The following is a 72,089-nucleotide window of genomic DNA, read 5'->3' on the forward strand; positions in this document are numbered from 1 at the left end:
TCCATGGGCATTCTGACCGCGGCGGTACCGCCGCGTCAGAAACGGAAAACCGGCGGTGTCCCGCCGGTTTCCCGCTGCCCTGGCCATGGGGATTCCGACCCCCTTACCGCCAGCCTGTCTCTGGCGGTTTTGACCGCCAGAACCTGGCTGGCGGTAACGGGTGTCGCGGGCCCCCTAACAGGGCCCCACCAAGATTTTCAGTGTCTGCCAAGCAGACACTGAAAATCGCGACGGGTGCAACTGCACCCGTCGCACCCCTTCCACTCCGCCGGCTCCTTTCAGAGCCGGCATCCTCATGGAAGGGGGTTTCCCGCTGGGCTGGCGGGCGGCCTTCTGGCGGTCGCCCGCCAGCCCAGCGGGAAACTCAGAATTACTGCAGCGGTCTTTTGACCGCGCAGCGGTATTCTGACGGCGGTACTTTGGCGGGCGGCCTCCGCCGCCCGCCAAGGTCAGAATGAGGCCCTATGTGCTCGGATTAATAACATATTTCCTGGTTTCCCTGTACACCAAATGCTGAAAATTGGAGGATTGTACTGATGAAGGAGCTAGCCTCCGAAATGTTTAGAAGACATTAATTGCTTTCCGAACCACACTTTTTAAATGTATTATTAGAATATATGGAAATCTATATGAAGATGTAAAATTATGGATTTGTGTATAAACCCCTCAATATTTGGAAGCCATCTATGGGGTCAAAGTAAAAATATGTGTTATTCTTCAGCCCATCAATTTCTATATGTCGTAATGCAACACATTCACTCCTGTTACTCATTGTGTACTTGCCAATGATCCATCTTTCCATCACCAAAACGGATCTCATATAGTCCTGCTTCTGTGCATTCCTGCAGTCCAACCTTTCTGTGGCCTTGGGACAAAACCGCTAATCCCTATCCATCTCTGATATCAATGGCAAAGCCAGCTTGTAGACAGACTCATATGTGATTCTACTCAGACTTTCTTTCCTTCCTTTCACCAGAACCATAGCAACATAGGACTAAGGCCCACGATTTAGTACCCTCCACAGTCAGTGTGGCCATTAACATACTTCCATTTCCTTAATGGTCATTCTTGAGATGAATAATTCGAATGAATCCCCCACAACCATGGCTAGCTTTTACTGCCACACTTTGCATGCACCATCAAGGTAACCTGGATTGAATGTTTTGATTTGGTGTTAAGTTGTTTAATGTCTGTCAACCTTCTGTACAATCTGTACCAAGGTATGGTATTCCACCATGAAGAGGCAATTATAGTGCTATAGTGGATTCTTCTCAGATGCTCTCCGAATAGCACCATTTTGTAATCTCATTGAGCTCCAGGCCAACCACTTATTGGTAGCCATATTGGTTGATTCAGCCAATTGTATTTATTTCAGTCTAATTTGGATGTTCTCTGCCAACATGTTAGTTATATTGATGTGTAGGGATTTTTCCCCCATACACAAAGCATTTTGCTGGGAGACAGCAGTAATCCATGACCCCCTTTCAGTTACACACTCATAAGAGCAGCTGGCTAAATTGACAGTTTTAGGTCAGGGTATTAGTGGTTGTAGGTCATTAAAGCGGAGTCTGCCATCATATATATTTAGCAGGTATTTCCAGAAGGGTTTGAGTTGCATCGTAGGTTGGGAAAAAGAGCATGCAATAGCCATCAAGGTCTAACATGCAGGGAACAAATTGTAGATGTGAAGACTACCCTGTACCAGGAGTGATCAAAGCAAAGGAACAAGTACTGGAAACATTTGCACCTAGACATATAGACACAACTTCCCTGTATGCACATAGATGGAGCCACTGTCCTTATGATGGAACTGTGTTCAGGGCTTCAGGGCTAGCATCCTTTGAGGTTTGAGGAGTTGATTTAGGTTTGTCTCCAAAATTCCATTGGACCTTAAAAAAATTCCTGAATCAAGTCAATTTTTTACATTTCTCTGATATCTGTGTGGCATTAACTCTGGCAGGGACTGCTTTCTGTATGTGTTTGCAGGTGTCATTGGTTCCTAAGCACAAGGAACCAGACTAACAACAAATGACCTATTAGTCGGTGTGACTTAGTGCCTGATTTAGATGTTGGTGGTAACGGTCCCTTTTCGATGGGAAACCCGCCCGCCACTGAGATGGTCTACTATCCATATTTAGATATCAGCAGGAGCAAAGGCAAAAGACCACTGATGGTCTGCTGTCACCACCAAGAATCTTCATCCGCATCGAGGGCACAATAGGCAAAAGCAGTGGAACGACAGGTCCTTTTACTGCTGAACCAATTATGATGTGCAGTACCGCCGATGCAACTGTAGCGGCTAAACCGTCACAGCAGAGTTGGCAGTTTGGGAGCATTATGAACATGAAACTCACCTTTTTAAAGCTTTCCACATACCCTGCCACCATGAACTCGCTGCTACCAGTCCTCCTGTTGCTCCTGGACCAGATCCAAGATGGAAATCAACCCCATTATCACCAGAACAGAAGGAAAATCATGGGCATTCCTGTTACCCTCAGAGTTGCAGCTTCACATTACTACTGGACTAGTGCATGGCTCATTCATTTGTGTAAACACCTCCATAATATTGTGCAAAGTGTGTAATGCTGAAGTCAAAAAAATTATCAGAACAGATCTTGAGATATGAGGAGTATCCACCAATCTGGGACGGACTGCCTTGATGGCAATGGACACATACACAAAAAGTCTCAACAATCACAAAAAGAAATGTGTCTGGAGAGATGTGAGCATTAATGTCTCTAAAATATCTTAAGGATCAATGTTGCAAAATGGATTATTGGTAAGGGGTTTTAAGTACCTACACTTAACAGTAGGCCACTAACCTCCACTTAGGTCCAGTTGGGTCTCAATAAATTAAACCCAGCTCAACCCTTAGTTGCTTGGCAACGAGTGACAAGGCTTAACTTGGGAGACAAGTGTGCAAAGCATTTAAAAATCACAAAACAGTAAATAAGTAAAACAAAAAGAAAGAACAATCCAAAACCATTTTATAAAAATGGATTATATTCTTATCTTTAAAGTGACGCCAACATTATTCAAATCGGATAAGGGAAACCGGAGATATGAATTTTTAAAGAATTAATAGCGCTCAAAGGGTTAAACACTGGAAAGGGTCAAAGTGCAGAGTTCAGGCCATGAGGTAACACTGTCACACTTACTTTCAGAAATGTTTCTTGATTCAGGAAAGTGGTCCACAGGACCAGCCAAGGGTTCAGAGGCTCTGGTTTGCCGTTTGGGTCTGGGACTACAACTCCCACAATGGACCTCTTCAAATTATGGAGTTTCTCCAAATTTCTCCAAACGTCAGGATCTTCTTCCAGAGGTCCTTATTGGGTCCCTGAAGTGTCCACAACTTGATCCAAGGTTCCAGAAGCTCTGAGTTGCTCCTTGGGAGTTGAGTGCACCTGGTCAGAATCCTCAAATGGCCACTGGATGCTGGTCAGCTGGGATCTGCTTACAGTACTAGATGCAGGGGACTCTGGGCAGCTCCTTTGTACCTGTAGCAAACAGGGAGTACCTTCTTGAAGCAGTAGAAGACAGGCAAAGTCCTTTTAGTGGTTAAGCCCATGTCTGCAGATGGTGCAGTCCTTCAGAGTGCAGTGTCCAGGTGCAGGTCAGGGGTCCAGCAGGGCAGTCCTTCTTCTTCTTTGTCTTGTTCCTTGTAGTGATCTGGTAGGGAAATTAGGTGTTGGTGCAGCTCTGCCAGTTTTATCCCTGCTCCTGGGTGAAAAACAAGGGGGTCCTAGTTCTCCAATCAGATGCAGGGTCCTTCCTCCTGTGATGACCACTTCCTGGGAAGTATGGCAAAAATCAATCCTAGGGAGCAACATTCTTCAAAAATCCATCATGGGTGAAACTGATTTTTGGAGGGCACATCTGGCTGAGCCCACCCACTGGTGTGGCAAAAAATCTTAAATACACCCTTCTCCTGCCCTCTCCTAATCTCAACAAGAGAGCACCTAATTGACTGGGGTTGCTGGATGTGAGGGAGGTGCTGGGCTACTCCAAATGTTCTTCCCTGCCTTTGAAGACCAGTTTGGCAGCCCTGCCCCTTCCTGCCTCTTCGTCTGCTGAGGGAAGTTCTCCTCCCCAGGCACATTCCTTTGTGTTTAGCCCAAGCTACTTCACACCTCATCAAAACAGCCTGGCCAGGCTGCCAGAGGCTGGCCAATCAGAGCAGAGCACTACAGGGCTGAAGTTGGCAACTTTTTAGGTAAAGTTTAAAACTCTTTACCTGAACAAGTTATATTAAATCCAACAATTGTAAGTTGTGGGATTCATTATAACAATTAATTTGATACCATACTTGAGGCATCTGACACTTAAGGGGACTTTATGAACTAAAATAAAGTCTCCCCATTCTAGCCTATAGAGGCCGTTCACTAGAATGAGGGAAAAACTAATTTGGCTGTTTTACCACACCAAGGGCTTATAAAACTATTTTTATGAGGTCCCTGCTTATTGTTACATGGCACCCAGCCCTAGGGGCACATAAGACACACCTTAGGGATGACTTATATGTACAAATAAGGTAGTCTAAGACTTTGGAAGTACTTTTAATTCCAAAGTCGAATTTGCATATAACTTTAATTTAAAAGCGGCCACCAAGGCAGGCCTACCTTTAAAATGACCCTGGGCACCTCAGCAGTGCACCTATGGGTGCACTAGCCATGATGGGGTCCCTAAACCTACATGTCCTACCATATACTAGGGACTTATAGGTAGGTTGACATAGATAATTATAACTAGCCTAAATTGCATAATATCTGATGCAGAGCACAGGCCCTGGGACTGGTTAGCAGTACCCAAGGCACCATCAGAGTCAAGAAAACACCAGCAAAAGTGAAAAATGGGGACAAAAAGTTAGGGTGGGCTCTGCAATCGGCCTTGTTTTCTCACAAACAACTTAAACAGTATCCCCAATTTTAACCTCACAACCCCCTGATAATGTAGCCATTACACTACAACATGCTACAGGTGGGTGTACGCAGAGTGTAATACAATTGGTAATGGTGAACTGCAGGAGTGCCAGGTCATCTGTGTAATGCATATGTGCATATTATTGACACATCATGTAGAAAACTAAACACACATGCATTCTCCATTCACAGAAACACATATAGGCCCTCATTACAACCCTGGTGGTCGGTGGTAAAGCGGTGGTAACACTGCCAACAGGCCGGCAGTAAAAAAAATGGAATTATGACCACGGCAGAAACCGCCAACATAGACAGACACTTTAACACTCCGACCGCCACGGCGGTAGCAAATAACACTGCAGCGGTAACCGCCAACAGTCAGGCGGAAGACAAGGTTCCGCCTACTGTAATACAAGAGGCCTATCTGACACCTTTTCCGGGGCGGCACCAATGCTATCAAAAGCATGGCAGAAACAGTACACAGAAGGGAAACGACTCACCTCTCGACACTCAAAAAAGAACCAGGAAGCCATGGAGCCAGAGCTGCACGTCTTTCCCATGCTGGTGTATCTGCTCATATACCAACACTGGTGATGATGACCACGGTGAGTACTGCACCTAGCATACAGGGGAGGAGGGGAGGAAAAAGAGAGTGACACACACACACAACACCCCAACCCCTACCCCCAACACCATACACACAAACACATGCAACAACATTACATATACACCCCGTAACTCTCAGGAATAACGCAAGGACAAAAGGATTTGAGTCAAATAAGTGTTATATTAGAAATAGTTATAAATACGTTTAGAACTCAAAAACAGTATTTACAATATTTACAATATTTACAAAAGGTGGGACAATGTCCACTCAAAATGCCAGTGGCCCACTGGGCCAAAACACATAGGCTAAGGCCACACTTGACTCCTGCCTCAAAACGGAGAGAACACTGCAGGGGCATCAGGTCGAAAACACACAGGCACCTCAGGGGGACGGGGAAGGGGGGGCACCTCAGCCGGAAGATGGGACAACGCCACTGCTCCTGGAGGGGGCTCCATGTCCACTGCTTGGTCCTGGGGAGTCCGAAGCCACAGTCTCTCAAGTGGGTGGTTTGCCCACTGCTTGGTCCTGGGGAGTACAAAGCCACAGTCTCTCAAGTGGGTGGTTTGCCCACTGCTTGGTCCTGGGGACTGGAAAGCCACAGTCTCTCAAGTGGGTGGTTTGCCCACTGCTTGGTCCTGGGGAGTGCAAAGCCACAGTCTCTCAAGTGGGTGGCTTGCCCACTGCTTTGTCCTGGGGAGTTCAAAGCCACAGTCTCTCAAGTGGGTGGCTCCTACACTGGTTCTGGAGGGGGCTTTGTGCCCAGTGTGCTTCATCCTGCCAAGGATAGGGTGAGTGGATGCCTTCTTCCACTGGTTCTGGAGGGGGCTTTGTGCCCAGTGTCCTTCATCCTACCAAGGATAGGGTGAGTGGTTGCCTTCTTCCACTGGTTCTGGAGGGGGCCTTGTGCCCAGTGTGCTTCATCCTGCCAAGGATAGGGTGAGTGGATGCCTTCTTCCACTGGTTCTGGAGGGGGCATGGTGCCCAGTGATGCAGCACTTGGGGGGTGCCAGGTCACAGTCCCTCACCTTGGTCTAAGAGCCACTAGATTTGCAGTGGCCAGGATGCATGATACTCCATGGAGGCACGACTACAGTCCATCCGCCTGTGGCTACGGCTGCACAGTGGTGGTAGTGCCTGTGCTGGTGGGGGTGCTGCCAGTGGTGGGGGGAGGCTTCAGCCCTTCCCCTGCAGCCTCAGACAGCTGCCCACTGGGGCTGCAGCTGGTGGCAGTGGTGCTACTTTCAGCGGTGCAGGTGGCGGTGCATGCGGCGGTGCGTGCGGCGGTGCTTGCGGCAGTGCTGGTGGCTGTGCTGTCTGCGGTGCAGGTGCCGGTGCTGCCAGTGGTGAGGGGAGGCTCCAGCCCTTCCCCTGCAGCCTAGGACGGCTGCCCACTGGGGTTGCTGCTGATGGCAGTGGTGCTACTTTCAGTGTTGCAGGTGGCGATGCGTGCGGCGGTGCTTGCAGCAGTGCTGGTGACAGTGCAAGCCGCGGTGCAGGTGCCAGTGCTGCCAGTGGTGAGGGGATGCTCCAGGACTTCCCTGCAGCCTCGGACGGCTGCCCACTGGGGCTGCTGCTGCTGACAATAGTAGTGCTTGTGGCGGTGCTTCTGGCAGTGCAGGTGGCAGTGCTTGCGGCACTGCTTGCAGCGGTGCAGGTGGCGGTGCTGGCTGCAGTGCAGGTGGCGGTTCTAGGGGTTGTGCTGGTAGCCACCAGGCCTTCACCTGCAGGCTCGGACGGCTGAAGTGCCTTGGCTGGTGTTCTGAGCCCCTTCCTGCCCTTGGCAGATGGTGGTGTCACCTTGAGTCTGCCAGCTGGAGTCTTTGATATGTCCTTGCTCAGTGGTTGTGGCTCCTTCTCCTTGCTGGATGCTGTCCCCCCCTTTACCTTGCCAGGTGGAGGAATCTTCTTGGCCTTGGCAGGGGTTAGTGGCACACTGGCTGGCATGACAGTGTCCCCTTAGGGCCTCTGACAGCTGCAGAAACCACAGCGGACGTGGACTTGGTGGCTGAGGTGCTAGGCCGGGTTCTGGGAACCCTGGCCCGAGGTGAAGGATGGGGGGGAGGGGTAGGGAACAGGTCAATGATGGCTAGGATAAGCTTCTTAGGGACATTGGGGCTAGAAGAGGGTGAAGGTTTGGGGGTGGAGGAAGAGGGAGTGCTTGTAGGAGGTGTCAGTCTGCTGTTTTTGGGTGCAGGTGCATGAGCTGGATGCTGTTGTGAGGTGGATGGCTGTTGGGTGGTTGTGTGCTTGTATTTGTGTACTTTGGGAGGAGGGGTCACAGATACAGTGGGAGAGGACACAGGGGACGTGTGCATGGATGTGGGGGTGGTGACTGCCAGTGAGGGGTGTGTAGTGATAGGCGTACTGGTGATGGAGGATGAGGATGTAGTGCATGCAGGTGTGAGTGGAGACACTACTGGGAGGGAGGTGGACGAGGAGGAGGAGGGGGACACAGTGGAGGCAGTGGATGTTGGTGTGTCTGCATGGGGATGGTGCTTGTGTGAGTGCTGTGAGATGAAGTGTGGTGCTTGTGTTTGCCTGAGCCACTTTTGTGTGGTGATTTGGGTGATTGCTGGTCTGAAGGTGTGCTTGGGATAGGCTGGGGTTGAGGGGATTGGGACTGGGTAGAGAAAGTTGAAGGGGGGAGGCTGGAGACAGGGACAATGGCTGCCATCAGTGCGGAGGCCATAGCCTGAAATGCTCTCTATTGGGCCGCCACGCCAGAGTGAATGCCCTCCAGGTATGCATTTGTTTGTTGCAAATGCCTCTCGACACCCTGGATGGCATTCAGTATGGTTGACTGCCCAACAGTGAGGGATCTCAGGAGGTCAACAGCCTCCTCACTGAGGGTAGCAGGGCTGACTGGGGCAGGGCCTGAGGTGCCTGGGGCGAAGGAGATGCCCACCCTCCTGGGTGAGCGAGCACGGGAAACCCGCTGAGGGGCTGCTGGGAGGGCGGTGCTGGTACGGGGGTGGCGGCTGTACCTGTTGTTGGGGTGGTCACAGAGGTGTCCGCCACCACCAGGGAGCTTCCATCGGAGGAGGAGTTGCTGTCTGTAGTGTCCCCTCCTGTCTCCGTTGTCGTGCTCCCCTCGTCCTCCGTCCCACTGGTGCCCTCACCGTCGATGGATTCAGCCTCCAGGCCCATGTGGGATGCAGCTCCCTCCGTCGCCGGTGCCTCTGCTCCTCCGCCAGATGATACTAATGAACACAAGGACAGGGTAACAAAACGAAAAGAGGGGGGAGAGACAGAAGATACACTTGGTCAATGCCAGCAACACCACTACCGTTGGCGTACACAACACACAGGGAGCTGCCCTATGCACTAGGCCATGCACTACCAGTTACACAGCTAGTCACCAGCCCATGTGGTACAATGCCTAATGCCATTAGCTGCTCACCTGAAACCCACAGGACCCTGCTTTGTTGTAGATGGCCACTAACACTATTGGGGTTGGAGTGCTTCAGAGCCTGCCCAACAAGGGACCTACCCTGCCATGTTTGCACCTGGCCTAGGGGTACCCACAGCCCACATCTCCCACCCAGGTAAAACCTTAAAGCACGCAAAGTCAGGAATCTGAATCTGTACTCACCCCCTTGTGGCTGCTGTGATGCCTTCAAGTGCCCATCCAACTCCGGATAGGCCACCGCCAGGATGCGGAACATCAGGGGGGGTCAGGGTACGACAGGCACCCCTTCCTCGTTAGGAGGCCAGCCCCAGCTGGGCCTCTGCCTTCTTCCTTGCCCAGTGGCGCAGGTCCTCCCACCGTTTGCGGCGGTGCTCCACCTGTCAAAGACCCCCAGGGTCCGCACCTCCTTGGCGATGGCACGCCAAATACCCTGTTTTCTGATGGACGCTGACCTGCAGGGAAAAGACAGAAGAAATAGGATTAGTCATACCGTACGGACTGTCATAATCATGGCCCACCATATCCCTCCCATCCCGTTACGCAGATACATTGACCACCATACATGCAGCACTCTGCCCAGGACGCCTCAGCACCCCCCAACATGTGGCTTACATACACAGCACTCCATACATTCATGGCCCACGCATCATGCTCACAGTGTACTCACCTGGTTGTCAAGAGTACCGAAGATTTACGTGTACTGGGGTAGGACCCCATCCACCAGTTTCTCCAACTCATCCGCAGTGAAGGCAGGGGCCCTTTCCCCAGACACATGATTCGTGGTCCGTTCCAGACACAGGTCACAGCAGCACTTGCAGTGTAGGTCCTCTCCTGTTGAAGGTCAGGTTGCAAGTGAGTGAATAGATAGAAAATGGCGGTCAAGTCCGCGGCGGTGCGTACCGTCACCGTCGGCGTACATCGCCATTGGCTACTGGAACCCATAGGGTCCAATGTTAACCAATGCAAAGTTGTGTGTCGGTCGTCGACCGCTACGGCACAAAACGCCAGAGGAATTACCTCATTTCCACCTGTCTCTCCACAGAGGTCAGGCAGCCGCCATTTCAGGGGTGCACAGGGCCTGGCACCTAACTGCGTCACAGCAGACATTGGCACATCAACTGACTCTCGAATTCACATACTGTTTCTGTAAAGGAAGTGATGCATCATTATTTCAATAGATGTGTGAATATGTCCCTCTGCTCACTTTTTTTCTCCCTAGACTTCAACCGCTGAGGATGAATATGAGATGGAGACATCCTCCCGTGTACAAACCCCTGGTGGACCTGGCGACAATGGAGGACAGACATATTATCCTAACCTACAGACTTGATCGGGCCACAATCCAAGAACTGTGTGCCCAATTGGAGCCAGACATGATTTCAGCTATCCTTCAGCCCACAGGTATCCCCCCTCTAGTGCAGGTCCTGTCAGTGCTCCATTTCCTGGTGAGTGGTTCCTTCCAAGAGACAGTGGCCATGGCATGAGGGATGTAACAGCCTATGTTCTCAAACGTGTTGACCAGAGTGTTGTCTGCCCTGCTGAAACACATGTGCAGCTACATCGTATTCCCCCAGGTAGAGGATTTGGCCACAGTGAAAGCTGACTTCTATGCCCTGGGACATATGCCCAACATCATTGGTGCCATTGATGGTACACATGTAGCATTTGTCCCCCCCCCACCAAAGGAATGAACAAGTATTCAGGAATAGAAAAAGCTATCACTTTCTGAATGTGCAGATGGTGTGTTTGGCGGTCCAGTACATCTACCATGTGAATGCCAAGTATCCTGGCTCTGTGCATGATGCCTTTATCTTGAGGAATAGCAGCACTCCATATGTGATTTCTCAACTCCAGAGGCACCGGGTGTGGCTAATAGGTGAGCCCATGGTCCCCATCCAGTTGATGTAGGTGTATGGATGTGGGGTTGTCCCTAACGGTGAGTGTATGTCTAACAAGTATCCCTCGACTATTTGCAGGTGACACTGGTTACCCTAACCTCTCATGGCTACTGACCCCAGTGAGGAATGCCAGGACAATGGCAGAGGAACGTTACAATGAGGCACATGGGCGAACAAGGAGGATCATTGAAAGAACCTTTGGTTTCCTGAAGGCCAGGTTCCGGTGCCTCCATCTGACAGGTGGATCCCTGTACTACTCACCCAAGAAGATGTGCCAGATCATTGTTGCATGTTGCACAACCTGGCCTTGAGACACCAGGTGCCTTTTCTGCAGGAAGATGAGCCTGGAGATGGTGTCGTGGCAGCGGTGGAGCCTGTAGACAGTGAGGGAAGAGGAGGCAGATGAAGAAGATGTGGACCACAGAAGCTCACTCATACAACAGTACTTCCAGTGACTCACAGATAAGACACTGTAACTTCACTTTCCATTGCAGTTTTGTGTTAGACATTGGACATGGCAGCCTGATTTCCCTATGTCTATGGCCACTTACTGTACCCTTTGGCATCTCTATTTTCAGATCTCTGTGGCCCACTCTGGCTCCTGATGTGTTTAGTAATGCCCACTACAGGTCATACCAATGTATATAACTGTACATATGATTTGAAATGTTTACTGCTTGTTGAACTAATACATATTTCAATCAAATGACGGACTCCATAGCTTCAATGGGTGTTTATTTAAGTGCTAAGAGGTGGAGGGGGATGTGCAATGGGCTGGGGTGATGGTGGAGGAATGTCCAGATAGAGTCCAGTCTCTTTGTATCACAGATGTATTGTCCAAGGGGGCATAGGAAGTGGAGCAATGGCAGTTCAAGGTGAACAGGGTGACAGAGTGGGACAGAAAGGTGACAATCAGGAGAGTCTTATTTGCTGGTGGGGGTCTTGGCAATGTTCTCTGGCTTCTGCTTGGACCGCAGGGACCGTTTGGGGGTAGTTCTCCTTCTGCAGGGGGTGGGGTGCTGGTGGCCTGTTGGTTGTGTGGCGGGGCCTCCTGTCCACTAGCGCCGGCGGAGGTGGAAGGCTGTTCTTCGGTAGCTAGTGTCAAGGGCCTGTTGGTGTGCCACTGCCTCCCTCATGGTGTTGACCATGTCAGCCAGCACCTCTGCAATGGTGACCAGGATGATGTGGATGTGTTTGAGGTCCTCCTTGATCCCCAGGTACTGTCCCTCCTGCAGCCGCTGGGTCTCCTGCAACTTGGCAAGTATCTGGCCCAAGGTCTCCTGGGAATGGTGGTATGCTTCCAGGATCTCTGCAAGTGCCTCATGGAGAGTGGGTTCCCTGGGCCTGTCCTCCCCCTGTCGCACAGCAGTCCTCCCAGCTTCCCTGTTCTCCTGTGCCTCTGTCTCCTGAACCGTGTGCCCACTGCCACTGACCCCAAGTCCCTGATTGTCTTGAGTTTGTAGGGTTGCCTGGGGTCCCAGTAGTGGTGGACACACTGCTGATTGACGTGTCCTGGGGACAGAGGTATGGGCCCACTGGGTGGGTGCTGCAGTGGTGTTTCCTGAGGGGGAGGCTCTGTGGTGGTTTGGGACTGTGGCAGGGTAACAGACTGTCCAGAGGTCCCTGATGTGCCAGGTTGGTCATCGTGATCCAGGCTTCAAGAGCTGCTGTCATCACTGTGGGCCTCTTCTGAGGGGGGACTGGATATTGGTGGCACTTCCTCCCCGGTGACGTTGAGTGGCCATCCTATGGGGATGTAAATGCAGTGTTATTGTATCTGCATGTGCCATCTTGTGCATGGATGCGTTTCCCTGTATGGTAATGATTGCCCTGTCAGCTTTGCCTTGTGTGAGTGGTGATTTTGTGGGCTAGGTGATTCTCTCTAATGTGCATGCTTTAGTGATGGGTGTCCATGCAGGTCTGTGATGGGTGTCCATGCATTGGTGTGGCATGCAGGGCTTGGTTTTGTGATGGGTGGGTTGTGATAGTGGGGTATATGTGAGGTGGTGGAGAGACGGGGTGAGGGCTGGAGTAGGAGTTTGTGATGGCATGCAGGTAGGGTGGGGGATATAATAGTAAAGATTTGACTTACCAAAGTCCAGTCCTCCTGCTACTCCTACCAGGCCCTCAGGATGCATGATCATCAAGACTTGCTCCTCCCATGTTGTTAGTTGTGGGGGAGGTGGTGGGGGTCCGCCACCAGTCCTCTGCACAGTTACCTGGTGTCTTGCTACCATAGAACGCACCTTCCCCCATAGCTCGTTCCACCACTTCCTGATGTCATCCCTTGTTCTGGGGTGCTGTCCCACGGCGTTGACCCTGTCCAGGACTCTCCGCTATAGCTCCATCTTCCTTGCAATGGATATCTCCTGCACCTGTGATCCGAATAGCTGTGGCTCTACCCGGATGATTTCCTCCACCATGACCCTTAGCTCCTCCTCTGAAAACCCGGGGTGTCTTTGGGGTACCATGGATGTTGTGTGAGTGGTATGTGTGAGGGTGTGTGGGGTGCTGTGTTGGGGTGTGTGCTGTGAGGTGTGTGGATGGTGTATGGGTGATGGTGTTCTGCGGCTCAGACTGGGTGGGTGCTCCTGCCTTGTCTCTTTCTCAGTTGGCAATCTTTTTTTTCATTGAAAGGGTTGTGCGTAATGTGGGTGTGTGTTTTATAGTGTTGTGGGTATGTGGGTGTGGTGTGTGTATGCGTGTCAGGTGTGTGTAGTTTGAATTGTCCAATGTGGTGTAGTTTTGTTAGTGTGTGTGTATTTTGAGCGCAGCAGTGTATACCGCCAATGGTTTACCGTGGTTGAAAGACCGCTGCGGTGATTCGTGGGTCCTGATACTGTGGGCGTTGTTCTGTTGGCATAATGGTATGGGTTTTAGTACCGCCAATTTATCACTGACCTTTGGGCTGGTGGACTTGTGTGTGTGTCTGTATAGAGACGGATGTCTATGTGTGGGTCATGTTACCCGTAGCGGTATACCACCACGGTCACGGTATGTTGGCAGCCGCCAGGACGTCGGTAGGTGGCATTTACCACCAATGTTGTAATTAGGGCCATAGTTTTGGTGTAAGTGCCCAGTAACTACATGAATGCTTGCACTAAAATAAATATGTCCATCACTAATGTACAACACTAAAGTATGCATTTAAAAAAACAACTAAAATATGCAACCTGTGTTTGTCAATGTCACAAATGAAAGTAAGTGCATGGCACACACATTAGCAGAAGGAACATCATCTTCAAACAATTAGCAACAATCCAAAAATAAGGCCAGGACAAAGGTATTCTCAAATCAAAATGTTTCTCAGAATCATAACTCTCTCATATTTACTGTAAGATTCACTCCAATTAAATAAAATCAAAGGCACTAGGCCAGAATGTTCAAAGTCTGGGTTGCATGCTCATAACTTGTCTCCTATTTAAAATAAACTTCCTCTGGAAGGGGCATCTATGGGGAAGAGTGAGGCACCTCCATGATCTTATTGGAGGTGGGCCCTTGGGTTTTTGAGGGGAGGGTTTGGGTTTCAAAGGTGAGGGTTTGAGTTTGGGAGTGGTGGGTTTGGGAGGGGTGGGTTTGGTACAGGTGGTGTGGGATTTGGAAGGGGTGGATTCACATTTTGTAGGGGTGGGGAGGGATGTAGAAGGGTTCAGGGCCAGGGAATAAATGTAGGCCCTGCTTTAGAAAATGGGTAGGGTGTTCTTGAGGGGTTTGGGAGATGGAGGTGTCTGTATCTGTTGTGCACGTGTGTTTTGAAGGTGTGGGTGCTTGATGGTCTGATGTATATGATATAATTTAAGATTTTTGTCTTTTACTGATTGTCTGTTGGGTGGGTGAGTCTGGGCATTTGTGTTGAGCATGTATGTATGTGGATGTGTGTGTAGTATACGTGGTATGTGCTGGTGTGTCTATGGCTGTACTGGTGCATTCATGTGTGTTGTTGGCTGTGCTGACTGGGTGTGTCCTGTGGTGTCTGTGGGTGTTGCTGCAGTGGCGGGTGTCATGTCTGTAGGTGTGGTGATGGTGGGGGTGTGTGGTTGTGTTGTGGTAGGTGCACTGACTGAGGGTGTGCTGGTGGTGTGTGTGGGTGTTTCTGTAGTGGTGGGTGTTGTGTCCGTGGATGTGGTGTTGGGTGGGTGTGGTTATGTAGTGGTGGGTGCACTGACTGCGGGTGTGACTGTGGTGGTGGTGAGTGTGGTATCTGCATGTGTGTGTCTGTGCTTGTGTGTGTTTTTTGCTGTATTAGTTGGGATGTGCTGCTTGTGGTTGTTGTGGCTGTGTATATATGTTTGTGTGTGCTTTGAACAGGGCTGGGTTGATGGACTTGAGATGGGGAAGGAGTGGGAGTCTGGGCATGAGGTTGGGGTGGGTGGGAGTCTGCGGCCAATGAGGAGGCCCGACCCTGGAATGACTGCTGTAGAGAGGGTACTGTGAATGCATCCATGTAAGCCAGGATCTGGTTGTTCTGGCTAGCTAGCTCCTGAATGGCATTCAATAGTGCGATCTTGCCTACAGCAATCATTCTTAAAAGGTCAACAGCCTCTTCAGTGAGCGCAGCCTGGGACACTGAGGCAGGAGCAGAGGTACCTGCAGCAAAGCTTATGCTTCCCCTTTTAGGGAGGCAGGAAGTAGCCTAAATCACAATGGCGGAACAGCGCTTTTCTGAACAATGACCCTGTTTTCCTCTGCCTTAACCATGCATGCCCAGAACAACAAACATGCATGGTTAAGGCAGAGGAAAACAGACTCCGGATTGGAGAGGCCGTGGTCAGGTAGGTGGGGCTGAGGTAGGGTTGGGGGGGTAGTTTTAGGTTTAAGGGTTGGGGTGGGGGTCACGGTAGTTTTAGAGGCAGGGGTTGGGGTGGTTTTAGGTTTTAGGGATGGGGTGAGGTGGGGGTTACAGTAATTTTAGAGGCAGGTTGGTTTTAGGTTTTAGAGGTGGGGGTCTCGGTAATTATAGGGGCTGGGTGGGGGGTTGAGTTTTTTTTAGGGGCGGAGGGGGTCACTGGTAGTTTTGGTGGTGGGGATTGGGGTAGTTTAGGTTTTAGGGGCGGTGTGGGGGGGTCACAGTAATTTTAGGGGTGGGATGGGGTTGGGGTGTTTTTAGGTTTTAGGGGCGGGAGTGGAGGGTCACTGTAATTTTAGAGGTGGCATGGGGTGTTGGGGTAATTTTAGGTTTTAGGGGTGGGGTGGGGGTTGCGTTAGTTCTTGTGGCGGGTGGGGGTTGGGGTAGTTTAGGTTTTGGGGGCAGGGATGGGGGTTGGGGTGGTTTTAGGGGCAGGGGTGGGGGTTGCGATAATTTTAGGGGCGGGGGTTCGGGTGGTTTTAGGTTTTAAGGACAGGGGTGCGGGTGTTGCAGTAATTTTAGGGGCGGAGTGGGGGTTGGGTGGTTTTAGGTTTTAGGGGTGGGGTGGGGGTCACAGTAGTTTTAGAGGTGGGGTGGTTTTGAGTTTTAGGGACGGGAGTGGGAGGTCACAGTACTTTTAGGGGCAGGGTGGGGGTTTGGGTGGTTTTAGGTTTTATTGGCGGGGTGGGGGTTGAAGTAGTTTTAGGGGCGGGCTGAGGGTAGTTTAGGTCTTAGGGGCGGGGCTGGGGGTTGGGGTGGTTTTAGGGGCAGGGATGGGGTGGTTTTAGGGGCGGGTGGGTGGTTGCGGTAATTTTAGGGGTGGGGCGGGGTGTTGGAGTGTCTTTAGGTTTTAGGGGCAGGTGTGCGGGGCTTGACATAATTTTTGGGGGTGTGGTCGTTTTAGGTTTGGGGGTTGTGGTAATTTTAGGGGTGAGGTGCGGGGTTGGGGCGGTTTTAGGGGTGGGAGTGGGGGTGTTGCAGTAGTTTGTGGGGTGGGGTAGTTTAGGTTTTAGGGGCGAGGTGAGGGGCTAGGGTGGTTTTAGGGGTGGGGTTGTGGTAATTTTAGGGGCGGGTTGTGGTCATTTTAGGTTTTAGGGGTGGGGGTTACAGTAGTTTTAGGGGCCTGGTGGGGGTTAGGGTAGTTTAGGTTTTAGGTTTGAGGTGGGGGGGTCGGGGTAGTTTTAGGTTTTAGGGACGGGGTGGGGGGTCACATTAGTTTTAGGAGCAGGGTGGGGGGTTGGGGTAGTTTTAGGTTTTAGGGACCGGGTGGGGGTCACAGTAGTTTTAGGGGTGGGGTGGGGGGGTTCGGGTAGTTTTGGTTTTAGGGGTAGGGTGGGGGGTCGGGTAGTTTAGGTTTTAGGGGTGGGGGGTTGGGTAGTTGTATGTTTTAGGGGCAGCGAGGGTCAGTGTAGTTTAGGTTTTAGGGGCAGGGTGGGAGGTCGGGGTAGCTTTAGTTTTAGGGGCAGAGGTGGAGGGCCCGGTGGGTCGCATGCTGGAACAATGTATGCCATTCCACACAAGCCTTTACCAGGAATGCCTTTACAACAAAAAAACGTTGTTAAGTCATTCATGGTAAAGGCATTAGTGGTAACAACACGGTCGTTGTTCCGAACACGTTGTTCAGGCATGCGTGGTTTCAGCATGCGCTGTTCTGACATACATTCTAGGAGGCAGCTATGGAGATGAGGAAGAGGGAGGGCAGAGATTGAAATGGGGGTAGATGAAGGCGCAGTTGTCACAGTCTCTCCAGGGTCTGCCCCCACTAGGGAATAGTATTCATTAGAGGCCTCCGAGGAAGACGAAAATTCACTGGTGGGCTCTGTGCCAGTCCCCACACCCTACATACCACTGTGTCCCTCAGTGTCTGAGGTGTCCACACCTGATTCCCAGTGGCCAGCTTCATCCCCGCCAATGTGGCCACTTTTACCTTTGCCTTGCCCAGTTGATGCTGAAAACACAGATACAACAGTTAAAGGGTATCTGTGAGAATACAGTTGGATATCAATGTACATCACACAACATTTGCAACAAGTTCAGTAATCCCCCAACTTAGCTCCCATATCATGCATGCCTTTGTCACTAATACACTTGTAGTTTACTCCATAACAAAGGGTTTCAACAGCATGAATGAACACATATACCTGGCTACATCTCTGAACCACTGCAGTACGTAGCTAAAATGGATTCACTTCTCCCAAAGGGTAAGATATTTGGGTGGAAAATGTCTGCTCAAAATGGATCACCACAACATCTATGTGATATTACCTTCCATAGGCAAATGTCCCTTTCAGTATTACATTGCTCTCCATCATCAATTTCTCCTCTGGGTAGGACTAAGGACACCAAACTGTTGTCTGTGGATACATTCCTGTCTGTTGCTAACAATCGTTTGTCATAGAAATTCATGTTGGCAATCACAGACTGGCTTACTTGCACATTTGTGAAGGACTAAGGACTCAGGTCCACCTGCTACTGTCCACATTAACCTACGAGAATTTTGCTGGATGAACTGCTTTCAAACTTGTCAGATAAGGAATGATGCCACTGTACGCAGAGTACCAATACTTTTGGTGCAGATGCACATTCTCACCTTGTCATAGCACCAACTTAGCAATGTCAAGTCTCATATATCAGCTGATTCATAATTGTGCAGTTTGCCACAGGTCCCAGGAATGAAGCCTACATTCACTATACACATTTGTGACGTACCATCTCACCTGACCTAATCATGACATGGGCATGTTTTGTGAAACTGTCCATCATGTCATTGTGAAAATGCTGGAAATCCCTTTGTTTGCATGCAACCATGTGTCTGCTCACAACTGTACTTGCTTTGTCAGCAGGAATCTAGTGGCATCCATCAGCACAAAGCAATACACCACACACATTAGCAGACACTGTCTGATCAACTTACATCTCCAGAAATCCTCATGGGCTTGATTGCATACAACATAGCTGGAAAGTAAATAGGTTAAACCACAACAATATCTACAGACAACGATTTACCCCCCTGTTGCTGCTGTTGGGCCTTCAACTGCCCATCAAGCTCCGGGAAAGCCACTGCAAGGATGCAGGCCATTAGGAAGGCAGGGTAAGGCACACCCACCTGGATCGCTGGGAGGAATGCCAAATTTGGTTTTCAGCTGACTTTCTAGTAGCTCAACGCAGGTCTTTCTACCTCTTCTGGAAGTACAGGCTATACTGCTTGTAGACCTCCCGGGTCCGCACCTTCTTCCAGATTTCCCACTTATGATGGCGTTGACCTGTTTAGATGACATAACATAACAAGAAAAGAAAATTCAGTGTTACTGTTGGGCAATACTGCTGTGACATTATATTTTGGAAATTCACATGCACATTCACAAAACAGTTACTAGATAATTTTTCCAGCAAATTGTTGGTAGAGTGGAAATACTGATTTGCAGTGATCTCATGTGCACCATCAATACTTGCTAGCTTCTCATGTTATCTAATTAGGCCGACAACATCATCTAGGCCAGTGCTATGCAACCAATCCTGTTGTGAGGGCCACCCCTGATTACTCACAATCATTGTGAGATAAAAGGCCAAACCATCTGTACAATCCTTGCACATAATCATACTCACAGCTACATTGACTTCCTGCTAAACTCCCAAAAGTAAGAACCCATGGTCTGCATTACATACAGTGACTGAGGGCAAGATAGAAAGGCTGCTATGTGTCAACAAGAGCAGGGATTTGTAGGTTGGAATGGGACAGATTTGGATCGATGATGAATAGTCAGTGTCATCTGAACTTGTTGTACCTAAAAAGGGTTTTCTTATATGTGGCTCCATGACAAGTTTAAGCCATACACAGCAACCTAATACCCAATATGTGCTGGAATGCCACGTAACTGTACAGCATCAGACAACTCTAGACCTTCTACATTTTTCCCTCAACATCACATTGATTTCAGCATTGGCTGTATGTTGTCCGTCCTACTACAGGTACACTGCCTACTGGTCGCTGGTAGTCAGTGGCCTGGAGTTTGTGTGATGAAATAGGACTTGTTTATTACATGGACATTCATTATAGCTTCTACTTTCAGGTGACTTAACATTGCCGTGCAGAGACATTTCAGACATTGGTCACAAAAATCTGTCCCAGCTACATCATTCTGTCAAATCCAATCACAGCACTACCCACATTACCAAAAAGGAACCAAATATCCTGTGAATCAGAAAGGAAGAGGTTACTCAGTCAGACATTCCCCAATCAGACATGTACCTGTTCTTCTGGGGTCCCATAGAGTTGACTGTACAGGGACAGAACCTCCCTGGCAAGGAGTCCCAGCTCCTCAAGAGAGAAGGAAGGGGCCCTGTCACCTGCATTGCCTGGCATCCTGGCTCTCAGAGGTAGGTAACAGCAGCAAAAAATGAGGTATTGATGGCTGCAGTGTTAGGAGGCAATTTTCAAAAAGTGGCATGCAAGTACACGGTGGACGCGATTATTGACAGAGGCGGACACAGTCATTGGCTTTTGTATGTAGCCATCACACATATTAGCCTATGGCAGGGCCTTTTGATTGGGGCTACCACCAACTACACGGTCAACTTCAGCTGACGGCTGTCGGGTAGCCATTGTCCTGATGACAAGGTCAGGCAGCCGCCATTTTAGGGTGTAATCTATGCATTTTTCAGTTGTTAGTGCATCACCAGCACTCTAAATGGAGGCTAGTGCATTTCTAAATGTCAGATACAAATGACACTTGTCTTGGAAAGATATGAACAATAACATATGGACCTTGACAGCGAAAGTGCCACTGGAAAAGTACTACCTACAATGACGGTATTTAAAAAAACAACAACACCAATTATGTGCAAATAATACAGTTCAAATGTATCATTTGCACATAATGACAAAACAATAAAAAAGCTTTTATTAAAATGTTTGAAGTCCAAATATTTGATGTCAATGTCTGTACATGTATTACCCTATGACATTTCTACTGTACCAAGAAGTCAGATGTGTTTTGAAATTAAAAGTATGGTGTGACTATTTCATCTCATCTTCTCCTTTCCATACATACAGACGTCTGAACCCAGTCATGGGTAGGAGGCAACAGCCACAGGTGTTCCGGCCCTTTCCAGACCTTCATTGCACCTCCTTGATTTCCTGGAGCTCAGTTATAACCTGGCCCATCATGTCTTGGGACTTGGGACTGTTGGACTGATCCCAATACTTGATCAATCGTGGTCTGGCTAATAAAAACCCCAGTGGCCTCCCTTGGCTAGCCCACAGATTCCCTCCCACAAGCCCTACCCACACTAGCCTTGGCCCTAGAGGAAGTGTGCCCCAAACCATTGGGTCCTGGCAGAACTGGAGGCTGAGTTGTGGTGTCTCAACAGGAGCCAGGGCTGAGGGGCATGGGATTGCTGTGTAGATCCTGAGTGCACAGTAAGTGGAGGTGTCCTCATGCCGAGATGTTGTTGCAGCTGTTGGGAGGGGTAGGTGTGGGCCAAATTTGACTTACTGGAGCTGTCTGGCCAGACAGACCAGATGGACCAGCTGGCTCGTGGTCATCCTGACTTGCAGCATTGGAGTCTTTTTAAAGGCTTGCTCCTGGGCTGGAGTGGAGGTGTCGGCTGGCAGATGATGGTGCACTGGGCTGTATGTTTGGACATGTGAATGTTACAGAGGATATGCAACTAAAATATAGTTTGTGCATTTCAAGTGCCTTTGTCTACAAAAGGACCAACCTAAAAACTAGAAAGAGAGTGATAAACTGATTAGGCCTTTGTGTTATTTTCATTATTTTACCTGTGCAGCGTGATGTACACAGATGGCAAATCCAGTGCTGACCTTGTAGAGATGTCTTGAAATGCCAAAGTGTTATTTCAGATTGGTAGGTTACATTGAACCCAATGCAGTGGTGAGAGGATTAGAGTACTGGACCATTCCGAGGCCTAGCAGGCTGCAATACATTGGATGCAAAGTTTTTCATAATGCAAATGAAACTATAATTGGTCATCATATGGACAGTGAAATTGAACTTGTGTGTGGCTACTAATTCTATTCAGCATGCCACAACACATTTTTGGATATCTTGGATTCAAAAGACAATGAATAATGTAAGGATTTTCATCAATTCAATGTAGCTATGAACAGGTGTCAACATGATTCAGATACACAAGAAGAGATATTTTCAACCATCGCATAAGATGGTGACTGTCTAATGTACTAATTTCTTAAGTGTGCTCATATGAAAGTAAAGTATGGTGGAAAACATTACATTCCACTATTGTTTTTCAGATTCAAAAACAGAGCATCATGGTAGTTGTAGTCATCTGTTGACACCACAGACAACATTTGTTTGAAAAGTAAGTTAGACATATCACTTTCAATGACTATATTGGAGAGAAGCACACATTTACAACTTGTAAAAACTTATGGATATGATGTAACTAGGTGAAACTACCACTTAGAAACACCACCACTTCCTGTGAAAATTGATGTAGTTTTGGACCTGTTTTTGGAAGCACAACAACATACATTGATAGACAGTAAATGGGCAGAGCCCATTCAGGGAATGATCCATGTTGAACTACACGTAATCTGACTATACATATTGCATTATGTTAGAAGGAGAGCTACAAACATGCTGCTAGTAATTTGTATGACACACCATATTTTGTTTAGTCAAAATTAGCTATATAGGTATTGCCAAGGTTCTTGCAGCATTCTAAATGTCTAACATAAGGGCAGGACTCCAATAGTTATTAGGGAGACATACATAGGTCTGAATTGCCAGTCTGCACTCCACCAGGGATTCCAGTCAAGCCTTCAGGATGGAGGGTTTGCAAGACCTTCTCCTCTCAGGGAAAGAGTTGTAATGGGGGAGAGGAGAACCACCACCAGTCCCAGTGAACTAACTTTACTCCACAAGTCGTTCCACCTATTCCTAATCTCTGCCTGTGTGCTAAGATTGTTAGCTACAACATTCACCCTGTCCACATTTGTTATTTCTGGGAAATGGTAGTATTAGACTTGTGCTCCAAACAATTGTGGCTCTACTCAAATGATTTCATCCCGCATTACAGACAACTCTCCTGCTGAAAAACTGGGATTTCTCCTCCCTACCATAGTCAAATATTGAGAAAAACTAAACTGGTGCCCAAAAATGTGGGCAAATCATTCTACTATACTTTTAAAAAACAAAAACAAAGAGAGAGTAAGACAAAAAAAAACTGTCTCTTGTGTGGCAATTCCTGCATTCGAAGGGTCTGCTGCAGTGTGATGGCAAAGGATCATTGTCTGAAATGGAGTGTTTTTTCATAATGTGTTTTGCAGGTGTTCCCAATTGTCCAATTTACAACAGGTGTGGGCTACTAGTATCCAACCAATGGACGCAGCCATAATACTATTCTGACTGGGTTCTGCAACAGACTCCTGCCATCATGAGCCCACAGCTGACAAACTGAGAGCACAACTATCTGATCTAAATTGGCTGGTGGAATGCCGCCATCAAGACAGTGACAGAGTGCTAACCGTTGGCACTGGAGTCTGCCACGTTGGCTGCGGGATGCAGCTGGCACAACAGAGCACATTCCATTGTGGTGGTCTTTGGCTTAGCTGCAATACATCGAAATATGGCGAATGGGAGACTGCCTACTTGATGGTCTTTTTGAGCCCGCATCCAATGCAGCTTGGTGGTTATCCTGCCAAGATCTAAATCCGGCCCTTACTCATGCAACACTCCTGGTTTATTGCTGATGCACTTTACCAAATCTGGCGAGTGTCTCCCCTCACACTCAGCGTGGTCCAAATAGGTGTTTCTCTTGGGTTTAGAAGTCCTTTGTTCCAAAAAAGAGATGAATTTGAAGAAATAAAAGTTCATAAAAAGATCATGTTTATATTAACTATACATAGCATCTTACTAGTTCCATTCTCCATTTGATAATGTGTAACCTAAAAATTCTCAATGCATTTCGGACCCCTAGTCCTTCCTCGGGAGATAATAAGGTGCTGTGGAATAAAATAAAATAGTATGATCAAATACTAAAATGTTCATATGCTACAATATTGTCATTTAAAGTGTAACATACTATGACTCTTAAAGTAAAAATCTCCCAAAACATGTCCCTGACCAATCAGGTTCTTGTAATCATTATTCAAGCAAAATTCATTGTGTAAAAGAGATGACCATTTAATGACCTTGAAGGACATCCCAGCCATTGGACCTTCAAAAATTTCTTTTAAGAAAATAATTCAATGTAATTGTATTTCCCCCAGTCAACTTTGCAAGGAATCATGTTGCTTTTAATGTATGATAATTTCAAACTGCCCATTTAAGTAAATACCCATTTGAATGAGTCTTAGGGCCAGATGTATCAATTTTCCCAAAATCGATTACCTAATTGTGATTTTTTGCAAATTGCAATTAGGTAATCGCTATTAGAATGTATGAAACTCCAGGAGTTTCATTTAGTGATTCCAAACGGCTCGCAAATCCTACCTCATTAATATTCATGAGGCAGCTCGCAATTTGTGACCCATTCTGAATGGCTACAATCACATGGATGGTGGCCTGATTGGCTCAGCAGGCCACCATGTCTGTGACTGCTTTTACATGAAGCAATCTTTTTTTTTTTTAAATGCAGCCTGTTATCTTTAAAGGAAAACAGGATGTGTTTAAAAAAGAAAAATTAAAAGTTTTATTTTTATTTTTTAAGAGCAGGCAGACCACTGCCTGTTCTTAAAAAATGTTTCTGCATGCATTCACAAAGGGGAAGGGGTCCATTGAGACATTACAAATGGGTTACCACCTACTTGAAGTAGGTGGTAAAATGCAAATGTTTTGCGACCGCATTTGGATCACAAAACATTTCTACACACCATTGCATTTCGGTATTAGGAAGGGACGCCCTTGACACGCCCCTGCCTGACACCGAATTGGTATGTAGTTTCAATTCCAATTTGCGATTCGGTACCAAATCACTGTATCGCAAATTGGGATTCATACATACCAAAATGCATTTTTTCGATCGCAAATGGCACGTTGGGCTGTTTGTGATCGTAAAAATGCATGATACATCTGGCCCTAATGAGAACCGCTTGTCAAGCTGATATTTATCCAGTTGTATTTCGTTACAATAGACATGTTCATGTTTAAATTGGTATTATGACCCACACTGAGAATTCCACCACTATACAGACACCCACACAAAGTCCGCCACACCAAAGGTCAGTGATAAACTGGCGATAGTAAAACCCACAATGTTACGCCAACAGGAATACGCTCACATTATCACGACCCACGAATCCCCGTGGCGGTCTTTCAATCGCTGTAAACCATTGGCAGTACACACCGCCACACTCAAAATACACACACTTACAAAACCACACCACATTGGACAATTCAAACTACACACAACTGACACACATACACACACCACACAGTCACACTGTTATAAAACACACACCCACATTGCCCACAACCCCTTACAGCAAACAAATTGACATCAGGCATAGACAGACAAGCCTGGAGCACCCACTCAATCAGAGCCACAGAACACCATCACCCATACACCATTCACGAACATCACAGCATACACCCCAACACATCACCCCACACATCACACCACACATCCTCACACATATCACACACACTTCATCCATGGCACCCCAGAGACACCCCAGGTTTTCTGAGGAGGAGCTAAGGGTCATGATGGAGGAAATCATCCTGGTAGAGCCACAGCTATTCGGATCACAGGTGCAGCAGACGTCCATTGCAAATAAGATGGTGCTATGGCGGAGAATCGTGGACACGGTCAACGCCGTGGGACAGCACCTTAGATCCAGGGATAACATCAGGAAGAGGTGAAACTACCTAAGGGGGAAGGTGCATTCCGTGGTTGCAAGACACCATGTAGCAGAACAGAGGACTGGCGGGTGACCCCCACCTCCTTCCCCACAACTAACAACATGGGAGGAGCAAGTCTTGGCAATCATGCATCCTGAGGGTCTTGCATGAGTAGCAGGAGGACTGGATTCTGGTAAGTCAAATCTTAACTACTTTATCCCCCCACCCTACCTGCATGCCATCACAAACTCCTACCCCTACCCTCACCCCAATCATTCCACCACCTCACATATACCCCACTATCACAACCCACCAATTCTAATACCAATCTCTGCATGCAACAACAATGCATGGACACCCATCACAGACCTGCATGGACACCCATCACCCCAGCATGCCCAGTAGAGAGACTCACCCAGCCCACGAAATCACCACTCACACTAGGCCAAGCTGACAGGGAAATCACAATCATACAGGGAAACACACATATGCACAAGATGGCACACACAGACACATTAACAATGCATTTGCATTCTCACAGGACCCATACTTCACGTCACCAGAGTGGAGGTGCCAGCCACATCGAGTCCCCACCTGAAGAGGCCCACATTGACGACAGCAGCTCTGCACGCCTGGAACAGGATGACCAACCTGGCCCATCCGGAACCTCCGGACAGTCGGTTCCCCTGCCACAGTCCCAACCCACTACAGAGCCTCCCCCCTCAGGAAACACCAGCACAGCACACACCCAGCGGGCCCATGCCACTGTCCCCAGGACACGTCAATCAGCAGTGTGTCCACCACTACAGGGACACCAAGCAACCCCACAAACCCAAGACAATCAGGGACCTGGGGTCAGTGGCAGTGGGCACACGGTTCAGGGGACAGAGGCACAGGACAACAGGGAAGCTGGGAGGACTGCTGTGCGACAGGGGGAGGACAGGCCCAGGGAACCGACTCTCCACGAGGCACTCTCCAACATTCTGGGAGCATACCACCATTCCTAGGAGACGATGGGCCAGATACTGGCCAAGTTGCAGGAGACCCAGCAGCTGCAGGAGGGACAGTACCTGAGGATCAGGGAGGACCAAACAAAAATATACACCATCCTGGTCACCATTGCAGGAGTGCTGGCTGACATGGGCAAGACCATGAGGGAGGCAGTGGCACAATAACGGGCGCCTGACACTAGCCAAACCGAGGAACAGCCTTCCACCTCCGCCAGCGCTATTGGACAGGAGGCCCTGCCACAGGACCAACAGGCCACCAGCACCCCTCCCCCTGCAGAAAGAGAACCACCGCGCAAACTGTCCCTGCGATCCAGGCAGAAGCCAGAGAACATTGCCAAGACCCCCGCCAGGAAATAAGTCTCTCCTGATTGTCACCCTTGTGTCCCAATCTGTTACCCTGTCCACCTTGAGCTACCATTGATCCCCTTCCTATGCCACATTGGACAATGCACCTGTGATACCAAGAGACTGGACTCTACCCTGGACGTTCCTCCACCATCACCCCAGCCCATTGCACATCCCCCTATACTTATGAGCACCTAAATAAACACCCTTGGAACAAAAACCAATCTAGAGTCTGTCTAATGATTCACAAATGTATTAGTACAACATTATCAAAGCATTGCAACTCAAATGTACAGTGAAATATACTTTAGGATGACCTTTTGTGGGCAGCAGTACCCATAGCAGGAGCCAGATTGGGGCACAGAGATCTGAAATAGGGATCCCAAAGGGAACAGTCAGTGGCATAGACATAGGGAAAGAGGCTGCCTTGTAGAATGTCCAACAGATAACTGAAATGTACAGTGGAGTTACAGTGTCTTACCTGTGTGTCACTGGAAGTACTGTTGTCCACATCTTCTTCCTCTGCCCTTTCTTTCTCACTGTCCACAGGCTCCACCGCTGCCACAAGACCATCTCCAGGCACATCCTCCTGCAGAAAAGACACCTGGAGTCTCAAGGCCAGGTTGTGCAACATGCAACATGCAACGATGATCTGGCACACCTTCTTGGGTGAGTAGTACAGGGATCCACCTGTAAGATGGAGGCACCGAAACCTGTCATTCAGGATGCCGAAGGTCCTTTCAATGATCCTCCTTGTACGCCAATGTGCCTCATTGTAACATTCCTCTGCCCTTGTCCTGGCATTCCTCACTGGGGTCAGTAGCCATGAGAGGTTGGGGTAACCAGAGTCACCTGCAAATATCGAGGGACACCTGTTAACCACACACTCACCCTTAGGGACAACACCATACCCATACCCCAATTCATACTGGGTGGGGACCTTTGGCTCACCTATTAGCCACACCCGGTGCCTGTAGAGTTGGCCCATCACATATGGGATGCTGCTATTCCTCAAGATAAAGGCGGCATGCACAGAGCCAGGATATTTGGCATTCATATGGGAGATGTACTGGTCCGCCAAACACACCATCTGCAAATTCATCGAGTGATGGCTTTTTCTATTCCTGTAAACCTGTTCATTTCTCCAGTGGGGGACAAATGCCACATGTGTACCATCAATGGCACCAATGATGCTGGGATATGTCCCAGGGCATAAAAGTTAGCATTCACTGTGGCCAAATCCTCTACCTGGGGGAACATGATGTAGCTGCGCATGTGTTTCAGCAGGGCAGACAACACTCTGGTCAACACGTTAGAGAACATTGGCTGAGACATCCCTGATGCCATGGCCACTGTTGTTTGGAAGGAACCACTTGCCAGGAAATGGAGCACTGACAGGACCTGCACTAGAGGGGGGATTCCTGTGGACTAGCGGATAGCTGACATCAGGTCTGGCTCCAACTGGGCACACAGTTCTTGGATTGTGCACGATCAAGTCTGTAGGTAATGATAATGTGTCTGTCCTCCATAGTCGCAAGGTCCACCAGGGGTCTGTACACCGGAGGATGCCGCCATCTCATATTCTGCCTCAGCGGTTGAAGCATATGGTAGAGAAAGGTGAGCAGAGGGTCATATTCCAACATCTATTGCACTAATGTTGATTTATTTACTTTACAGAAACAGTATGTGAAATCGAGAGTCAGTTGATGTGCCAATGTCTGCTGTGATGCAGTTAGGTGCCATGCCCTGTGCTCCCCTGAAATGGCGGCTGCCTGACCTGTGAGGAGGGACAAGTGGAAATGAGGTAATTGCGCTGGCATTGTGCGCCATTGCGGTAGGCGGTCGAGGACCGCCGTGCAAATTCGCATTGGTTATCATTGGGCCCTATGGGTTCCAGGAGCCAATGGCGATGTATGCCGGCGGTGACGTTATGCACCGCTGCGGACGTGACCGCCATTTTCTGTCTGTTCACTCACTTGCTACCTGACCTTCAACAGGAGAGGACCTACACTGCAAGTGCTGCTGTGACCTGTGTCTGGAACCGACCATGGCTCATGTGTCTGGGGAAAGGGCCCCTGCCTTCACTGCGGAGGAGTTGGAGAAACTGGTGGATGGGTTCCTACCCCAGTACACATTACTCTACGGTCCTCCAGACAAACAGGTGAGTACACTGTGAGCATGATGCGTTGGCCATGAACGTAGGGAGTGCTGTGTATGTAAGCCACATGTTGGGGGGTGCTGAGGCGTCTTGGCCAGAGTGCAGCATATAAGGTGGTCAATGTATGTGCGTCAGGGGATGGGTGGGAACTGGTGGGCAATGAGACTGACGGTCCGGACGGGTGAATAATTCCCTTTTCTGCTGTCTTTTCCCTCTAGGTCAGCGACCACCAGAAAAAGGGTATTTGGCGTGCCATCGCCAAGGAGGTGCGGACCCTGGGGGTCTTTGACAGGCAGAGCACCCACTGCCGCAAGAGATGGGAGGACCTGCGCCAGACGGTGAAGGCCCAGCTGGGGCTGGCCTCTAAACGAGGAAGGGGTGCCCGTCGCAGCATGACCCCCCTGATGGCCTATCTGGAGTTGGATGGGCGCTTGAAGGCATCACAGCAGCCACGAGGGGGTGAGGACACATTCTGAAAGCAGACTTTGCGTGCGTTAGGGGGTACCTGGGTGGGGGATGTGGGCTGTGGGTGCCCCTAGGCCAGGGCGAACATGGCAGGGTAGGTCCCTTGTTGGGCAGGCTCTGGAGCACTCCTACCCCAATAGTGTAAGTGGGCATCTACTACTGGGCAGGGTCCTGTGGGTTTCTGGTGTGCAGATGCTGGCGTTAGGCATTGTACCCCATGGGCTGGTGACAGTCTTAGTAAATGGTTGGGCATGGCCTAGTGCATAGGGCTGCTCCCTGTGTGTTGTGTACGCCAACGGTTGTGGTGTTGCTGGCATTGACCAAGTGTTTCCCTGTCTCTTCCCCCCCCTTTTTGTTTTGTCACCTTGTCCTTATGTGCATTAGCATCATCTGGTGGAGGAGCAGAGGCACCGGCGACAGAGGGAGCTGAATCCCACATGGGCCACCGAGGGTGAGGGCACCAGTGGGACGGAGGGCGAGAGGAGCACCATGACAGGGACAGGAGGGAACACCACAGACAGCGACTCCTCCTCCGATGGAAGCTCCCTGGCAGTGGCAGACACCTCTGTACTCACCCCAACAACAGGTACAGCCGCCACACCCCCTACCAGCACCACCCTCCCAGCAGCCCCTCAGCGTGTTTCCCATGCCCGCTCACCCAGGAGGGTGGGCATCACCTTCGCCCCAGGCACCTCAGGCCCTGCCCCAGTCAGCCCTGCTGCCCTCAGTGAGGAGGCTATTGACCTCCTGAGATATCCCTCACTGTTGGGCAGTCAACCATACTGAATGCCATCCAGGGTGCAGCAGGGCATTTGCAACAAACACATGCATACCTAGAGGGTATTCACTCTTGTGTGGCGGCCCAACAGAGTGCATTTCAGGCTCTGGCCTTAGCACTGATGGCAGCCCTTGTCCCTGTGTTTAGCCTCCCCCCTCCAACGTCCTCTACCCAGACCAAATCCACTCAACCCCAGGCTATCCCAAGCATACCTTCAGACCAGTATTCACCCAAATCACCACACAAAAGTGGCTCAGGCAAACATAAGCACCACACTTCATCTCACAGGCACTTGCACAAGCACCATACCCATGCAAACATAACAACATCCACTGCCTCCACTGTGTCCCCCTCCTCCTCTTCGTCCACCTCCCTCCCAGTAGCGTCTACACTCACACCTGCATGCACTACATCTTCATCCACTACCTCCATCACCAGCACGCCCATCACAACAAGCCCTTCACGAGCAGTCACCACCCCCACAACCATGCACACGTCCCCTGTGTCCTCTCCCAGTGTGTCTGTGATCCCTCCTCCCAAAGTACACAAACGCAAGCACCCACCAACCCAACAGCCATCCACTTCACAACAGCATCCAGCCCATGCACCTTCACCCAACCTGAGCAGACAGACACCTCCTACAACCACTCCCTCTTCCTCCACTCCCAAACCCTCTCCATCTTCCCATCCCAGTGTATCTAAACACATTTTCCTGGCAAACATTGACCTGTTCCCTACCCCTCCTCCTCCCGTCCTTCCCATCAGGCCAGGGTGTCCAGATCCCAGGCCAGCACCTCAGCCACCAAGTCGGCGTCCGCTGTGGTACCTGCCCATAGGATCAAAGGGGGCACCCGTCAGGCCAGGCAGTGTGCCACCGACCCCTGCAAAGGACCAAACCATTCCGCCACTTGCCTAAGTGAAGAAGGGGACAGCATGTAGCAAGGGCAAGGAGCACGACCCACCCAGCAAGGCCTCCTCCAAAACTCCAGTTGCCAGAGCCAAGGTCCCAGCAGCATCTGCCAAGGTGAGGAAGGGGCAGAAAAGCCAAGCCAAGGCACTTCAGGCCTCGGAGGCTCCAGGTGAGGGCCTGGTGGCCACCATCAGAACCAACAGCCCCGCCACCTGTACCTCGGCCAGCATCCCCGCCGCAAGCACTGCCACCTGCACCGCCACCTGCCCTGCCGCTGCCACCACTACAGTCAGCAGCAGCATCCCCAGTGGGCAGCCGTCCGAGGCTGCAGGAGACAGGCTGGTGCCTCCCTCCACGACTGGCAGCACCTGCACCAGGGGCAGCACCGCCAGCATCCCCACCGCAAGCACCCCCACAAGCACCGCCACCTGCACCGCTGACAATAGGACCACTACTACCAGCAGCAGCCCCAGTGTGCGTCCGTCCGAGGCTGCAGGAGGTGGCCTGGAGCCTCCCACCACCACTGGAAGCACCCCCACCATCACCGGCAATACCACCAGTTTGCAGCCTTAGTCGCCGCAGAATGGAGTCTGGCCCTGTCTCCATGGAATATCATGCTACCTCGTCCCTGCAACTCGTGTGCCTCAGACACCCAGGTGAGGGAATGTGAACTGCCACACCCCAAGTGCTGCATCACTGAGCACAAAGCCCCTTCTCCAGAACCAGTGGAGAAATGCATCCACTCACCCTATCCTTGGCAGAATGAAGCACACTGGGCACAAAGCCCCCTCCAGAACCAGTGGAAAAAGGTATCCACTCACCCTATCCTAGGCAGGATGAAGCACACTGGGCACAAAGCCCCCTCCAGAACCAGTGGAGAAGCCATCCACTTGAGAGACTGTGGCCTTGCACTCCCCAGGACCAAGCAGTGGGTAAACCACCCACTAGAGAGACTGTGGCTTTGCACTCCCCAGGACCAAGCAGTGGGCAAACCCCCCACTTGAGAGACTTGAGAGACTGTGGCTTTGCACTCCCCAGGACCAAGCAGTGGGCAAACCACCCACTTGAGAGACTTGAGAGACTGTGGCTTTGCACTCCCCAGGACCTAGCAGTGGCAATGGAGCCCCCTCGAGGAGCAGTGGCATTATTCCATCTTCTGGCTGAGGTGCCCTCTTCCCCATCCCGCTGAGGTGCCTCTGTGTTTTCAACCTGATGCCCCTGCAGTGTTCTCTCCATATTGAGGCAGGAGTCAAGTGTGGGCTTGGCCCATGATTTTTGGCCTAGTGGGCCACGGACATTTGCAAAGTACAATGTACGGCCTTCTGTTCATATTGTAAATATTTGTATATACTGTTTTTCTATTTGTTACGTATATCTGCCTATTTCTAATATATCACTGATTTCATTCAATTCCTTTTGTCGTAGCGTTCTTCCAGGGGGTTACAGGGTGTAAATGTAATGTTGTTACATATGTTTGTGTGTATGGTATTGGGGGTGAGGGTGGGGATGGGGGTGTTGCGTGTTGCATGTGCGTGTCATTCGCTTTTTCCTTCCCCCCTCCCCTGTGTGCTAGGTGCAGTACTCACCGTGGTCATCGCCGCCTGTGATATTCCTCGTGTACGAGGAGGTAGACCATCATGGGCAGGATCTGTAACTCGGGCTCCATGGCATCCTGGTTCTTCGTTGAGTGTCGAGAGGTGAGTGGTTTCCCTTCTGTGTTCTGTTTCCGCCGTGCTTTTGATGGTGTTGTTACCACCCCGGAAAAGCTGGGGGATTGGCGGGTTGTAATGGTCTGTTGGTGTTTGTTGCTACCGCCATGGCAGTCAGAGTGTTAAAGTGGCTGTCTGTGTTGGCGGTTTCCGCCGTGTTCGTGATCCCATTTTTTTTACCACCGGCCTGTTGGCGGTATTACCGCCGCTTTAACATCGACCGCCAGGGTTGTAATGAGGGCCCAAATGTTTCCTTAAAACAAAATTCACGGTTATCTAAAAAACGTATGTGCGTTGTTATTTGATATCCAACCTTTCTGCCATTTTGGAATCATGAAGAAATTACAAATGGAACTCACCAGCTATTCCCCGATGTTTTTTGTACAAGCTGCCTGTGGCGTCCTCGTAGTATGTTAAGTTTGTTTATGAAGCTATTTAACCTCTTCTGTGCCTTGGACGAGATGATCTCGTCCAAGGCTACAGTTCCCCTGTGCCTTGGACGAGATCATCTCGTCCATGGCACAGGGGAACTTGGGGGCGCGCTAGCGCGCCCCCCGTGCACCCCCCTTCCCCCTCCAAGTCGGGGATGGAAGGGGAAGACCTTCCCCTTCCACCCCCGACCCCCCCCACCCCCCCCTGTGACGTCAGCGCGCGCGCGCGCGCTGATGTGTCACAGGGGCCTCCCTCGTCGCGCTGGAAGCTCTGCTTCCAGCGCGATTGAAAAAGAAATGCAAAAGCATTTCTTTTTCAATCACTTGGGAGGCCCGGAGGGGCTTCAAAGGGAAGGAAAAGTATTTCCTTCCCTTTGAAGTCCCTCCGAGGGTTTCAAAAGCCGGATTGCTTGCAATCCGGTTTTTGAAACCCCACTAGACACCAGGGATTTTTTTTTTTTTCGTAGAAATTGACAAAAGGGAGCGACCCCTTGGGCAAGGGTCGCTCCCAGGGGGGGCATTTTTTTGAAAAGGCCTTTTCTGCCCCCCCTGGGGGCAGATCGGCCTTATTAGGCCGATCTGCCCCCAGGGGGGGCAGAAACCTCTAGGCACCAGGGACCATTTTTTTTTTTTTGTTTCATTTTTTTTTTATTGAGGTGGGGAGCGACCCCTTAGGCAAGGGTCGTTCCCCTTGGGGGAAAATTATATTTTGGCCATTTCTGCCCCCGTTGGGGGCAGATTGGCCTATTTTGATGAGGCCAATCTGCCCCCAAGGGGGGTAGAAACCACTAGACACCAGGGATTTTTTTTATTTTTTATTGTTATTGACAAAAGGGAGCGACCCCTTGGGCAAGGGTCGCTCCCAGGGGGGCATATTTTCGGGAAGGCCTTTTCTGCCCCCCCTGGGGGCAGATCGGCCTACTATTAGGCCGATCTGCCCCCAGGGGGGGCAGAAACCTCTAGGCACCAGGGACCATTTTTTTTTTTTTTGTTTCATTTTTTTTTTTTTTTGGTGGGGAGCGACCCCTTAGGCAAGGGTCGCTCCCCTTGGGGGAAAATTATATTTTGCCCATTTCTGCCCCCCTTGGGGGCAGATTGGCCTATTTTGATGAGGCCAATCTGCCCCCAAGGGGGGTAGAAACCACTAGACACCAGGGAGTTTTTTCTTTGCGTGAATTTCACGCAAAGGGAGCGACCACTTAGGCAAGGGTCGCTCCCTGGGGGGGAGGGGAATTTATTTTAGGCCATTTCTGCCCCCCCTGGGGGCAGATCGGCCTATTATTAGGCCGAACTGCCCCCGGGGGGGGGGCAGAACACTCTAGGCGCCAGGGCAATTTTTTTTGTGTGTGTTTTTTTTTTGTTGTTTCTTTTTTTAGAGATGGGGAGCGACCCATCAGGCAAGGGTCGCTCCCCTGGGGGGGGCAAATTGTATTTAGACCATTTCTGCCCCCCTGGGGGCAGATTGGCCAATTTTAGGTCAATCTGCCCCCAAGGGGGCAGAAACCACTAGGCACCGGGGATTTGTTTTTTGGCGCCAATGTCACGCAGGGGGAGCGACCCCGTAGGCAAGGGTCGCTCCCGGGGGGGGGGGGGGGGTTGGGGGGGCAAATTTATTTTAGGCCATTTCTGCCCCCCCGGGGGACAGATCGGCCTATTATTAGGCCGAACTGCCCCCGGGGGGGGGGCAGAACACTCTAGGCGCCAGGGCAATTTTTTTTTTGTGTTTTTTTTTTTTGTTGTTTCTTTTTTTAGAGATGGGGAGCGACCCATCAGGCAAGGGTCACTCCCCTGGGGGGGGCAAATTGTATTTAGACCATTTCTGCCCCCCTGGGGGCAGATTGGCCAATTTTAGGTCAATCTGCCCCCAAGGGGGCAGAAATCACTAGGCACCGGGGATTTGTTTTTTGGCGCCAATGTCACGCAGGGGGAGCGACCCCGTAGGCAAGGGTCGCTCCCGGGGGGGGGTGGGGGTTGGGGGGGCATATTTATTTTAGGCCATTTCTGCCCCCCCCCCCCCCTGGGGCCGGCTGAGCTACAGGCCAAACACCACAGGTAGGCACCTTGCAAAAAACACCTCTGTTTTCTGCGAAAAAATATGTTGTTTCCACGTTGTGTTTTGGGCTATTTCCTTTTGTGGGCGCTAGGCCTACCCACAGAAGTGATGTACCATTTTTATCGAGAGACTTAGGGGAACGCTGGGTGGAAGGAAATTTGTGGCTCCTCTCAGATTCCAGAACTTTCTGTCACCGAAATGAGAGGAAAAAGTGTTTTTTGGGCCAAATTTTGATGTTTGCAAAGGATTCTGGGTAACATAACCTGGTCAGAGCCCCGCAAGTCACCCCATCTTGGATTCCCCTGGGTTTCTAGTTTTCAAAAATGCACTGGTTTGCTAGGTTTCCTCAGGTGTCGGCTGAGCTACAGGCCAAAATCCACAGGTAGGCACTGCTTTTTATAAAAAAATGTGATGTGTCCACGTTGTGTTTTGGGCCCTTTCCTTTCGTGGGCGCTAGTCCTACCCACACAAGTGAGGTATCATTTTTATCGGGAGACTTGGGGGAACGCTGGGTAGAAGGAAATTTGTGGCTCCTCTCAGATTCTAGAACTTTCTGCCACAGAAATGTGAGTAACATGTGTATTTTTAGCCAAATTTTGAGGTTTGCAAAGGATTCTGGGTAACAGAACCTGGTCCGAGCCCCGCAAGTCACCCCTCCTTGGATTCCCCTAGGTCTCTAGTTTTGAGAAATGCACAGGTTTGGTAGGTTTCCCTAGGTGCCGGCTGAGCTAGAGGCCAAAATCTACAGGTAGGCACTTCGCAAAAAACACCTCTGTTTTTTTCCAAAATTTAGGATGTGTCCACGTTGCGCTTTGGGGTGTTTCCTGTCGCCGGCGCTAGGCCTACCCACGCAAGTGAGGTATCATTTTTATCGGGAGACTTGGGGGAACGCTGGGTGGAAGGAAATTTGTAGCTCCTCTCAGATTCCAGAACTTTCTGCCACAGAAATGTGAGGGACATGTGTTTTTTTAGCCAAATTTTGAGGTTTGCAAAGGATTCTGGGTAACAGAACCTGGTCCGAGCCCCGCAAGTCACCCCTCCTTGGATTCCCCTAGGTCTCTAGTTTTCAGAAATGCACAGGTTTGGTAGGTTTCCCTAGGTGCCGGCTGAGCTAGAGGCCAAAATCTACAGGTAGGAACTTCGCAAAAAACACCTCTGTTTTTTTCCAAAATTTAGGATGTGTCCACGTTGCGCTTTGGGGTGTTTCCTGTCGCCGGCACTAGGCCTACCCACACAAGTGAGGTATCATTTTTATCGGGAGACGTGGGGGAACGCTGGGTGGAAGGAAATTTGTGGCTCCTCTCAGATTCCAGAACTTTCTGCCACAGAAATGTGAGGAACATGTGTTTTTTTAGCCAAATTTGGAGATTTGCAAAGGATTCTGGGTAACAGAACCTGGTCCGAGCCCCGCAAGTCACCCCTCCTTGGATTCCCCTAGGTCTCTAGTTTTCAGAAATGCACAGGTTTGGTAGGTTTCCCTAGGTGGCGGCTGAGCTAGAGGCCAAAATCTACAGGTAGTCACTTTGCTAAAAACAGCTCTGTTTTCTGTGATATGTCCACGTTGTGTTTTGGGGCATATCCTGTCGCGGGCGCTAGGCCTACCCACACAAGTGAGGTATCATTTTTATCGGGAGACGTGGGGGAACGCTGGGTGGAAGGAAATTTGTGGCTCCTCTCAGATTCCAGAACTTTCTGCCACAGAAATGTGAGGAACATGTGTTTTTTTAGCCAAATTTTGAGATTTGCAAAGGATTCTGGGTAACAGAACCTGGTCTGAGCCCCGCAAGTCACCCCTCCTTGGATTCCCCTAGGTCTCTAGTTTTCAGAAATGCACAGGTTTGGTAGGTTTCCCTAGGTGGCGGCTGAGCTAGAGGCCAAAATCTACAGGTAGTCACTTTGCTAAAAACAGCTCTGTTTTCTGTGATATGTCCACGTTGTGTTTTGGGGCATATCCTGTCGCGGGCGCTAGGCCTACCCACACAAGTGAGGTATCATTTTTATCGGGAGACGTGGGGGAACGCTGGGTGGAAGGAAATTTGTGGCTCCTCTCAGATTCCAGAACTTTCTGCCACAGAAATGTGAGGAACATGTGTTTTTTTAGCCAAATTTTGAGATTTGCAAAGGATTCTGGGTAACAGAACCTGGTCTGAGCCCCGCAAGTCACCCCTCCTTGGATTCCCCTAGGTCTCTAGTTTTCAGAAATGCACAGGTTTGGTAGGTTTCCCTAGGTGGCGGCTGAGCTAGAGGCCAAAATCTACAGGTAGTCACTTTGCTAAAAACAGCTCTGTTTTCTGTGATATGTCCACGTTGTGTTTTGGGGCATATCCTGTCGCGGGCGCTAGGCCTACCCACACAAGTGAGGTATCATTTTTATCGGGAGACGTGGGGGAACGCTGGGTGGAAGGAAATTTGTGGCTCTTCTCAGATTCCAGAACTTTCTGCCACAGAAATGTGAGGAACATGTGTTTTTTTAGCCAAATTTTGAGGTTTGCAAAGGATTCTGGGTAACAGAACCTGGTCCGAGCCCCGCAAGTCACCCCTCCTTGGATTCCCCTAGGTCTCTAGTTTTCAGAAATGCACAGGTTTGGTAGGTTTCCCTAGGTGGCGGCTGAGCTAGAGGCCAAAATCTACAGGTAGTCACTTTGCTAAAAACAGCTCTGTTTTCTGTGATATGTCCACGTTGTGTTTTGGGGCATATCCTGTCGCGGGCGCTAGGCCTACCCACACAAGTGAGGTATCATTTTTATCGGGAGACGTGGGGGAACGCTGGGTGGAAGGAAATTTGTGGCTCCTCTCAGATTCCAGAACTTTCTGCCACAGAAATGTGAGGAACATGTGTTTTTTTAGCCAAATTTTGAGGTTTGCAAAGGATTCTGGGTAACAGAACCTGGTCCGAGCCACACAAGTCACCCCTCCTTGGATTCCCCTAGGTCTCTAGTTTTCAGAAATGCACAGGTTTGGTAGGTTTCCCTAGGTGGCGGCTGAGCTAGAGGCCAAAATCTACAGGTAGTCACTTTGCTAAAAACAGCTCTGTTTTCTGTGATGTGTCCACGTTGTGTTTTGGGGCATATCCTGTCGCGGGTGCTAGGCCTACCCACACAAGTGAGGTATCATTTTTATCGGGAGACGTGGGGGAACGCTGGGTGGAAGGAAATTTGTGGCTCCTCTCAGATTCCAGAACTTTCTGCCACAGAAATGTGAGGAACATGTGTTTTTTTAGCCAAATTTTGAGGTTTGCAAAGGATTCTGGGTAACAGAACCTGGTCCGAGCCACACAAGTCACCCCTCCTTGGATTCCCCTAGGTCTCTAGTTTTCAGAAATGCACAGGTTTGGTAGGTTTCCCTAGGTGGCGGCTGAGCTAGAGGCCAAAATCTACAGGTAGTCACTTTGCTAAAAACAGCTCTGTTTTCTGTGATGTGTCCACGTTGTGTTTTGGGGCATATCCTGTCGCGGGTGCTAGGCCTACCCACACAAGTGAGGTACCATTTTTATCGGGAGACTTGGGGGAACATAGATTAGCAAAACAAGTACTATTGCCCCTTGTCTTTCTCTACATTTTTTCCTTCCAAATATAGGAGTGTGTGTAAAAAAGACATCTATTTGAGAAATTCCCTGTAATTCACGTGCTACTATGGTCACCCCGGAATTCAGAGATGTGCAAATAACCACTGCTCCTCAACACCTTATCTTGTGCCCTTTTTGGAAATGCAAAGGTTTTCTTGATAGCAATTTTTTACTCCTTATATTTCAGCAAATGAATTGCTGTATACCCGGTATAGAATGAAAACGCACTGCAGGGTGCAGCTCATTTATTGGCTCTGGGTTCCTCGGGTTCTTCATGAACCTACAAACCCTATATATCCCCGCAACCAGAGGAGTCCAGCAGACGTAACGGTATATTGCTTTCGATAATCTGACATTGCAGGGAAAAGTTACAGAGTAAAACGTAGAGAAAAATTGATGGTTTTTTCACCTCAATTTCAATATTTTTCTTTTTCAGCTGTTATTTTCTGTAGGAAACCCTTGTAGGATCTACACAAATGACCCCTTGCTGAATTCAGAATTTTGTCTACTTTTCAGAAATGTTTAGGTTTCTGGGATCCAGCATTGGTTTCTTGACCATTCCTGTCACTGACTGGAAGGAGGCTGAAAGCACAAAAAATTGCACAAATGGGGTATGCCCCAGTAAAATGCCAAAATTGTGTTGAAAAATTGGGTTTTCGGATTCAAGTCTGCCTGTTCCTGAAAGCTGGGAAGCTGTTGAGTTTAGCACCGCAGACCCTTTGTTGATGCCATTTTCAGGGGAAAAACCACAAGCCTTCTTCTGCAGCCCCTTTTTCCAATTTTTTTGAAAAAAACGAAATTTTCACTGTATTTTGGCCAATTTCTTGGCCTCCTTCAGGGGAACCCACAAAGTCTGGGTACCTTTAGAATCCCTAGGATGTTGGAAAAAAAGGACGCAAATTTGGCTTGGTTAGCTTATGTGGACAAAAAGTTATGAGGGCCTAAGCGCGAACTGCCCCAAATAGGCAAAAAAGGGCCTGGCACAGGAGGGGGAAAAGGCCTGGCAGCGAAGGGGTTAAAAGGTTTCTGACTATGTAGATCTAGGAAGCTACAGAGCTTCCAATTGCTAGGTCAATTTACCCATCTATGCAGCCATATCAGTAGTATACCTGTGTTCACTTGTAAAACTTTCTCAAAGGCCTGTGGAGATACTAAAACTGCCCATAAGAAAGTAAATCAGGTTATCCAACATGGTAATTGTGTTGATGGTCTGACAGTGTTTCTATAATGGCATATTTCAAAACTACATGACTATGTGGATCTTAGTGCTAAAGCTGCTTGTGAATAACTAAATCCCATTGTGCAGCATGGTACTGTATATTTTCTTCAAAGCTCTCTCAAAGGTCTTTGATCCTGTAAATCCCAATGCTAATACTTCTTAACCGCTGAATCAAATTATTCAGTGTGGTAACCATGCTTGTAGTATGTATCTCACAGGTCTATGACCCAGTAAATCCCAATTTTGAATTGCTCCTAACCGGGAAACCAAATGTATCCAATGCTGTTGCCACACTACCCAGCTCTACTAGTTCCAAAATAATCCTCAACTTAAAACTCAAACTGAACATTTGAATGTCTTTTCTAGTATTTACTGGTAAAATGTCCATCTGGTGCATGTCTTGAATCACATTGTGTTTTCCCTACATGTGAAATCTCATTATCAATTAAATGTGTATCATATTAAATATGTGTGGTATAACCCAATGTGTGAAGTAAAGTCAATATGTCTGAACCATTCACATGAATGATCTGTACTGCAAGCACAAATCAAACAAGCATTTAAAATTTCTACAAAACCTCATATTTTACATTCCAAATTGTTTGACCATGTTTCTGTCAGTTTCTGTGCTTAATATATGTGAACAGAAAGAGATACTCCATCAAACTTTCCAATCTAAATCCAACTTCGATCTTCAATGGTAGAGAGAATGTACCAATGTCCACTTGTGCTTGTCCCCTTTTTTTTGTATTTCGTTCATGTTTTTTCCATCTTTTATCGCTTCAGATATTCACAGAAAACAAGCGTACTAAATCCTTTCATTCAATCCTGTTAGCATCAGTGTGTTTACTCTTTGTATCTAATATAGTTCTCGTTTTAACAGAATCTTTCTATTGGCCATATTATCCCTGATTTTAACTTGTTCTAATATGGTGAATCACCAATGACTGATGTAATGGCCATTGCTGTTAAAATATACTGATGAGTTTTCATTCTTCATCCTTATGTTACTTTTGTGTTCTGTTATTCCTTCCTTTATTTTTCATTTGGTTTTGCCCACATAGGCAAGACCAAGACTAAGGCCCTCATTTTGAGATTGGTGGTAAAAACTGCCTACAGCCACGGCGACGGCCGCCAAAAGACCGTTGCCACAGCTACCAGCTGTCCACCATATTATCACCACAGCCGATTTCCGCCAGAAGAATGGTGGTAGTATTGATTGTCCTGATTTGGTTGTCTGTTAGTCAGTAACGTGTGTCTCCTCAAGTTTTTGAATGGATACTTCTGGTTTTGGAACTCTGAAGTGCACTGGATCCTGCTGTCTAGGCCAAAGTACACGTGCTCTGACCTGCTTAGCATTAGTACAATTGTTTAACACCTGGGGTAATATTATGCACAGGGTGCACTTTCCCTGTTTGATCATGGTGCACCATTCAAAAGATGTGCGTGGCGCAAACAGGGTAAGTACGCCCTATTATGCTGAATGCGCTGTTCTCAGAGCAGCCATGAATGCCCACCCACCTTAAGGTAACTGCATTCAAGTGAAATACGTTGCAGCTTTTTACAAGCCATTCCATATTTCACAGTCCAGGTATCAACTTGCTTCCACTTTCAAGAGGGGAGAGAGATCACCTTGCAGATGGGGACAGAGATTGACTGAACTTATCTGCAGTTGGATCTCTGGGGAGTTTATGGGACTCTTTCCCCCTTCAGATGGCTGCCATCAGGGAATGCACTGACTGCGCACCACCTTTTTGTGACCTGATAGCTTCTTTGCCTTTGCGCCGGTGTCCATATTATGGCGGAGGCACAGAGTCAAGGAGATATCCTCATTTGCATGGGTCCACATCCCCATGCAAATGAGTTAATGCCTTCTCGAGATAGTTCTAATGCTATGTGTATACAAGTGCAATTTCAGTATTACAGAAGGTGACACACAAGTATTTGCAGCCCCTTCTGTAATCCTAAAGTGCCCTGGGTGCACAAAAAGAAGCCACATATGGCGTTGCGCCCCCTGGGGCCCTTTACATAATATGGGCCCTGATTGGCATACGTAACTCATGTGTGGGTCCCTACTATATGGTGAAAGAGGTACCCAGATCTAGTCACTAGTGGGCTGCAGCACTTAACTCTACCACCACTGCAGTGACAAGGAAAAAACGTGACTCGAAATCTGTCACTGCAGCTTAGTCAGACAGATTTAAAACTACCAACCAGATATGACAATTTAAAGTAGTGGGAGGGGAACCGTGACCCAAGGGTTGGGACAACCACACCAGCTGACTGTCCAGGAGGGCCTCTAACAAGTCCTGGGTGTGTAGCAGCACACCCAGGACACAGTGGCCCAGATCCTTGCCACTCTGCAAGAGACTCAGCGGCTGCAGAGGCAATACCATCAGGAGGCCATGCAACAATGGCAGGTCCACAATACCACCATGGCCTCCAATGTAAGGGTGTTCAAGGACCTGACCACTGTCATGTGTGAGTCCACCACCCACCAGAAGGCCCCTACCACTGGCCACATCCCATCACAGCCCTCAACGTCAGCGGCAGCCAGTGGCATGGAGGCCCTGCCACAGGTCTCACAGGACACCAGCACCCCTAGCCCTGTAGCTGAGGAACCCCCATGCAAGCAAGGACTGCCAAGTAGATTTCCAGCCGGACATGATGCCCAGACCACTACCACTGCCAGGAAGTGACCCTCACCTGAACATTCTCCCTTGTGTGTGACACCCTATCGATCGTCCACTCCCATTTCTCTGTCTACCCATGGCCAGCAGACTGGACCTGGACTACCTACAGCTGGCCTTACCATTCTGATGATCTCCACCTCCATGACCCCACTCATCACCCCTCACGCTTGTACATCACAAATAAACAACACATGAGCACAGTCCATGTCTACGTATTTATTTGCCATGAGTTTGTATGGAACTGCCAATCCTGGACAAGTGACAACCCATTGCCCAGCACATTCAGGGGAGGGTGACAGCAGGGGTAAAAAAATGCTGGGAGATCGATCGTGGAGCAGGCAGTGGCTGGACATAAGTGTCAATGGAAACAACAGCCCAAGCGGGGAGCACAGAACACCACAACATTGTACTGAAATAAGAGCAAGACAGGGACAGCAATCACCATAGGAGTCATAGATGTCAACTCCACACAAATGCACTATCGAGGGTAGATATGCCAGGCAGATCCACAACCATATGGCCAGTACCAAGACACATACACAACACATACCAACCCAATGGTCTCATACCATGCTATGGTCACATCGCCCAGCGCCAGACCAGGCCCCATACCCACTGCCACCAACAACAATGTTGCACTGCCATCCAATGTCAACTCCCAGGATGGATGCTGCACAGATGCAACAATCTTATGTGGCACACACATAGCACTTGAACTGGCAACTCAGGGAGCATTCCACATACACATTGATGGCACTTGTGCAGCAGCACAACATCTGCCTGTCCATAGGCCTGTCCTGTACACTGTGAAATACCTTAGTCATGGGCACATGTGACACCCCCCAACCCACCCAGAGTCAGAGCTGCAACCATTACCATCAGTGGTCACAGATAACAGGGGGCATCAGGGATAAGGCAGACAGTTGTAGAGGACACATACCACACAGTTTGCACATACCTGCATCTCAGCTGAAGTGATGTCAAATCAGCTCTGCCCTGGAGTCAGCTGCATCCTTATCATACTCCTCTTCATCACTACCCATGTCCCCTTCATCAGCCACTGGCACAGCTACCCTCTCCTCTGCATCCAGCAATGGACTGTGAAGCCTCAGGGCCAGGTTGTGCAGTATGCAAAAGGCCACAATGACCTGGCAGACCTTCTGTGGGTTGTAGAGCAGGGCACCCACGGAGACATGCAAACACCGTAACCTGGCCTTCATCAGGCCAAATAATTTCTCCATGACTCATCTGGTAGGACTGTAGGCCTCATTGTAATGCTCCTCTGCAGCTGAGATTGGACGCCTCAAGGGTGTCAGGAGCCAGGGCAGGTTGGGATAGCCAGAGTCACCTGTGTGCATAGAGCGAAGAAGCATGTCAAGACCGGGAGGGCAATAGGGCAGGGACACAAGGGTGCAGTGAGCTGAGGGGCACACATATGCAGAGGTACATACCGATGAGCAAGACCCAGTTGCTCTGGAGTGGTGCCATCATGTGGGGAATGTAGGAATTATGCACAGAGCCTGGGTACTTGGCTGTCACCTGGGAGTTGCACTGTCCAGACAGACCACCTGCACATTGACCGAATGAAAGTTTTTGCAGTTTCTGTGCACCTGTTCATTCCTCCTGAGTGGCACCAGGGCAATGTGGGTGCTGTCAACGGCACCAATAACATGTGGGACATGTGCCACAGCGTAGAACGCAGCCTTGACAGTGGGCAAATATGCACGTTGGGGAATTGAATGTAGCATATGTTTTATCAGGGCACACAGTACATCCCTTAGGGCATTTCTGAACATGGGCTGAGACATCCCACCTGCTAGGCTCACTGTCACCTGGAAGGAGCCTGAGGCAAGGTAGTGGAGGAATGACAACACCTGCACTGCGGGGGGATGGCATTGGGATTGCGTAGGGCAGGCAACAGACCCGGGCATAGTACCTGGGAAAAGGGGAGAGGTAGTAACATGTCGTGCAGCATAGATGTATGACACACTAAATTTTACACACATCACACATTCTAAAGGTGAAATAGTTGCCACCTGCCTGCATGAATGAGACAGGTGGAAGTGAGATCATCTCGCCAGCGTAACACTTCATGGCGGTAGGCGGTCATGACCGCCGTGCTACTCACCATTGCCTCACACTGTTGCCAATGGGAGGCAGGAGCTAATGGTGATTGCTGCCGGTGGTGACGGTGATATCCACGATGGTTGTGACCGCCATTTCATACGCTCATGATCACTTGACTCCTCAACCTCATGTACCGAAGACCTTTATTGTGTGTGCTGCTCTGTAGTGACTCTGGTAGCCAAGACGCTGCGTCCTGCAGGAGACAGGGCCCCAGCCTTCACCCAGGAAGAGTTGTAGCGGCTTATGGACGGGGTCTGTATGTGAGTTTTGTGCATGGGGATGAGGGCCTTGGTAGGTGGCAGTGTGAATGGAGCATGGACATGGGTGAGGGGTCGAGGGCTACGTTGGATGACAACGTGTGGGTGTGAAAGTGTGATGTATGCTGTCCACTACTGTCCCAGGAATGCCACCCTACATGAGTGTGTTCTTCTGTCTAAGTCACAGAATGCAGGTAAGCGCCCATCAGAAGAAGGGGACTTGGCGTGCCATCGTCAAGCAAGTGTGGACCCTGGGGGTCCATGTCTGGCGGAGGACTCACTCCAGAAAGCAGTGGGAGGACCTGAGACGATGGGCCCGGAAGACCGCAGTGGCCCAGCTGGGGACGTCTCCTAATAAGGGAGAGGCGTCCGCCGGACCCTGACCCTCCTAATGGTCCGCATATTGGTGGTGGCCTACCCTGAGGTGGATGGGCGCTTGAGGGCAGCACAGCAGTCACATGGAGGTGAGTACTCACTCTCACTTGTGACAGGTGTTGACATGATGGCCCTGGGCGGGCACTGTTGGGTAGCTGTAGCGTGGATGAAGGGAACACTGATGTCCACTATGGGTTGTGTCCATCTTGGCAGGATTTACATCACAGATGTAAGTAATGCCATGCAGACAGTGGTAGCGGGGCAGACTCCTTCAATAAAAAACTGTGTGACCACCTTTGCTTGAGCTGCTTGCCAGCACATGCCAACTGGATCTTCAGAGCTGGGGTGTCAGGGCATTCTGATTGGTCCTGACCAACCGCTGTGCCAGGGGTGTATCCATGACCGTAATCAGCTGGCAGGTACTGCATGTATGGTGGGGTAGGTGCACAAAGTGGTGACAGTGCTTCTTGACAATAGCTAAGGAGGCCTGCAAACTAGCTGTGCAGGATCCTCCTGGGTGTCCAGTCCTTTGCATGCTTGTCTCAATGGCCATGGCTAGTGGGCAGGTACTGGACAGGTGTGGCAAGTATGACACTCCTTATGTAGAGATATGCCTCAGTCAGACCACCAGCGGTTGACATGTGCATTGTTGCGGTTTCAGCCATGGTGTCACCAAGTAGTAGGATGTTCAGAGGTGGGCAAAATGTATAATGGTATGGCATCAAATGCTGATGTTCTACCCTGTGTGACCTTTGTTCTGACATTGGCCGATTGCACCCTGTCTCTCTCTCTATCCCTCCCTGTCCTCCTCTGTCTTTGTGTGCATAAGCATCATCTGGCGAAGGAGAAGGGGCACCGGCAAGTGGGGAAGATGCAGCCCACGGGACCCAGGAGGCTGACACCAGAGGAGCCGAGGGGACCAGTGCGATGGAGGGAGAGGGGAGTGCCACGGGGGAGCCCAGATCAATCACTATATCTTCAGATTCTTGCTCCGATGGCGGCTCCCTGGCAGTGGTGGACCCATCAGGGACCACCCAGCACCATCCTTGTCCGCCACCCCCATACCAGCACTGACTTCCCTGTAGCTCCCCACCCAGTTGCCTGTGCCCGCTCACCCAAGAAGGTGGGCATCTCCTTCTCTGCAGGCATCTCTGCCCCTGCCCCAGACAGCCCTGCTGCCCTCAGTGAAGAGGCTATTGACCTCCTGAGGTCCATCTCTGTGGGGCAGACAACTATCGTGAATGCCATCCGTGGACTGGCATCCCAGATGCAACAGTGCAATGCGTCCCTGGAAGGCATTCATGGTGCCTTGTCTGGCCTACAGATATCGTTTCAGGCTCTGGCCTCTTCCTTGATGCCCACCCACCAGTCCCCTAGCACACACATTTGATCCACCCACGCACCTGCACCCATGGCACCTCCACGTACACACCTCACAACCAGACCCGCTCCCTACACTCCCAAACGTCTTTCCAGTGACCTTCCATGTGTTCACTGACCAGTCCCTGTTTCCCCCAAGCGCCCTGCTACTCTTCCTCTGCCCCACCCTTCCGCATCCTAGTCTGCCACTGCCCCTGCCCATGTCCATTCACCACCTGCCACTTCCGCCCCTGTCCCATCCACTGCTCCTGCTGTCAAACCCAAGCCCACTCCCTCCTCTTCCCAGGCCAAGCCCACTCCTTCCACTTCCACTTCAAGGCCAAGCCCATACCCCCCTTGCTAAGCCCCCCATTCAAGGGCAAGCCCAAACCCCCCCTTTCTAACCCTCCCCCATTCAAGGGCAAGACCAGGAACCCCTATCTAAGAGCACCCATAAGGGGCCCCCTTCCAGGCCCAAACGGAAGGACCCCCCCCTCCAAGCCCAAGGACCTCCCACCGCTCCCACCGCCCCCACACCTGAGGTGCCTGCATTCCCCTTTGATGCCCTTGCCCTGTAGAGGTCTGTACTTTGCAGTCAGGAATCAAGTTGGGGTGTAATCTTGTACCCAGTGTGCTCGGGGCACTATGGATTTTGGACTGGCCCTTGGGCCTGCATATACATTTGTTGTTGCTCAGTTCTGAAATATATGGTTATCATGCGACACTACACCGTTGGTGTTGTTATTACCTACCTAGTCCTGGCTTTCATTCACCATCTATGTGTGGTGGTTGTCGGTATTGGTGTATGTGTGTAGGTACGGGTGTTTTCTTTGCATGTATGTGTGGGCATGGCTTCCCGTGTCCTGTGTGTGTTGTGTGTGTACTGACATCATTCCCTCCAGTGTGTGCTAGGCTGTTGTACCTATGGTTAATGTTGTGGTCGCCGTCGCTGCTCCTGGAGCTGCAGGGCCATGTAGAGGATTGATAGGAGTTGCAATTTGTGTGCCAAGGTGCCTCCGGATGTGCCTGTGTTCCTGAAGGTAGGTGTTCCCTTTATATTGGTCATTTTCCGCCAGGCTTTTGGTGGCAGTGGTTCTGCCCCGGGAATCCTGGCAGTGTGCAACCTCGTAATATGGTCGTGGTATGCTGCCACACCGCCAGACTGGAGATGGCTGGTGCACCAGCACTTCTGATGTGGTCGGCCGAACAGTGACTTGACTGTGTTCTACAGGTACCTTTCCAGGGCTTGTAATATGGCAGTCTTCACTGTGCACGCATCAGTGTGGCCGCCAACTCCACCACGGCAGTATGTTGACCGCCAAACTCGTAATGAGGGCCTCAGTTTTAAAGTTGATTCTCTCTCAAATGGGAGCATTCAAGATCACATCTGGGTCGGTAGATACAATATTTTATCTTTAGCCAACATAGAGCCCTAACTGCGGAATTGTATGCCTATTTGAGGTGCTCAATTTCATTTGGTTGGTGACCTGTGGAAAGGAAATTACACCAAACAATTCTATAATTAATGACTACCCCTATACTCAAGGTTCTTGCTCTTGGGATACTAGGGGAATATTGTTATGATACCTGTAGTTGATGATGGCAGATCCTTACTACAGAGCTGACCTGGATGTTCAATGATAGGTCTGACTCTAAGGAGAAACCTAAGTTTCCTTATCTTACGAAATACTGTGAATTGTTGTCTAAAATGGATGGAATGAGGATGGAGGATCTTGGAATTAAGATAAAATTCAAGCTCATTTATGACTAAATTTATCCAAGCGGCTGATCCTAAATGCCCTTGATGTAAGGTAAAAGATACCTTGGGGCACTTATTTGTGGAATGTCACCAGGTTCAAGAAATATGGTTAAATGTGCAAAATTATGTTTCAGTCTTATTTGGGGGAAACGTAGTGGGGAGTGGACATAGTGAAGAAAACCACATTAACAGCGCTTACTTTCAAGTGTTAAGAAAAGCGGACACCGATAGATAGTTACTCGATATGCTACCGTTGGGATGAGAAAGTTAATCACTAAAAGAAGGAAGCACAAGAATACTTGTGAATAATGACATGTAAAATCAAAAGATATGATAAGTCGAGAAAAAGTTGTCATAGTTTCAATGTAAGAGGAACACTTTGAGAACAGTACCAACACGTTATTTTAGAATGAAAATAAAGGACTGCTGAGTACATGACTGCAAAGTTCATTCAATTATATAGACACTTTTGGAAAACCTGCTGTAAGCAGCCAGAACCACTAATGAAAAAAACAATTGAGTTTGAGGTGTGATAATATGGAACAATCAATTGTGTTTTGTGTTAATAATTACACAATTAATTTTTGTACATTTTCTCCTCACAATACAAACTACAAAATGCTTAGTCCCCAATATAATTACCTCCAACTTGGAGCAATTAAGTTGTGAAACTTCCTTTAATTCAGCTTCAAGTGCACTTATGTGAGAACATGTCATATGTAATTGTATGTCCTCGGCATAATATTGGAGAAAGACATCTCAATATATCTGAAGATTCCAAAGATAGGTGCTTGAAATATATTAAACAAAACACGAGCGAGTGGTTATTTCTCCAGACATCTCTTGAGACCTGCTAGGAAAATGTGCTTGGGAAAGACTGGAATATTATTAGTAGCATTCATCACTGAACAAAGGGGGTCATTCTGACCCTGGCGGTAATTAATTACTTGCTGCGCCGCCATGGGGATTCTGACACCGCATACCGCCATCCTGTTCCTGGCGGTTCGCCCGCCGGGAACAGGATGGCGGTATGGGGTGCCGTGGGGCCCCTGGGGGCCCCTGCAGTGCCCATGCCAATGGCATGGGCACTGCAGGGGCCCCCGTAAGAGGGCCCCACAAAGAATTTCAGTGTCTGCTTTGCAGACACTGAAATTTGCGCCGGGTGCAACTGCACCCGTCGCACCTTCCCACTCCGCCGGCTCCATTCTGAGCCGGCGTCCTCGTGGGAAGGGTGTTTCCCACTGGGCTGGCGGGCAGACTTTCGGCGGTCGCCCGCCAGCCCAGTGGGAAACCCAGAATGACCGCCGCGGTCTTTTGACCGCGGTGCGGTCTTCCGGCGGTTCCCGCTTGGCGGGCGGCTACCGCCACCCGCCAAGCTTAGAATCACCCCCAAAATCTAGACAGGAGAATTGAATGTTTTGCAGTGTCAAATGCAGATCCAGCATTACCAACATTAAGCACCATTATTTATGAAGGGTAGAGTATCCTCGTAACCACTTTCCCTTCAACATGCATTTTAGTGCATTTCCAGATAATTAGTGGACGTCCTGCTAGGGCATTACTGAGGTCACTATTGGAAAAATTTAAATTATACTCTAGGTGAATGGTATCACTGTGTCTCAATAGAAAGTAACCATTAAGAATTGCAACACCGGCTAGGTCAAACAATGGCAATTGGCTGGCACACAGAAAGTGACTCAATATCAGAATCAATAAACACAAACTAAGATGATTGTTTGTGGCTCAAAACAACTGAAGATAAAAAAAAATGCAGGAATGCAAAAAGGATACACAACTCAATTTATCAAGTTGGCCAAAGAAAGGTGAAAGGAAGGAGAAGCAGCTTGACCAGATTGGCAAATATTTGTAGAATGACATTTGCCACTAGCTCACCAAATAATAAGAAAGTTAACTTTGAGAGCCTCCCTATGGAAGCTGCGAAGATCCACAATACAATACATCTGAAGAAAGGTTTTAACTCGTGGGTTTTCGAGTAACATCAAAAAGATCTGAAAGGTCCAGAGAAGCTCTATAGAAAAAGGCGGAAAGACATCCCCTAAGCTTTGGAAGTCTTCCACAGGAAGTGTGTCATGTGAAAGTCTGCTGAGAGAACAAAGAGCAGCATCGAATATGCTGATTTATAAGTCTGGAAGTGCACTAACCAAATAAGATCCTGACTCAAGGAAGAAGCTCACACTATCAGGGAAGTTATTTCCAGAAAAACAAAAACATTTAATAGTATAAATGACCAAAAACAACTAGACAGGAACTTGGGGAGGACCAAAGAAGACCAACTGTTTAAGAAACTGAAAATGTAAATCCCTGATCTGGTCTAGAGGACTAGAGAAAAAATACACTGGGTGGGGGTGGGGGGTGGAGGAGGTGGGGCTTATAACAATCCTAAGTGCCTGCAATAATAAATGTGTTAAAAATGATATCATGTTCTAGTATTCTCCTCATGATCCAGAATCACATATTCTATGGCTGCTAATTAAAGAACCTGCTATTTGTGATTGAGTACAAGTTTTCATGTTTACATACATACATGTTTGGCTGCCTAGAGCTGAACTCCAAATAAAATGGGGTCATTACTGAATAATATTGGTTGGTTCATATCCTACGTAGGCTGTGGCTTCTGCTGCCTTTCAGCGTGCAACTTTTTCATGAATTCAGCGCTCTTAAGTGACAAAAAAGTTATGTGCATCACTTTATGAAATATAAATGAAAGAATAAATAGTAAGAGACCCATATTTCCTAGCCATTGAGCAGGATTTCTGTACACGAGAGCAAACAGAATAAGGAACAAATATAAAGTCACATTAAAAAAACTATTGATTTTCATAATAGCCCTTCTTTAATATTAATTTATATTTTATAAAGATACCCACTGTTAGAAATGGGGTCTTTGGTTGGCAGTCAGGTTACCCCCTGTCCAAGCAAGGAGCCTCACTCTAGTCAGGGTAAAAGAGAATCACCCTCAGCTAGCTCCCGCTCACCCCCTAGGTAGCTTGGCACGAGCAGCAGGCTCAACTTCAGAGTGCTAGGTGTAAAGAATTTGTACCAACACACACAGTAACTTAATGAAAACACTACAAAATGACACAACACAGGTTTAGAAACACAGAGAATATTTATTTAAACAAAACAAGACCAAAACGACAAAAATCCACAATACACAAGTCAAGTTATCAATTAAAAAACAAAAACAGTTCCATGTAATTTTAAACACTTCGCTAATTCGGTTAGCGTGGAAATGTACCTTGGTGCATCAAAAATAACCCCGCAATGGGCGAGTGTGTGTCAAAAAGCACTTGCAATGCGTCAATTTCACTCATGAGCGAGACCATGCGTTGTTTCTCCTTCCGTCGAGTCAGCGTGCATCGTTTCTTCTCTCTGCAGTAGAGTAATGCATCGATTCGGTCCGCACTCTCAGGTCCTGGCAGGTATTGCGTTGTTTTTGCACACCCAGCGATGGTTGCGTCAGAAATCCTGCTGCACGATGATCCGAAAACCATGCAGTGCGGGTTGCGATCTCACCATCCTCTGTTAGCGATGCTGTGAGTCGTTTCTCCAGCCGCGGGTGTCGATCTTCCGGTTGCGTTGCAGGTGAGCATCAATTTTCAGCCGTGAAGCCGGTGGCAAGTCGATTTTTCAACCGCAGATCGGTGGGTGCGTGGATCAAAAAGGGATTGCAATGCATCGATTTCACTCATGAGCGATACCTTGCGTCCTTTCTCCTTCCAGTCAGCGTGCGTTGTTTCTTCTCTCCGCAGTAGAGCGATGCGTTGATTCGGTCCACACACTCGGGTCCGGGCAGGCCTTGCATCGTTTTGGTTGCATCAGAAATACTGCTGCACGATGATCCGAAAACCACGTGATGCTGTGCGTCATTTCTCCAGCTGTGGGTGTCAATTTTCCAGTCGTGTTGCAGGCAGGCGTCGATTTCCAGCCTCAAAGCCGGTGGTACGTCGATTTTTCAGCCACAGATCAGAGTTGCGTCGATCTTTTCCCCACACGGTGGTCGGTGCATGGATTTTTCACTCTTGGCCTGCCAGCTTCTCCTTTCAGGGTCCCAGGAACTGGACGGGCACCACTTGGCAGAGTAGGAGTCTCTGCAGAGGCCCTAGGTGCTGACAGAGAAAAGTCCTTGCTGTCCCTGAGACTTCAAACAACAGAAGGCAAGCTCTAAATCAAATCCTTGGATAGTTCTTCACAAGAGGGAAGGCGAAACAAAGTCCAGTCTTTGTCCCCAAGCACAGGCAGAAGCAGCAACTGCAGGATAGCTCCACAAAGCACAGGCAGGGCAGCTCTTCTTCCTCAGCTCTTCAGCTTTTCTCCAGGCAGAGGTTCCTCTTGGTTTCCAGAAGTGCTCTAAAGCCTGTGGTTTTGGGTGCCCTTCTTATACCCATTTTGACCTTTGAAGTAGGCTTACTTCACAGAAAAGTCTCTCTTGTTTGTGAAATCCTGCCTTGCCCAGTCCAGGCCCCAGACACACACCAGGGGGTTGGAGACTGCATTGTGTGAGGGCAGGCACAGCCCTTTCAGGTATGAGTGACCACTGCTCCCCTCCCTCCTAGCACAGATGGCTCATTAGGATATGCAGGCTACACCCCAGCTCCCTTTGTGTCACTGTCTAGTGAGAGGTGCAACCAGCCCAATTGTCAAACTGAACGAGACAGGGAATCCACAAACAGGCAGAGTCACGGAAATGGTTTAAGCAAGAAAAGACTCACTTTCTAAAAGTGGCATTTTCAAACACACAATCTTAATATCAACTTTACTAAAAGATGTATTTTTAAATGGTGAGCTCACAGACCCCAAACTCCACATGTCTGTCCACTCCTGAAGGGAATCTACACTTTAATCATATTTAAAGGTAGCCCCCATGTTAACCTGGGGAGGGACAGGCCTTCCAACAGTAAAAAACAAATTTAGCAGTATTTCACTGTCAGAACATATAAAATACAATACTATGGCGGTCATTACAACCCTGGTGGTCGGTGCTAAAGCGGCGGTAAAACCGCCAACAGACCGGCGGGAAAAAAAATGGAATCACAACCGTGGCGGAAACCGCCAACAAAGACAGCCACTTTAACACTCCGACCGCCACGGCGGTACAAACAAACAGCGCGGCGGTCACCGCCAACAGACAGGCGGGAGACAAAGTACCGCCCACAGTATCACAACAGTCCAATCCGCCACCTTTTCCGGGGCGGATTCACCGCTGATAAAAACACGGCAGAAACACCCATTTCGAAGGGAAAACGCTCACCTCTACACACCCCACGAGGAACGAGGACACCATGGAGCCGGAACTCCAAATCCTCCCAGCTATAGTCTTCCTGCTCCTCTACCAGGAGCACGTACGCCGGCGCAGAAGACAACGGTGAGTACTGCACCTACGACACAGGGAAGGGGGAGGGAAAAAACAGTGACACACACACGCAACACCCCCACCCCCACCCTCACCCACTACAACACACACACTAATACATATCTATACATCACAGTTACACCCCCCAGACTCCCTGGAAGAATGCAAAGACAAAAGGAAATGACTGTAACCATTGAAATATATTGAAATACAGCAATCAAAAATATATACACACTAAAAACTATTATATACACCAAATTCACAAGTCCAGGCATTGTACCAGGCATTGTCCGTGGAGCACTGGGCCCAACAAACATGGGCAAAGCCCACACCGGATACCTGACCTCAACGGAGAGAACACTGCAGGGGCATCAGATAGCAAAACTACAGGCACCTCAGGGGGAAGGGAAGGGGGGGCACCTCAGCCGGATGAGTGCACCACGCCAGATCCACGAGGGGGCTCCATGCCCACTGTTCCATCCTGGGGAGTGCAAAGCCACAGTCTCTCAAGTCTCTACAGTGGGTGGGTTTCCCACTGTTCCATCCTGGGGAGTGCAAAGCCACAGTCTCTCAAGTCTCTACAGTGGGTGGGTTTCCCACTGTTCCATCCTGGGGAGTGCAAAGCCACAGTCTCTCAAGTCTCTGCAGTGGATGGGTTTCCCACTGTTCCATCCTGGGGAGTACAAAGCCACAGTCTCTCAAGTGGATAACAGTCTCCACTGGTTCTGGAGGGTGCCTGTTGGCCAGAGTGCTTCTTCCTTTGCAGGAATGAGGTAGTGGATGCATGTCTCCACTGGTTCTGGGGGGGGCCTCGTGCCCAGAGTGCATCGTGCAGCCCTGTCCGACACAGATGCGGCACTGCCCCTGCCGCTCATGGGCCAGCGGTGTGTGAGATGGCGGTCCCCTGTTCAGCGGTGCTTGGGATAGCCGTGCCCTGTTCAGCGGTGCTTGAGATGGCGGTCCCCTGTTCAGCGGTGCTTGAGATGGCCGTGCCCTGTTCAGCGGTGCTTGAGATGGCGGTCCCCTGTTCAGCGGTGCTTGGGATAGCCGTGCCCTGTTCAGCGGTGCTTGAGATGGCGGTCCCCTGTTCAGCGGTGCTTGGGATAGCCGTGCCATGTTCAGCGATGCTTGAGATGGCGGTCCCCTGTTCAGCGGTGCTTGGGATAGCCGTGCCCTGTTCAGCGGTGCTTGAGATGGCGGTCCCCTGTTCAGCGGTGCTGGCCATGCCGGGGTGATCATGTGCCATCTGGCTTGGGCCTGGCGGGGCCCTCCTGCCCCCCTGTCCTGTGGGTGCCGGGGCCCTCCTGGCCAGCTGTGCTGGGGCTTTTGGTGGCCTCCTGGCCAGCTGGGATGGGGCTTGCGGGGCCCTCCTGGCCAGCTGGGCTGATGGCGGTGTTGTCGGGCGTGCTGCCCTTCCCAGCCTTTCCTGCTCTCCTGTGGCCCTTCCCCACCTTGGCCGGTGTCCCAGCTGCCTCGACACTCCCGCCGGGAGCCCTGGTAGGGGTTTTTGTCCCTGGTGTCTTTACCCTCTGCCGCTGTGCACTGTCAATTTTGGGATGTTTCTGAGTGGGGGGGTGCTGGCTGTGCTGTGGCTCCGTACCAGACTGGCTGCCCTGGTGGGCGGTGTACTCCAGTGTCCATGTACGACATGCACCACCGGGCCTGGTGATGTAGTGGCTCAGGTGCTATCTCTGGGCCTATGACATGGACGGGGTGGGGGAGTTGAGGGAAAGAGGTTAAGTTTGGACAGGAAAAACATTTTGGGAGCAGTGGGACGGGTAGGTGTAGTGGGTATGGGAGTGGAGGAAGAGGTTGTGGTTGTAGGAGGTGTAAGTGGGGTGGCTTTGGGTGCAGGTGCCTGGGCTGTAGGCTGTCGTGAGGTGTATGGCTGTTGGGTGGGTGGCTGCCTGCGTTTGTGTATCTTGGGAGGGGGCGGCACAGACACACTGGGAGAGGACGTGTAAATGGCACTGGGGGTGGTGAGTGCACGTGTGCGGGGTGTTCTGGTGTGTGTGCTGCTGAGGGACGTAGTGGCTGAAGATGCTGTGCATGCAGGTGTGAGTGGAGACAAGACTGTCAGGGAGGAGGGAGACGTGGAGGAGGGGGACACAGTGGAGGCAGTGGATGTTGATATGTCTGTATGTGGATGTTGCTTGTGTGACTGCCTGTGGGATGTGTGGTGCTTATGTCTGCGTGAGCTGCCCTTGGGTGTTGGGTGTTGAGGTGTGTGCAGGCTGGTCTGATGGTGTGCTTGGGATAGGCAGAGGTACAGGGGACTGGGTTTGGGTCTGGGTGGAGGAAGTTGGAGGGGGGAGGCTAGACACAGGGACAATGGCTGCCATAAGTGCTGAGGCCAGAGATTGCAGGGTTCGATGAAGGGCAGCCTGACCAGAATGAATGCCCTCCAGGTATGCATTAGTTTAGTGCACTTCCCTTTCTACACCCTGGATGGCATTCAAAATGGTAGACTGTCCAACAGTGAGGGACCTGAGGAGGTCAATGGCCTCCTCACTGAGGGCAGCAGGGGCGACTGGGGCAGGGCCTGAGGTGCCTGGGGCGAAGGAGATGCCCACCTTCCTGGGTGAGCGGGCACGGGGCAAACGCTGAGGGGCTGCTGGGAGGGCGGTGCTGGTGCGGGGGGTGGCGGCTGTACCTGTTGTTGCGGGGGGCGGAGCTCCCATCAGAGGACGAGTCTGATCCACTAATGTCCGCTCGTGTCCCCGCCGTGGAGCTCCCCTCACCCTCCGTCCCACTGGTGATTTCAGAGTCGGTAGTGTGGCCCTCCATGGCCATGTAGGATGCAGCTCCCTCGTGCTCCGGTGCCACTGCTTCTCCGCCTGATGATGCTAATGCACACATGAACAGGAAGACCACAAAAAGGGGGGGGGAAACAGAAGAAAGACATGTTGAGTGCATGCATTCCCGCTACCGTTGGCGAACAGCACAGACACAGAAGCCCCCTGCACTACGCCGCGCACTTGGGGTCCACTTTGCAATCCCTGGGACATGGCCTACAAGGCTATGGACGACATCTGCACACATAGGTGACACAGGGCCATGAATAGCTGTACTTGGCACCCTACTGAGGTGGGGAGCGGGGGCACAGGGCCGTGCCTTACGGGGGGGCCTCGCCTACGGAACTCGTCCTGGCCTAGGGATACCCACAGCCCTCCTCCCCCACCCAGACACCTCCACAGCGCGCAAAGTTAGCAGAATGTGAGAGTACTCACCCCCTTGTGTCTGCTGTGATGCCCTCACGCGCCCATCCAACTCGGGGTAGGCTACCGCCAGGATCCGGAACATCAGGGGGGTCAAGGTCCGACGGGCACCCCTCCCACGTTGGGAGGCCATCCCCAGCTGAGCCTCCGCCGTCTTCCTGCTCCAGCGGCGAATGTCCTCCCATCTCTTCCGACAGTGGGTGCCCCGTCTGTGGTGGACCCCCAGGGTCCAGATGTCCTTGTCGATGGCACGCCAAATATCCGTCTTCTGGTGGGCGCTGATCTATATGAAATGTACAGGGGGAGAAGAAAATGAATTACCTTCTGCACCATCAATGTGAGTGGCCCCCCATCCCTACCCTTGCCATGTGGCACATGCACTCACCGTCGTTTCAAGCATGCTTTAATCTCTCCCCCCCCCATCTTTCATCCACCCCACTCAACACAGGCATAGCCCATACACCATGCTCCCAGTGTATTTACCTGTTTGTCTGGAGGACCATAGAGTAGCGCGTACTGGGGGAGGACCCCATCCACAAGCTTCTCCAACTCCTCCGATGTGAAGGCAGGGGCCCTTTCCCCAGTCGCATGAGCCATTGTCCCTTCCAGACCGAGGTCACAGCAGCACTTGCAGTGTAGGTCCTCTCCTGTCGAAGATCAAGTATTGAGTGAATTAACAGAGAGAAAATGGCGGTCACGTCCGCGTCGGTGCGTACCGCGACCGCCGGCTCACATCGTCAGTGGCACCTGAGACCCATGGGGTCCAATGTTAACCAATGCAGCATTGCGCTGCGGTCTTCGACCACCTACCACCACGGTGTACAACGCCAGCGCAGTCAGGGATGTCCCAGCCTATGTTTTCCAACGTGTTGTCCAGAGTGTTGTCTGCCCTGCTGAAACACATGCGGAGCTACATCGTTTTCCCTGAGGTGGAGGATTTGGCTACAGTGAAAGGTGACTTCTATGCCCTTGGACATATCCCCAACATCATAGGTGCCATTGATGGGACCCATGTGGCTTTGGTCCCCCCCCCACAGGAGTGAACAGGTGTACAGAAACCGGAAGAATTATCATTCTATGAATGTACAGATGGTATGTTTGGCAGACCAGTACATCTGCCATGTGAACGCCATCTTCCCTGGCTCAGTGCATGACGCCTACATCCTGTGGAATAGCAGCATCCCTTATGTGATGGGTCAGCTCCAGAGGCACCGTGTGTGGCTAATTGGTGACTCTGGTTACCCCAACCTGTCATGGCTACTGACCCCAGTGAGGAATCCCAGGACTAGGGCAGAGGAACGCTACAATGAGGCCCATGGGCGAACGAGGAGGGTGATCGAGCGGACCTTCGGCCTCCTGAAGGCCAGGTTCAGGTGCCTCCATATTACAGGTGGATCCCTATTCTACTCACCAAAGAAGGTGTGCCAGATCATCGTGGCCTGCTGTATGCTTCACAACCTGGCTTTGCGTCGCCAGGTGCCTTTTCTGCAGGAGGATGGTCCAGATGGTGGTGTTGTAGCAGCTGTGGAGCCTGTGGAGAGTGAAGAGGAGGAAGACGAAGAAGACGACATAGACAACAGGAACACGGTGGTACTGCAATATTTCCAATGAACAGAGGTAAGAATACAAACCGGCCTACTACATGTACTTAAACACTACTACCTCTGTACTGTCTGTCCTTTTCACCCAGTGTATGGTAACTGAGTTGTCACTTTCCCTTACGATTTCAGAGATCTGGGTAACACAGTGTGACATCTCCTTTGTTCCCCCATGGACTACAGCTGTGTGACATTGGTATGTTGGCATCACAATGTAAATAAGCATTTTGGCACTGTAATTACAGATAAATATATTCACATTCACAGACAGACTCCTGATTGTTTTGTGCAAAAATGGTGTTTATTAAGGTGCAAAATATTGGAGGGGGGTTGTAAATAGGTGAGGGGTGATGGTGGAGGAATGTCCATGGCAGAGTCCATTCTATTAGTCTCACAGGTGCATTGTCCAAATGGGTCTGGGAAGTGGAGCTGGGGCAGTTTAAGGATGGACAGGGTGACAAAGTGGGACAGTGGGATGACTATCAGGGTGGTATCCTTTCTTGGCGGGGTCTTGGCATCTTACTCTGTCCTCTTCCTGGATCTCTGGGACCACTTGCGGGGTGGTTCTCCTTCTGCAGGGGGTGGGGTGCTGGTGGCCCGTTGGTCCTGTGGCGGTGCCTCCTGTCCACTAGTGCCGGCGGAGGTGGTGTGCAGTTCTTGGTCCATGCTAGTGTCAGGGGCCCTTTGTGGTGCCACAGTGTCCCTCAAAGTGGTCACTACCAGATTCAGCACCCCTACGATGGTGCCCAGGGCAGAGCTGATGGTTCTGAGTTCCTCCCTGAAGCCCAAATACTGTTCCTCCTGCATGCACTGGGTCTCCTGAAACTTGGCCAGTACCGTAGCCATCGTCTCCTGGGAGTGGTGGTATGCTCCCATGATGGAGGAGAGGGCCTCGTGGAGAGTGGGTTCCCTGGGCCTGTCCCCACCCTGTCGCACAGCAGCCCTCCCAGTTCCCCTGTTTCCCTGGGCCTCTGTCTCCTGGACTGTGTGCCCACTGCCACTGCCCCAGGTCCCTGTTGTTGTTGGGGTGGTGGGTTAACCTGGGTGCCCTGTAGTGGTGAACACACTGCTGCTTGACGTGTCCTGGAGACAGAGGTGTGGGCCCGCTGGGTGGGTGCTGTGCTGGTGTTTCCAGAGGGGGGTAGGTCTGCAGTGGCCTGTGGCTGTGTGAGGGGAACCGACTGTCCCGAGGTCCCCGATGGGCCGGGCTGGTCATCTAGATCCAGGTCGACAGACCTGCAGTCATCGCTGTGGGCCTCTTTTGGGGGTGGGGGGTGGACATTTGTGGACCTTCCTGTGCGGTGACGTTGCGGAGGGGTCCTGCTGGGGTATAAAAGCATGATTATTGCATCTGTGTGTGGAATGGTGTGCAATGGGTGGGTGCCCGTGTCCCCCAGTGCTTGCATTCCTGTGTGGGGGCTTTTGTGTCCGTGGTTTGGGGGGGGTATGGGTATGTGCAGTAGGCATGCTTTGGTGATGGGTGTCCATGCTTTGTGGTCGCATGCAGGGCTTGGTGTTGGGATGGGTGGGTTGTGATGGTGGGAAATTTGCAAGGAGTAGGAGTGATAGGGGTGAGGCTGAAGGTGGGGGTATGTGTTGGCATGCAGGTGGGGTGGGGGGGATGAAGTAGTGAAGATGTGACTTACCAGAGTCCATTCCTCCAGATACTCCGCCGAGGCCCTCAGGATGCAGGATCGCCAAGACCTGCTCCTCCCATGTCGTAAATTCTGGGGGAGGAGGTGGGGGTCCGCCGCCAGTCTTCTGCACTGCAATCCGGTGTCTGGATACCATGGAACGCACCTTCCCCCGTAGGTCATTCCACCTCTTCCTGATGTCATCCCGATTTCTTGGGTGCTGTCCCACTGCGTTGACCCTGTCGACTATTCTGCTCCATAGCTCCATCTTCCTTGCAATGGACGTCTGCTGCACCTGTGCTCCGAATAGCTGTGGCTCTACCCGGATGATTTCCTCCACCATGACCCTGAGTTCCTCCTCCGAAAACCTGGGGTGTCTTTGCGGTGCCATGGGGTGGTGTAGGTGATGTGTGGGGTGGAATGTGTGGTGATAAGTGTGGTGATGTGTATTGGTGTGTTGTGTGAAGTGCGTGGTATTTGTGTGGGTGATGGTAATATGTGCGTCTGGGTGCTGGATTCTTCTATATGGTCTCTCTCTGTGTGCGTCGTCCCGATTTTTTTTGGGTGGGGGTTTGTGGGTGATGTGGGTGTGTGTTTTATATTGTATTGGGTGTGTGGGAGTGGTGTGTGTATTTGTATCAGGTGTGTGTACTTGGAATTGTCCAATGTGGATGTGTTTTGTAAGAGTGTGTGTATTTTGAGCGCAGCAGTGTGTACCGCCAATGGGATACCGCGGTTGAAAGACCGCCGCGTGGATTCGTGTGTCGTGATAGTATGGGCGTATTTCTGTTGGCGTGACGGTGTCGGTTTGGTTATCGCCAGTTTATCGCTGGCCTTTGGTGTGGCGGACTTCTGTGGGTGTCTGTATTTTGGCGGTTTCTGAGTTGTGGGTCATAATGACCGTGGCGGTTTACCGCGGCGGTGTCTTGGCGGTCTTCTGCACGGCGGTAAGCGGCTTTTACCGCCAATGTTGTAATGACCCCCTATATGTCCTAAATTAACCATTCATTGCACCCTGCCCTTGGGGCTACCTAGGGCCTACCTTAGGGGTGTCTTACATGTAAGAAAAGGGAAGGTTTAGGCCTGGCAAGTGGGTACACTTGCCAAGTCGAATTTACAGTTGGAGACTGCACACACAGACACTCCAGTGGCAGGTCTGAGCAATGTTTACAGAGCTACTAATGTGGGTGGCACAACCAGTGCTGCAGGCCCACTAGTAACATTGATTTACAGGCCCTGGGCACCTCTAGTGCACGTTACTAGGGACTTACTAGTAAATCAAATATGCCAATCATGGATGAACCAATTACATACACATTTTGTATAAGAGCACTTGCACTTAAGCACTGATTAGCAGTGGTAAAGTGCCCAGAGTAACAAAAACAGCAAAAATAGAGTCCAGCACACATGAACAACCTGGGAAACAGAGGCAAAAAGTTAATGGAGACCCCACCAAGGATGAAAAGTTTAACACCCACCAATTCACAAATAGAATTGCTCATTAGAAGAATATTGCTTAAATGTGGCTACTAGAGAGTGGAAATGTCTGTCCATTGCAAAAAGAATAGCTGCGAGGAGGCTCCTGCCAGTGAGAATCGCTGTTTCATCAAGGCTCATTGGCAAGCATATATGCAGATCCTGTTGTGCCTAATGGCATCAACATGCAATTTGGTTCTACTCTCCCACAATGTTTGCTCTTTGTACCAATTCGGTATTATGAATTGGGTGTTTCTAGGGGATATACAATCCACCTTAAGACCCGCTTGTTGCTGGTTTAAATGTGATCAGTGTATCTAGGAGATACCCAAGGTTTTCAATTAGACTAGCTGACATGTGAGTGCAGGGGAAGAACTTGGTAGGGGGACAGGAAAACTGCGCTCTTCTGGTTTTCCCACCCTTTCAGTGAAAAAGGGTACATTTCACGAATCCATTTCCTATGAAGCAGTTTTGATCAGACAATAAAAAAAGATCATTCACCCATGTCAACAGTTATTTTCCATAAAGTGGGATTCAACACTGAGATCTGGGATACATATAATTCACACAGAGGGAGCTAGTCAATTTTTCCTTCAATGTTCACTAAAAAAAGATGGTATAATGCTATTATTACTATTATTATTGTTATTATTTTTATTGTTATTATTATAATTATTATTATTGAGCTCTTCTCTACTTTGATTTCCCGCACTATGACAGGTTTCCTGGGGGCTACTTGGAGTGCTGCTCCTCACTTCACCACGTAAGAGATTGTATGACTACAGACTGAGAAAGGATATGCACATGCAGGCAATTTTGAGACAGAATCTGCCGTCTATAGGGAGTCGGCTTAAAGTCGACAGGACAGGGGAAATGTGGTGGAAGTGGCCAACTCCTGTGACCAGTCAAGCAGCATCATTCAGAGAGGCATGGCAGGAGTCAATTAAATAGTTAGAAGCCTTGAGATTCAATCCTGGAAAGAAACAGAGATGAGGAGATGCACAGCTACTAGCTCAATTTGTGAATTTGAGCAGCAAGCCACAGCTTACTACATCAGCAATAGGAAGCCAAAAATCTGAGAAGGAGGCAGGGGGCAGGAAAAGAAAATTAAAGTTCTCTGAGAATCTGAGAAAGCACTTGACATGTTAACAGAAGAGTGCAGCAACAATCATGACCTCCTGTTTGGCAGATTGTCCATGATTGTCCTGGAGGCGCAGAAATAAAATATGGCAGAAAATGCAGCAACAAAGTAATGTTGTTGGAGTAAAACAGCTCACAACTAATGAAATTAAGAAGAGGTGGTAGGATCTCAGGCTGCGCACAAAGGAGAAGGTTGTGAGTGAGTCCCAGGCAGCAGGAGGAGGCCCCTCTATTATCTCCCTACTCCCTGCTCTGGAGCTGATGATGGAGACTATGTTGGAGCCAGAGACTGTTGCAGGGTTAGGAAAGATTGATACGTTTGCTCCTTCAACATCTCAAAGTAAGTGCAATAGTTTTTTTTACTTACATTTCTGTTACCCTAAAATTGTCTTTTATGTGAAATTATTATTTAACATATTAATACAGGATCTTTAGTAAGGAATCTTTACACAACTATCATAGTGCATTATGAGACATGTAGTCAATAATTCACTCACTGTTCTCAGTCTTAAAAATGTATATAACAAATGATAGGAAATAGTAAGAAGTGAATTTTCACTAATACAGAAATACATTTTAAGTTAATTCTTTAAAAAGATCAACCTGAGAAAGACAATGATGGCAGAAATGTGAAGGGACAAGATGAATCGCACATGGTGATGGAAGATCCCATTGAAATAGATAGCAGCCAACCACACCTCTTCACCATTGTAGCAGTGCGCTGTTCTCCCCTCAGCCACCATCAATGGATGAAGACGGTGTCAAACAGCATCAGAGTCCAATCATGCGCCCAGTTTTGGGGCCACGGCACCAGGGTGTCATAGTGAACGCTCAGATTCGGCACCTGGAGGCATCTTATGCCAACCACTTATCACTGGTAGCAAATGCATCTGCAAATACCTAGTTATTTGGTGGCCTTGAGGGTACCATGCTGACAATTCAGTGACTGCAACATAAACAGATAAAAATAGTTAACAAAAAAACTGCAACACATGCAGCAATGCATTTCGTTTGGCCTCAATTATGTCTCCATTCAACTGGATGAAAGCCAATTGCAGCATCTAGAGCCTTTGGCGGTAGATAATGGCAGACTTCCCATTAATAAAACTGGCTTTATTAAGAATCAAGGCACATTAACTAATCTTCTGGCGCTGGGTTTGACAGTTAATAGAGCAAAGGCAACAGGGATCCCACTCTATCTATGCTTTGTTGATTTTAAAGCAGCCTTTGACTGTGTCCCTCGTGGTAACCTGTGGGCAAAATTACACTGATGGGGGCTGCCCTCAACTATTTTGAATGCCATCAGACTGCTTTATTATGATACATGGGTAAAAAGTAAGCTCAGGGAGGGCTCTCACTTATCGAGGGCAGTTAAAACAACAGCTGGCTTAAAACAAAGCTGCGTCTTAGCACCACGTCTCCTCAACCTATATATTGTAGACCCTTCTACAGTGTTAGACAGCCAGTCAGCTCATCCTCTTACTCTTGGCGGTCACCAACTATCCAACTTGCTGTACGCAGATGACCTGTTGGTGCTTAGCAATTCTAGAATAGGTTTGCAGAGACTGTTGAACATCTTAGGAGAGTATACTAAGATTAATGAGTTGGAAATAAATCAAAGTAAAACAAAAGTGATTGCCCTTAATCGTAGACCCTCTCATCAGCGTAAGTGGCATTTAAATGGAAAGTTAATTGAGGAGGTGGCTACTTATATGTATTTAGGGGTCAAGATAGACTCAAAAGGCACTTATGCATTCCATAGGGAAGCGATAAAGGATAAAGCTCAAGGTCTCAATCATGCCTTAGGAATCTTAGCAAGAACTATCTGTGGGCATACTCTGAAGCCGTTGGCAGTAAGTTATGAGAGCTAAACTACTACCAACGCTGTTTTATGGTACAGAAATAATGAGGGTGCAGAGAAAGTTCTCTTGGATGAACTAAGGGTAAAATCATACAAGCAAGCTTTCCGGTTACCCAAGTCAACATCCCCTGCCCAAGACAGACTGGAATTTTTGCTAGTAAGGCAGTCGCTGGCTAGACCTGCAGCATTTATGAAATGTTGTCACAAATTGCAACGTTCTCCGGAAGGGACGCTAGCTAATTTAGAATGGCTGGAAATTAATCTTGAGAGGGGCAATAGTAACCATAAGGAGGGTCTTGAAAAAAGTATAAAACAGCTGGATCTGGGCGACTTATGGGACTGCACCTTGTCTGGTCCAGTATTTAGGAAAGTAGTTAACAAATCAACTAAGCTCCGAAGCTGGTCACAAGATATGGAGGAATTATCCAAGCGGTCACATGGGTGGCTGGTTCTAAAGTCATATAAAGCATATCAAGAATCGCCCACTATGACTGCTCCTTATTCTTTGAAAATCAAGTAAAGTTTTTAAAGGCTAACACTTAGACATTCCAATGTTAGACTTCCTGCCTAAATGGAAGAAGGATGCACAAAGAGAGAACCAGGAATGTCTCCTATGTCATCTGGCTTGGCACATGTGGCTTGTATCTGCCCAGCTCTGATTAATCAAAGAAGAATATTATTGATAAAGGAATTCAATGCTCTAGGGATCAGAGCCTGTAGACCACCCCTCATTGACTCATTTGGCCCAAGAAATGCAATTTTGAACATCAGGCTGGTCCAGTTCCTGGAAAACTTTACTTCAGTTGTTGCTTTAACTAGTTCCTAGTGACAATGGAACCTGGGCAAGCAACAGGGCACGCTGATAAAGGGACTCTGTGTTTGTTTCGCAAAATCTTTCATCCCTCCCTCCTCCGAGTCCTGTTATAGGGATTGGGATTATGATGTGTATACTGTCCCCTGCATACTATATCAGTTAGGGAAAAACATTGGTTTTGGGTATTTGAGTTGGACCAGATTTGGGGCTTGTCAATTAATATAAATTGGTCTGTTGCTAAATGTCCTGATAACTGCCTCCTATGTTGAAGGAAGGAGATGCACTTTTCTGATCTATTGTGTGCATCACACTTGTTAGTGAAAGTATCAATATGTGGCTCCTATGAGGCTAAATTATGAGGCATTTCCAGTACATACTGTGTATTACAGAATGTGTTAACATGGAATTTTGAAGTTGGGTTAGTGCCTGGGCAACAAGTTTAGGGTTAATTTATTCATACTCAGCTGCTTAGGTACCTTTGCAATGTTCAGACTGATTGCAATGCCCTTCCAATCTAACTTTGCCCAGGTTATTTGTTAGTATAGAAAATGAAGATGGGCTAGTCTTGGGATATTTTATTACGAATTAATTATTTAAAATCTGATTGGCATTTACCTATCACGCAGATGGAATGTTATGCACTTTTTGCTTAACCTCCCACATTATTAATGTTAGCAATTTTAATACCAATTGTTTTGATATTTTGCTTTTCTGCCTGGCAGACAGTGAAAAGCGCAACGGGTGCTGCTGCACCCGCCGAACCGCCACATTGCCGCTGGCTCCATTAGGAGGCGGCTGTAATATTACGGCCGACATCCCTCCCGGCCCAGCGGGGATTTCCAAATGCGGCCGGCGGGTTTCTGGCCGCATGGTGGCCGACTAGCGGTACAACCTTGATGGTCGGCCTTGTCCGACCGCCAAGGTTGTAATGAGAGCCTATCTCTATAACTGGCAGAGGATAAAATCAATCAAAGATGTAGAGAGAGAAAAGCACTGCAGCACTGATGGATGGGGTAACCCATTCCATTGGGAGGTTGGTAAATACCACTTCAACCTTATAGAGGTGGACAGTCAATCTCCAAGCAAAATTGGGCCACTTTAAGGGGGACACCCCAAAGGGTTTAGAGCAGATTACCTCTGCAGTTGAGGCACTACAAACTACCCAAATAACTGCTGAACATCAGAATAGTGACAAAATCTCTAGTGTCAGTAGTATCTCTGCTGCAGATGCATCCTCACTACAGTGCATCAGCTCCTGTGCTGCTGCTGCACACTGTGTGGCCACAAACCCCTCGGAACACATCCGCAAAAGCCAGTAAAGGTCACAGTACAAGATGTGCCCATGGTGCTTAATTTTTGTGTTTTCGGCGAGTTAATTAACATTTGATGTAGACATTATTTACCATTTAAATGTTAACATTAACAATTTGATAATACAGTTTAAAAAACCTTCCAATAGAGGTTTCTCTGTTTTGAAGTATCAAAAAGGCCTAGGCAAAACTCACAGAGTTACATAAAAACTTTGCAAAATTCCATGGAGTTCCGCAAGTGGGTGGAATTTTGGCATGCTGCGCATTTTCTACTCGAGCGGCAGCTTTCTCAATGCAACCTATCACGACTGCTGCAACCGACTGCATGGAGAAATCTCACTGGGAGGTGTTCTAGTGTCAGAAAATCATGCTAGGGGATGCACATTCTCACTTGCACTTGCCAACTTAATGTTAGTGAGCCACAAACAAGAAAAAACTCAACCATGTGCTGGTTGGTAGAGTTTTGCCAGAATTTCATGCTCCAAGCGGAGTGGGAAAAACTCTGCAAACTCTGCTTGCTGAGCGGAATTTTTCACCCACCTCCAGCATCAAACAAGCATACATTTTAGCTGATTTGTTTTTTCACACTTGACTTACTTTGAAAAGTAATTGTTGGCAATGTGGTCCTGCCACTGTGACCCCCTCCACTGCTTTACTCTATTTTTTTGGCTGCCAGACAGGTGTTTCAAGATCTTCACCCTCGGAATCCAAGTCTGAAGTGGTGATATGTAGGCCCCTCCATGTTGCAATGTCAGGTAGCATGTCACACATTGCCACTATTTCACAAGCCGTTTCCACAGCATATTGTAAGGCGCTGCCTCTTTTATGTAGGCACTGGAAGTGGCTTTTCAGCAAGCCAAATGTCATCTCAGTCACACCTCTGGTGTGACAATGTGATGTGCTGTATTGCCTTTTATTTTGAATGTGGAGAGTAGGTCCATAGACATAGGGCGTATGCACTATTACCTAAAACAAGAAAATAACTTTGAGTTTTCTTTCATTTTTCATTTGATAAGCTCAAACATATGCATAATTATATTTAGTATCATTGGGTGCTTCCTGGGTATTTTGACACAATATCAGTTATTATATTGTTTGCATCACACACCACTTGAATGTTGAGAGAATGCCTCTTTTTCCAATTTCTAAACAAATATTCTAGATGAGATGGAGGACAAATAAAGCAACCCTGTAAAATTTTAATTTAGTGAATTGAATTCCCTGTGCATTTCTGAGTAAGTAAATGTAACTGCTGGTATAGAGCAGCATGCCATCTAGAAATCTGAGGAAAATAATGCAAATATGCACTTTGGGAAACCCCACCTGCAACAGCAATAAACCCCTGGTAACCGCCAGAGGCCAAAAGGTGTAAAGAGCACAACACCTGAACATGGCTGTGTATAGAATTGTTGTGTGGCATACTGCTTTCTAGATGTAGCTTTAAAAGTGCAATAATCGCAATGCCTTTTTTTGTCAAAGGGTATCATACCATAGTTAGACAGAATTAGAAAGTCTAGGACAGGTTTAGAGTTCTCATTAAGCCAGGTTTCTATCAAGAACATGAGGTCGATGTCCAAGTCGTTAATCCTATCGTCAAACTCAGTTCTGTGTTGCATAGCTGATCTGCAGTTTTGGAGCATGAAGCAGAGGTCAGTAGTGGGTGAAGATATGTTAGTGGTAGATTCTAGATGAATTTCAGTGGGATTGTCCGGATTTTCTTCTCTCATGTGACGTCTGGTACCCAGGAGACCCATATGGACAAGATTATGACTAGGCACATGGGGTCAAAGGTGTGGGTGAATAGTGGTGGGAGGAGGAGTGCATGTTCGGAAAGAGAGGGATGGGTTTGTGAGGGGAGAGATATTGGGGGTTGGAGGCAGGGATTATTTGGGCATAGGAGTTGGTAGAGAAAGAAAGAGAGATAGGAGTGGGGATGATGGGCCTATGTAGGAGTAGTAGGGAAGGAGGTGTGGGAGAAGCTGTGGCTTTGGTGAGGTGGTAATAAATAAATCAAAGGATGCAGCTGCTTGGTGATACTGGAAGGGGAAGTGTGTAAGGTCTGAAAAACCAGGAGAATAGTGGGATCAGAGAAAATGCAGGTATGGGCACGTAGCAGTATGAAGATAGACAGAAAGGTAGATTAAGAATGCTGGGAGGCTGCAGTCAGATTGAGAGTCAATAGTGGAGAAGATTTAGGGCTGATGCAAGAGGAAGAGGTGGGATGCTTAGTGGCTTGGGTAATAGAAAGTAAGTGAGGCTCAAAAATTCCAGGTTGGAGTCAGAGATGTGGATTCACAGGATTACAGTATTTCCTATAATGAAGCCCTCAGGTGGTGGGGCATGCTTTATTGAATTGTACACCTTTTTGTACAAAGTACCAATTACCTTGCTGATATACAACGGGCTGTAGCAGCAGAGATGAAACACTAGGTCAATATATAGAGGAAGCATCTCTCAATACTGTCAATGAAACAAGCGGGCCAGAAGATTCCTTTTATTGTCGGGTGAGCTCTTTCTTTAACCCCTATGGTGCCTGGGACGAGGTAGTCTCGTCCTCGCACACAGTTCCCACGTGACTGGGACAAGACTACCTCATCCTGCACCAGGCCACTCTCCGTGGGCATCCCACGCACACACCCCTGTCAGGGATGGAAGGGGAATCACCTCCCCTTCCACCTCCCCCCAATGACGTCTGACGGTCACTGTTGAAATGGCCTTTCTGCAGGCTTCTCGTGTCATTCTGAGAATGTCTGTCGCCCGATTGCAATGCGATCGGGCAGCAGAAATGCCCACTAGACACCAGGGAGTTTTTTTTATTTTTATTTACATATAAAGTGGAGTGACCCCTTTAGCAAGGGTCGCTCCCCTGGGGGCAGATCGGCCTATATTGATTAGATTATTGTTATTTTTTTGGGGTGGAGGGTTTGTTTCCTAAGGGGAGCAACCCCTTCGGCAAGAGTCGCTCTTATTAGGCCTATTCTGCAGGGGTTGGGGGGGTAAAAACCACTAGACAAAAGGATATTTTTAAAATGAAATTGGCATGGGGGGGTGACCCCTCAGGCAAGGGTGGCTCCCCAGGGGGCAAAACTTTTATTAGGCCTATTCTGCCCCCCCCTCCCCCGGGCCAGATCAGCCTACTTTGATTAGGCCGAGCTGCCCCCAGGGGGAGCTGAAGCCACTAGACATCACAGATTTTTTTTTTAATGAAACTGGCATAAGGGGAGCGACCCCTTTGGCAAGGGTCACTCCCCAGGGGGAAATAATTTTATTAGGCATATTCTGCCCTCCCTGAGGGTAGATCAGCCTATATTGATTAGGCCGATAAGGATTTTTTTTTTTTAATGAAATTGGCATAAGGGGATCAACCCCTTTGGCAAGGGTCGCTCCCCAGGAGGACATTTTTTTATTAGGCCTTTTCTAACCCCCTGGGGGCAGATCAGCCTATATTAATTAGGCTGGTCAGCCCCCAGGAGGGGCAGAAGCCACTAGACACCAGGATTTTTTAAAATGAAATTGGCATAAGGGGAGTGACCACTTCATCAAGGGTCGCTGCAGAGGGGGTAATAATTTTATTAGGCCTGTTCTGCCCCTTGGGGCAGATCGGCCTATATTGATTAGGTCAATATACCCCTGGGGGGGGGGAGAAGCCACTAGACAGCAGTTTCTTTTTTTCTTTATGAAATTGGCATAAGGGGAGCGACCCCTTAGGCAAGGGACACTCCCCAGGGGGCAATCATTTTATTAGGTCTATTCTGCCCCCCCGGGGGCAAATCAGCCTATATTGATTAGGCCGATCTGCCCCCAGGGGGAAGCCACTAGACACCAGTTTAAAAAAAAAAAATGTTTACATTGATAAGGGGAACGACCCCTTAAGCAAGGGTCGCTCCCCTGGGGGGGATTGTTTTTAGGCCATTTCTGCCCCTCTTCGGGGCAGATCGGCGTATTTTTATTAGGCCAATCTGCCACCAAGGGGGGCAGAAATCACTAGACTCCAGGGATTTTTTTTTGCGCCAATTTCACACAAGGGGAGCTACCCCTTAGGCAAGGGTTGCTCCCCTGGGGGGCAAATTTATTTTATCACATTTCTAACTCCCTTGGGGGCATATAATCCTATTTTTGTAAGGCTCATCTGCCCCCCAGGGGGGTAGAAACCCCACCAGACACCAGGGAAGAATTGTTTGCAAAAAAGAGGTTGTGGTATGGCCGTACCCCCACCCCAAATAAATTGGGACAAAGTTGTTCTGCCCACCAGTGGGCAGATGGGGCAATTACCCTGATCCACTCCCCAGGGGAGGGGCAGAAAGCCTAGTAGGTGTCAGGCAATAAAAAAAAATAGATGGCTGGTGGCTACCAACCAGTATGGCATAGTTATGCCCCCACCTCAACAGAAGGGGGTAACTATCTTTCAGGTCTCCCTTCCACACTAAAGCATGTTCTCCCACGGCAAGCAAGAGGACCTTTGATTATTTTGGGTTTTGGTTTTACATTTGGGCCATGAGAGCTTGGCTAACTCTCAAAATTGTCCCACTTGGACTGGTGAGGGCTGCACATTTTGGACTTTGGGAAGCTGACATGTAGAAAAATCCACAAGACCTAGACACATCTGAAAACTAACCATCTGGGTAAGTCCAGGGTGGTGTGCTTCACATGCACCCTGTACCATTTCTTACCCACAATGCCCTATAAACATCCAATTTTGCTGCAAATCACACATTTTCCCACATTTTGTGATAGAACATTCCGGAATCTGCAGGAATCCACAAAATTCCAACCACCCACCATTGTTGCATCTATTTCGATAAAAATTCTGCCCCACTTGTCAGCCTAAAAATATTTTTTTTCAAACTGCCCTTTTAGACCCGCTTTGGTTCCCCCTCACTTTTGACATGTTTTCGGCTCTTCCCTATCACAGGCATTTGGCCCACCTACACAAGTGAGGTATCATTTT

This window comes from Pleurodeles waltl, chromosome 2_2, assembly GCF_031143425.1.
Source record: "Pleurodeles waltl isolate 20211129_DDA chromosome 2_2, aPleWal1.hap1.20221129, whole genome shotgun sequence".
NCBI lineage: Eukaryota > Metazoa > Chordata > Amphibia > Caudata > Salamandridae > Pleurodeles > Pleurodeles waltl.